Genomic DNA, 72,089 nt, shown 5'->3' with positions numbered 1-72,089 from the left:
TAGGATTTTGAAATTTCTAATTTTTAGATTCAAATCTACATCTAGATCTTTGTTTACTCTTACTTATTATTCAATGCATCTTAGATGTAGGATTTGATTTGTACCTTATAGTGATGTTATAGAATACTAGCATTATGTTTTCTTATTGAATTAGATCTTTGATGGACTACCTTTGTATTTTCATGTGTTAAAAAAACTTAAGGTACTTGAAAGACTTTTTATAGTGTCTAAAAATGATTTGTAAGCATAATAGTAGTAGAAGAGTGTAAAATCTTATTTGAGACATTTATAAAGTTTATTGCACTTATAAAAGGTCCTAGAAGTGAAGTTGAGAGTGTTTTGAGAAAAAAAAAAAATTATTTATTCTTAAAGATGGCATTTTGAGATTGTAAGGCATTGTCAAGAATAAGAACATGATAAAAAATAAATAAATAAGTGAGACTTCTCTCAAAGAAAGATAAAAAAATAGAAATAACTTGATATGTATATTAAGAAAGAAATTAGAATAGCTATTGTCAAAAGCCAAGAAAACTAGAGACCTTTGAAACTAGATTGGAAGTAAGAAAGGAGTTGAGAAGAGTGAAGAAGGCTTCACTCTTGTCTCTATATATATTATCTAACTAGGGGCTACGTGGCGATGTTCTATAAGACCTTCAACATGTGTTGACTTTGTAGGACATATGTCTTGACTTACAAGGTAAGTTTTTTTTATGTGTGGGCTACATCGTTAGCTTTGTCTTCAAGCTAACAACATGTGTGGCACATGGCCAACTTCTTGACTATGTTTCTAATCCAAAAAGTCAATTAAAGACACCTATAAAGTCAAAGCAATATCTATGAAGCTTCTAGCAAGCTTCAATAGCAAATATTATAGAATTAACCTATTTTTACCTATTTTTACTTACTTCTAATTATTTATACATATAATTATTGGCTTACATGCATATGTCTAGGACATTACCTCTCTTTCTAGGGACGAGTTCCACAAGGAGCGGTCATCATATATTGAGGAAATCTATGATGGGACGAATTATATTTGCCACATACTCTAATCTTTGTTCTCTTCGAAGATGATTGATAGGGCCTCTCAACCAACAATAGTTTCTCCATACTAAGGCAAGAAGACCACCCAGTTATTTGATCATTATTGAGGCCTTCATAACTTCTTTAAAATAAAATATTTGGAACATCGTCACGAGTTGTTCCTACCTCTAGTAAAATCACCAAACATCGAGAGTCCCTTCCAAGATTATGATACCAAATACATTATATCTTACCATCTATTTGAGGAAGAACATATTGTCCTTGAAGATCTTCATCTCGATTGCATCGTCTTGAAGGTTGTGACAATTGTAATGTCTCATCTGACAGGTTAGAAAATAAAGGCTCTTGAGTCGAATCTGTTGGTTGTTGGTTCTCCATCTCCTCAGTGTCACAACTATAAAGAAGCTACAAATAAGGATTAAAAATAGAATGTTATCTTATTTAGATCTTGTTTCTTTTATAAAAAAGGTTTTCATCTTGATTTTGATGGATGTCGGTAATGAAAAGCCTCTGCCGCCTTGATTGCATTTGCAAGTTTCTTTATTGGCTCTCATGTGCATTCACTAATATCATATCCGCACCAATGGATAAGATATTTCAATTTATTTTGGCGCCGCCTTGAATCTAAGACTTCTTCTACTTCAAACTCTTCATTATTGTCCACTTCTATAGGAGGAGGTGGAGCTTGTCTTCTTCTTAGTATGTCCATTGTCTTGTATGGTTCAAGAAGAGACATGTAGAATACTAGATGGATTTTCATTGACTTTGGTAGGAATAAATGATATGCAACTGGATTGATTTGTGCAGAAATAGAAAATGGTCCAAGCCTTCGATAGTCCAACTTATCACAAAGATAAGTGGTCTTGATATTGCGATGAAGTAACCATACATTATCACCCATGTTGAATGGTAGTTGTTCCTTTCGATAGACATTCACATTGATCTTTTGTTATTCTTGAGTTTCTTTTAATTACGCCTTCATCATTGCATGTAGCTCTAACAAATGAATTGCCAAATCTTTCACAGCAGGATTATCAACTTTTAAAAAGTCAAAAGTATCAAGTCGTGGATGATAACCATAATTGGTAAAGAAAGTTATTTTTTTTGTAGAAGAATATATTATATTTTCAATATATAGTCATATTACATTATAACAATGTGAAAAGCATGGCAAAGCTTAAGTCCAAGTTGAGTTGATTAGATCTTGGCAAAATATGCCAAAATATAATATAACTTATATGTGAAAGATGAATATAAGATAAATAACAAAGGCCCTCATTTTCAAGTGGTATAGAAATATGTCCTATAAAATTATTGGAGATTTTTTATTATGATATATAGACCTATGAAAAGTACAAGTATTGGAAGAGTAAGGTATTTCTTCAATTTTATTGATGATTTCTCAAGAAAGATTTGGATCTATAATGACTCAAAAAATTATTTTAATATTGATATATTTTAGAAAGAATCATATATTATAGATGAATTGTAGTAAATAATGATACATGGATTGTATAGCAAATAAAATACTCTTTTACAACTACCAAATGAGTCTAAATCAAAAAGAATCCATTAGGTAATTAAAGAGCTATGATCAATCTAATTTTGAACAGTATTAAAATATTTTTTTAAGTGTAGTATCCAATTACATATAAGGACTTTATATAACCTCCTTTCACCTTAATAACTTTTATTAACTTTAGATACAAAATTATTTCAATATTATTCTATTCTGCAAGTACTTTTTTTCATAATTTCTAAACTCCATTTGATTTTATCTTCTAGATATTGAGCTAGTGTTTGAGGTGCTTCCACAGATGTTCAATAGGATTAAGATCTAAAGATTGAGGAGGCCAATCTATTACTTTAATTCTATGATAATCAAACTACTTGTCATGGCCATAATCATGTAAGCTAATAATTACATATACAAATAGGTAGAAGTAAGTAAAAGTAGGTAAAAGTAAGTTAATTCTATAATATTTAATATGCAAGCTTCTTAGAAGCTTCTTAGATGCTGCTTTGACTTCATAGGTGTCTTTAATTGACTTTTTGGATTAGAAACGTTGTCAACAAGTTGGCCATGTGCCACACATATTGTTAGCTTGAAGATCAAGCTAACTATGTAGCCCACACGTAGAAAAACTTGCCTTGTAAGTCAAGGCGTGTGTCCTACAAAGTCAACACATATTGGAGGTCCTATAGAACGTCGCCATGTAGCCCCTAGTTAGATAGTATATATAGAGACAAGAGTGAAGGCTTCTTCACTCTTGTCAACTCCTTTCTTACTTCTAGTCTAGTTTTAAGGGTCTCTAGTTTTCTTGTCTTTTGGCAATAGCCATTCTAGTTTCTCTTTCAATATATATACTTGTTTATATATATTTTGTTACCTCTCTTTGAGTGAAGGCTCACTTGTCTGAATTGTTTTTTCATCGAGTTCTTGTCCATGATAGATTGACAAGAATACACCTACAATATCAGAGCTTTGTCTAATCTTGATTAAGAGTGGATTACTCCTTTTTTTTGATAAGATATAAGCGTATTAGAAGTTGTGGATTACCCTCTTCTAAACTGATATTGTCTTTAGTATTTTCTTTGTCCGCAAGTCCTCTCTTCTATTTATCTTGAGCGATATTAGACATCTTCCCTCTTCTAAGTGTTATCATGGCAAAACTACTTGAAATGAAGAGTGCAATGGCACAAATGCAAGAGCAATTGAGGGAATTAATGCTTGCGATGCATCAACTCAATTTACCACGACAAGGAGCAACAAGATTGGCAGGAAGTGAAGATATAGAAATGGTTGGAGTTGCTTCAACATCTGCACCAAACCATGTCCTTTCTCCTATGGTGGAACGCCCTTCAAATGTTAGAGAACCAAGAATTGCCCTACCCGAGAAGTTTGATGGCACCAGATCTAGGTTTCGAGGATTTATCAATCAAGTGCAACTTGTGATTGAACTTCAACCCCAAAGCTATCCAATTCCAGGATCACAAGTTAGATTCATTGGTACGCTTCTTTCAGGTTCGGCACTATCGTGGTTTTCATCTTTTTTTAAACGACGAGATCCAATATTAGATAATCTAGAGGCTTTTTTGGCAAAGTTTCGATCCATATTTGGAAAACATGATGCAATTCGTGTTGCAACCAATAAGATCCATATTTTACGACAAGACAATCGATCAGTAACGTTATATGCTTCACAATTTTGACAACTTGCAACTGATATCAAGTGGGATGATACTGCACTTATTAGCCAATTTCTCTACAGATTACAATATGAGGTAAAAAAATTAATGTTCAACTTACCTGATCCTCAAACATTGAGTCAAGCAATTGACTTTGCTATGAAGTGCGACAATCACCTTTTTGGATTCCGATCTGAGAACCGTACAAGTGGACCTCAACGTTACTATAATTCAATAGCAACACCAACATTTCTTCAACACATACATTCGGAAGTAGAGGATATGTAAATTGATGCAGTACGTTTCAAACCTCTTACTGAGCAAGAAAAGACTCGTCGTCGTCAAGAAGGATTATGTTTATATTGTGGAGAACCAAAGCACACTGCTCAGCATTCTCCAAAGAAACGACGCAATCACAAAATGAGGAGTATGGCTGTGAAAGAAGATAATATGTTGAAAAACGAGTTTGTCCAGCTACAATAGGGACCATGCGGCTGGAACCTTGCACAATTTCTAGTAAAGGTCCTATTCTCTCCTCAGAGCCCTCTCCTTGTTTTACATTAAATGTTATTTTAGGATCTAAACATTACAAAGTCTCTGCCATGTTAGATTCAAGAGCCTCAGCGTGTTTTTTAGATAAAGAATTTACTAAAAGACATAACATATCTTTAGTAAAGAAAACTAAACCTGTTCATATAGAAGTCATAGATCGTCGTCCATTGTCTTCTGGAGATATTACTCACGAAATCCTTCCTATAGAAGTAATAATCAATAGTCATAATAGTTTTGTAATATTTAATATCATTAGATCTCCCTCTAATCCAGTTATTTTAGGTTTATCGTGGTTAGAAAAATACAACCCTCAAATAGACTAGATTTCCCGAACTCTCACTTTCTCTGAAAGTTTAACTAATAGTGTAGTTAAGCAAGTAGAGAGTCATAAGTCCAGTTCAATTAAATCCATATTTATAGGTACAAAAGCTTTCTTGCATGCTGCTATGAAAGAATCACCATACATTATTTCTGCTACATCCATTTCTACTGGTGAAAAGACTTCAAGTGGCATTCCAAGCCAATATCAAGAATTTCAAGATGTATTCGAAAAAAAAAATGCGGATACACTCCCGGAACATCGTCCCTATGATTGTTCAATTGACCTTCAAAAAGGAGCACAGCCGCCATTCGGACCAATATATAGTTTATCACAAAATGAGTTGGCTGAACTCAAGGAGTATATTGAAGAAAATCTAGCCAAGAATTTCATACGCCATTCTAAATCTCCGGCAGGAGCTCCAATTCTATTTGTGAAAAAAAAAATGGATCATTGTGGATGTATGTTGATTATCGAGGACTCAACAAGATTACCATCAAGAATAAGTATCCACTACTTTTAATATCTGGACTTCTTGATCAGCTGAATCAAGCTAAGATCTATACAAAAATAGATCTTCGAGGAGCATACAATCTAGTACGCATCAAAGAAAGAGATGAATGGAAGACTGTGTTTCGAACTAGGTATGGACATTTTGAATACAACGTCATGCCTTTTGGACTTACAAATGTACCAACAGCTTTTCAACATCTAATGAATGATGTTTTTCGAGAGTTTTTGGACGATTTTGTGGTATGTTATCTAGACGACATCTTGATCTATTTTAAGAATCCAGAAGAACATGAACTTCATGTTTGTCATGTGTTACAAAAATTAAGAGATGCAAGACTCTATGCCAAGATAGAAAATTGTGTATTCCACGCTACTCAAGTTGATTTCTTAGGTTACATCATTTCAAATGATGGACTTATGATGGATCCTAAAAAAGTTCAAACTATTATAGATTGAAAGATCCCCAAACGGTAAGAGATGTTCAATGTTTTTTGGAATTTGCCAACTACTATCGGATCTTCATTAAAGACTTCTCTCGAGTTGCAGCTCCACTTACACGTTTGACTTGTAAAGACAAACTCCAATGGAATCTAGAAGCGGAAGTTGCTTTTGAATCTTTGAAGACAGCGTTTGTTTCTGCACCAATCTTGTATTGTGTTGATTTTTTCAAAGCATTCTTTATGGAAACAGATGCATTGGACTTTGCTCTGGGTGCGGTTTTATCATAAATGGGAACAGATGACAAACTTCATCCAGTAGCCTTTCATTCAAGAAAATTCTCAGCAGCAGAAATCAATTATGAGATCAACGACAAAGAACTTCTTGCAATTGTGGATTCTTTTCAAGAATGGCATCATTATCTAGAAGGCGCTTTTAGTCCAGTCATCGTGTATACGGATCACAAGAACCTCGAATATTTTATAACAATACGTGTATTAAATCGTCGCCAAGCTCGTTGGAGCATGTCTTTATCAAGATTCGAATTCATCATCACTTATCGGCCAGAAAAACAACAAGGTTTATCCGATGCCTTATCTAGACGTTCTTATCTTGCACTAAAAGAAGGAGATGCAACTTTTGAGCAACAAAGAACGATTCTCTTGAAGCCGGAACAATTTCATCTTCGAACAATAAAATCAACATTGACTGTTGATTTAACTTTCCTTAAGCAAGTCCAGTTAAGTATGTCTTCAGACCCTCTTGTTCATGATATCAAGAACAATTCTTCTAAATCTCATGATCCATCTAAATTTGAATTCAAGAACAACCTACTCTATTTCAAAGAACGCCTATATGTTCCAGAAGGAGAAGCTCGTTTACGTGTTCTTCAAGCTCGTCACGACTTCCGAGCAGCAGGACATTTCGGATATAATAAGACTTTAGAGCTGATATCTAGGGATTTCTGGTGGCTTCAAATGTAGAAGGCAGTTAAAGATTTTGTACAATCATGTGAAGTTTGCTCAAGATCGAAAACTCCTCGTCATCGACCTTTTGGACTTCTTCAGCCATTACCCATTCCAGAACAACCATGGTCTTTTGTTTCTATGGACTTCATCACAGATCTTCCAATCTCAGGTTCTTATGACTCTATATTCGTGATAGTAGATCGTTTTACCAAGATGGCACATTTTGTACTATGTACAAAATCTATCACAGGTGAAGAAACAGCTAAGCTCTTTCTTGACAATATCTATCGCTATCATGGATTATCCAAGGATATTATATCAGATAGGGGAACTCAATTTGTATCAAGATTTTAGCGAACTCTTTTTAAGATTCTTAAAATAGATATAAAACTATCTTCGGTATTCCATCCTCAAACTGATGGACAAACAAAGCAAGTTAATCAAGTTTTGGAGCAATATTTAAGATGTACCATTAATTACCAATAAGATGATTGGACAACTCTTTTGCCATTGGCAGAGTTTGCTTATAATAACACGGTACACTCTTCTACAAAACAAACACCTTTCTTTACTAATTATGGATATCATCTACGACTTGATACTTTTGATTTTTCAAAAGTTGATAATCCTGCTACGAAAGATTTGGCAATTCATTTATCAGAGCTACATGCAACGATGAAGGCGCAGTTAAAAGAGGCTCAAGAACAACAAAAGGCCAATGCGAATGTCTATCGAAAGGAATAACCATCATTCATCTTGGGTGATAAGGTATGGCTACTTCATCGCAATATCAAGACCACTTGTCCTTGTGACAAGTTGGACTATCGAAGGCTTGGACCATTTTCTATTTCTGCACAAATCAATCCAGTTGCATATCGTTTACATCTACCGGAGTCAATGAAAATCCATCCAGTATTCCACGTGTCTCTTCTTGAACCATACAAGACAGTGGACATACCAAGAAGACGACAAGCTCCACCTCCTCCTATAGAAGTGGACAATAATGAAGAGTTTGAAGTAGAAGAAGTCTTAGATTCAAGGCGACGCCAAAATAAATTAGAATATCTTGTCCATTGGTACGGATATGGTATTAGTGAATGTACATGGGAGCCAATAAAGAATCTTGCAAATGCAGCAAAGGCGGTGGAGGCTTTTCATCGACGACATCCATCAAAACCAAGATGAAAACCTTCTTTATAAAAGAAACAACATCTAGGCAAGATAACAATCTACTTTCAATTCTTGTTCGTAGCTTCATTGTAGTAGTGGCGCTCAAGAGATGGAGAACCAAAAACCAGTGGATTCAACTCAAGAGCCTTCATTTGCTGACCTGCCGGACGAGACATTACGATTGTCACAACCTTAAAGATGACGCAATCGAGATGAAGATCTTCAAGAGTGACATGTTCTTCCTCGAATAGATGGTGAGATACAACGCGTTTGGTATCACAATTTGGGAAGGGACTCCCGATGTTTGGTGATTTTGCTAGAGGTAGGAACAACTCCTTATGGTGTTTCAAATATTCTATTCGAAGGAAGTTATGAAGGCCTCAATAATGATCAAATAACTGGGTGGTCTTTCCGCCCTGGTATGGGACACTACCGATGGTTGAGAGGCCCTATCAATCATCTTCGAAGAGAACAGAGATCAGAATATGTGGCGAATAAAATTCGTCGCATCATAGATTTCCTCAACATATGATGACCGCTCCTCGTGGAACTCGTCTCTAGAAGGGGGGATAATGTCACGGCTATAATCATGTAAGCTAATAATTACATATACAAATAGGTAGAAGTAAGTAAAAGTAGATAAAAGTAAGTTAATTCTATAATATTTAATATGAAAGCTTCTTAGAAGCTTCTTAGACGCTGCTTTGACTTCATAGGTGTCTTTAATTGACTTTTTGGATTAGAAACGTGGTCAACAAGTTGGCCATGTGCCACACATGTTGTTAGCTTGAAGATCAAGCTAATTATGTGGTCCACACGTAAAAAAACTTGCCTTGTAAGTCAAGGCGTGTGTCCTACAAAGTCAACACATATTGGAGGTCCTATAGAACGTCGCCATGTAGCCCCTAGTTAGATAGTATATATAGAGACAAGAGTGAAGGCTTCTTCACTCTTGTCAACTCCTTTCTTACTTCTAGTCTAGTTTTAAGGGTCTCTAGTTTTCTTGTCTTTTGGCAATAGCCATTCTAGTTTTTCTTTCAATATATATACTTGTTTATATATATTTTGTTACCTCTCTTTGAGTGAAGGCTCACTTGTCTGAATTATTTTTTCATCGAGTTCTTGTCCATGACACTACTTCCATGCTAGTTTTGAGTCATGCTTGGAATTGTTATCTTGTTCAAAAATCACCTCCTTCTTGAAAATGCCAGATTCTTCAATAATAAAGAGTAAGTTTTTTTCAAGAATTTCTACAAATTTCTTAGTATCCATTCTCTTCTTCATCTTTGCTATCCTGCCAATCTTATTCTATTTCATATAATTTGATACTATTATATTTTTACTCCCATACTTAACTATTTTTTGGATCTTTTTATCAAACAAGGACTGATCTTTTTGTTTTCATTCATACTTTCTACTATTTGATCCATATCTATTGATTTTTGTCTCATTTGATAAAATAATCTTCTCCTAATCATCTATAGTCTATTTTCTATGCTTTAGAGCAAAATCCAAGCATTATTTTTAATAGCAGGTAGATAGTAGTGGCTTTTTTTTCTTCACCACTACTTTCATATTCTATTTCTTGAAAATATTTCAAATGATTTGGGTTAACACATGATTATTGATAATATTGTTAAGATTTTTAGTAACTTCAATAGTATTTTTTAGCCTTTTTAGTATTGATTTGGCAAATGGTTGCTTCTTCATTCGCTATAGTGAATTTTTTTGATATATCTAATTTAAGATTCTTCCTATTAAAAGTAATATTTTTTATTAGCCTAAAGATAGTAACTTTAGTACATCTAAGTTAAGAAGCAATTTGGCCATAAGATTTTTTAAAATGAAGAAGAATAGAAATGATGTTGTTTTGGAGAGAATGAGGAATGGATCTCATAGTTGTTTAAAGAATTTTCAAAGATACAAGAATCTGACAAAAAAAATATGTCAAGATCAAAAATGATGAATGAGATTGATAACAAAAGTAGTTCCAAAGACTCCTATTTATACTATAATGAAACATATTGAAGTCTATGGTACTTTCTATAGAATTTTTTAGAAGTCTAAACAGAATTCTAAAAGCCTATAGAACTTTCTAAAGATTGTGGAAGATTCTATAAATATCTAAAATATTTTAATAATTTGTGGAAGATTCTAAAAGGGCCTAGAATGTGGTAATTTAGAATATGTTTGTATCAAAATTTGTGATTAAGAATGGTAACATTATTTACTAAAATTCATCTATAATATACTATTATTTCCAAAATATGTCAATATGGAAATAATTTTTTGAGTCACTATACATTTTTAAAGCCAAAAGTGAGTATTTTTGGAAATTTAAGGAATTTAAAGCACTTGTTGAAAAACAAAGTGAGTGTAAGATCAAGATGCTGCATACGAACAATGGAAGTGAATATATATCTAAAAAATTTGATATTTATTTGAAGAATGAAAGAATTGTTAAATAAAAAATAATTTCATACATTCTACAATAAAATGGTGTTACTAAAAGGACTAATTAAACCTTTGTAGAGATGACAAAGAGCATACTTTATGCTTAAAATCTTGATTATAAATTTTAAGTCAAACCTGTGGTAAATGTAGTATATACAAGGTATGAATAAAGATGAAGAAACAAAGAAGATGAAAAAAGTGGACTTACAAATTTATAGGACCAGCAATGAAGATGTTGAAGATTATGATGATAATGATGAAGAGGAGTACCAATTCTTGACTGAAAAAAGACAAGCTTTAAGAGAGAAAAAGCTTTAAAGAGAATTTGAAGTGCAATAAGATTAATCTTCTTTAAATGTAACAAGAAATCCCTTGAGAGAAAAAAATCATGTGATAAATTGTGGAAGAATCATATTTTTCTTCAAGTAAGTAAAGAACATTCAAATGTTGCTCTCTTTGTTGATCCATTGTCTTTGTGTGATACTATAAAATCTCAAGATACAATGAAGTGGAAGAAGGCTATGAAAGAAGAATATCAATTTCTTATGAACAATGGTATATGGAAATTGGCAATTCTTCAAGCAAATCAATATTATGTTGGTTTTAAATGTGTATTTAAGACTAAAAGAGATGCAATGGATATGGTGATGAGGCATAAGGTAAGATTAATTTCTAAAGAATATTCACAAATTGTTGATGTTGATTTCAATGAGACTTATGCACCTATTGCCAAATTCACCACCATTATAACTATTGTGACAATTGGTACAACAATGGACTTAGAAATACACCAAATGGATGTAAAAACGTCTTTTTTGAATAAAAAATTACAAAGAAACATTAATAAAGTAAATATTATACAAATAAAAGATATTACCTAACATAAGTTACTAATTATTAAAGGGTAGCAAAAGATTATAGGAAAGTTATCAAAGTGGCGACTAAGGTTTACAGTAGCAGCTAAGTTAAGTGGTGGCTAGTATTTGTAGTGGTGTCTAGGTTAAGTAGAATCTAAGGTTCAATTGGATGAAATAAGAATGAATGAGAATGAAGTTGAGCCACAATGGATGTAAATTCTACCTATAAGTAAAGGATGTTGGAAGTGAGAGGTATCTCATTCCACACTTCTCTTGTATCTAATCTTGTTGATTTCTACTTACTTGTGTCTTCCTTATTGTGTTTATTCAATAGGTTATGGGCCCATATACACTTGATTGTACTTTTCAAGTTGAAGTTATTTATTAATTATTGCTCTTGTGTGAAATAGATCTTATGGTGTTTGCTGATGTTAGAATTTGTATGATCTAATCTTGTGTTTTGGCTTATGGAAGTTTTGATTTGGGCCTTATAAATCCCTAACATCTTTTTGAAGGTTCTTAATTTCTAAGATTGAGTGATTAAGATCTTATACAAAGACCTTGATAGTGTCTTTGGTGTTGTAGAAGTTTTAGTAAGAAAGTGAATTTTATGAGTTAGAAAACTTGATAGTGAGGGTGATTGAAGTCTACATACTTGTTAGAAGCTTTGAAAGTTGATTTGGGAGTGTTTAGAGTGAAGAAATATTCATTTGTTTACAAAAAGGCATTCTAAGATTTTGCTAGTACAAAATGGTTTTGGTGATTTTAAGCACATAGAGACTTTTTTTTTGATATTTTTTTATAGATCTAGTTTTAGACATATCTTTTAGTAAAGGTGAAGATTTGAGAGTGATTGAAAAATTTAAAGGTGACAATTTTTACCATTGGAAGGTAAAAATGGAACTTTTGTTGGCATCTTTGGACCTTTGAGATATTATAGATGATAGTGACGAGCTTCCAAGCATGCATGCTGATGCTAAGAAGAAGAAAGACTTTACAAGATGTGAAAAAAAGGCTTTTGGCATGATTGATACCAATTTGGATGAAGCCAATTTTTCTTACATTATTTCTTGCAAAGTACTACCAAAAGCATGGAAGACCCTTCGTAACATATATGAGAGCAAGAACTTATCCAATATTATTTTCACAAGAAAGAAATTCTTTACTTGTAAGATGGAAGAAGGTGATGACCTCATGGCTCATGTCAATAAGGTAAAGGCTCTTGCTAATCAACTTGTAATTATTGACAAGCCTTTAAAAGAGAGTGGTATTATCATGACCTTGCTTATGAGCCTTCCTGAGTCCTAGAACTACTTCATTGTGGCATTAGAATCCATTAAACTAAAAGAGCTCACAATGGATTATGTGATGATAAGACTTGCTCATGAAGTAATAAAGAAGAAAGAAAAAGAGCCTCAAAATGAGGATTTGGCTCTCTTTTCAAGACAAGACAAGGGAAGCTATTCTAACCAATATGGCAATCCAAGAACTTACTTCATTTGTGGAAACTCAGGTCATTTTGCTAGAAATTGCAACAAGGCTAAGAAAGAAGATAGAAAAAGTGCAAAAAATGATCATGATGAATATAGAGGTGATGATTATGCATTCATGGCAAGTGAAGATACTTCTATGGCTGCCATATCCAAATGGATTGTTGATTTGGGTGCCACCAAGTACATGACTCCATACAAGTGTTCTTTTGACACTTATGAAGAAATTTCAGCAGCAAATATATTCATGGGAGATAATGGCATAGTATAAGCTATTGGAACAAGCTCTATTATAGTAGAGATTGTTGTGAAAGGCCAAACTAAGAGAATCACATTGAAAGACGTCTTACATGTGCCAAAGATGAAGAAAAACCTCCTCTCAGTGAATAAACTTATTTCACATGGTTGTAAAGTGCAATTTCATAAGAATGGATGTTTTGTGAAGACATTGAAAGGAGATGATGTTGCAAAGGGCTTTAGAGATGGCAACCTCTACTTCATCAAGTGTAAGAAGGTGAATGGAGTTGAAGTAGCAGTATTTGCTGAATTTTCTCAAGATCAAGACAAGTTTGGCATTTGGCATCAACATCTTGGTCATTTTAATGCCAAAAGCATGAAGGAGCTTCAATCCATAGTAAGAGGCTTAGATCTTGGTCATTTAAGCTACAATGCTATGATACTTGCTTGTAAAGATTTTATTCAAGGCAAACAACAAAAGGCTACATTTCCAAGTGGAATTGCAACATATGCAACCAAGTTATTGGAGATAGTCCATTCTGATGTATGTGAACCTATGATGATGCTATCAATAGGAGGTACAAGGTATTTTGTCACATTCATTGATGATTTTTTAAGGAAGGTGTGGATTTTCATCCTCAAAGCAAAGAGTGAATGTTTCACAAGGTTTAAAGAATTTAAGGCACTTATTGAAAAGTAATGTGAGTGCAAAATCAAGATATTACGTATGGACAATAGAGGTGAGTATATGTCGAAGCAATTCAATGATTTCTTTAAGATGCATGGTATTGCAAGACAAACCTCTATTCCTTACATACCACAACAAAATAGAGTTGTTGAAAGAAAAAATTGAACCATTGTAGAGATGGTAAGAAATATGCTTCATGTTCAATACCTTAGACATGAATTTAAGCGGAAGCAGTGGTAAATGCAGTATACACAAGAAATAGATGTCTTATATGTGTACCATATTGTTAGTTTACACCATAAGCTACCAACATGTATATTACATGGCTAACTTGTTGGCTAAGTTTTTAATCTATGAATCAACTTTAAATATGTATAAAATCAAATATATATTTTTAAAGCTTCTAAGAAGCTTTATCATAAGATAATATCAAATTTACTTATATTTATCTTCTATCTAACACTTCTTATCTAGGTAAATATTTATATTTGTGATAATAGTCTACATTAAGTTTCTTAAATATCTAATGTCTACATATATCTTTGTTGTTGTAAGCAATCGCTAATAATATGATATTTCTTGGCTTCATATTTTTACTTTCTATACAACTTGAATATAAGAAAAATTATTATAAAAATTAAAGAGAAGCAAGGTCTTAGTAGTAAGATTAGATGAATAAGTTTTCTTGTCTACATATTACAACTATTAAATCTTTTACTTTTATAAAACATTCATGATTTATTTAGTTAAATGCAAGACAACCTAGAAAATATTAAAGCATGTTAAGTTGTAATATTGACTTATGTGCACTAAAAAAGCTCTTAATAAAAGAAGCATCTAAAATTATTGACTTAAAAAAAAATCCATAATAAAGTTTGAATATCTCAAATATAGTTTGTTTAAGTGACTTGAATATATAAAAGACTATTCTCTTTTAAATTGCAAGTGATATAAAATCTTATCTAATATGTAATCAATTATAATAGAAATATCTACACGAATATAAAAATTATGTATATAGATTAGTCCATTACATTACTCCATTATATTTGGATTAAATAACTGAATGTTGGAATATTGGATTTCATCACACTAATTTTGTTATCTAACTTTCAAAAATCTTGATTAAACTATAGAGAAGCTTGAAGGAATTGAGAGCCAAAATTTTGGATTGAAATCTTAAATAGTTAAGACATTGGAGACAATAGATAGAGTATCAAAAAAGAACTACTTTCATTACCACTGAGTCTTATATCACAATTGCCTCACTTAGCATCTAAGAATCTAAATGCTCATCTCTTTTTAATTAACATTCTTCCAAATAAACATTGAGGTTACTAACAAACTTTGTAAATTAGAATTTTTGTGTGTCTTGGCAAGCAATCAAATATCACTTATAGTAGCAATGCCAACACTCCTTCTCCTCGTTAAAGTACCATATCTCTCTCTTTGATACTACTTGTAAAATTTTGGTACAATACTAGGGACTCCTAATTTCTTCTATGGACTATGCCAAAAAGAGAAAAGGTAGCAGGGACATGTGCCACATACTAAGTGGCTAAAGATTGTGGGTTGTGTACAAATACATAGTAGGCAGATCCCTCAAGCTTGTGACCTTTTATTCAACAAAATATTTTTTAATGAATTATTTAAGTTGTCAAAAGTGATATAAGATGTCTAATCATGTCATTGACAAATTGATTATATATTTCATAATTTGGCTTGTGAAAATTAATTTATTTCTATATTTTTATCTTTATTATGTAAAATACTTTCTTATTTTTCATATGATATGCATATCATATATCATATCTTCAATTAATTTTATATTAAAACTTTATTATTAGAAACTTCTATTGATATGTATAATACATTGAGTGTTATGAACATGTTTATCAAATTGATTTGATGTGTTTTTATATAACCTTTATTTTGTAGACTTCGCCTTTTTATGTGAATTTTTTTCTATCAATAATGTTTTACTTTATCTTTTTCTAAATTGACTATTCAAAATTTTCATGCCTCAAAAAAAATTAAAAGTATGTTGTATTTATATTTGCAGAATTGTTATAAATCATTTCTTGTAAAGTAAAAAGGATAATTTTTTTGTTATGGTTATTTTTCCATTTTGGAATGAGGTCTACATCACAGGGAAATAGAGTAGCAAAGAATGGAGAAAAAAATACTGACATTATCTGATCTTAAATACTAAAATAAAAATGAAAATGATGAATTTACTTATTGTGTGCATGAAAAGGATTCAAAATATATCCAAGAATGCCAAAATAAAGACCAAAAATTTAAAATTTATATATATACATATACATATATATATATATATATGTGTGTGTGTGTGTGTGTGTGTGTACGAAATAGATTTCTCAAGCATTTCCTAAAAGCAAATAGATTAATGCTGACGATGTGCATGATATGTCTATTAAAATTCTAAAAACTTGTTCACAATAACAGTAAAAAAAAACATAATAAGGGTTTAGTTGTAATAAACTACACGTCAGACGTACCATACACAAGTAATGATAAAAGTAAATCAGCCACATCAGTGCCCAAACTATCCAAACTAATCTAAAATTTTAATATATTTAAGGAACACTGCATAGCTCTGAAAGGTCAGGATTTGATTTGTCCTAGAGCCTGCACATTAACTGCAGGATTTGGGATTCTTTGGATTCCACATTGCTATGTTATGACCCACTAGGACCATGTAGAAAGAACCTTAATTACGGTTTAAGGTGGGGCTTTTACCACCTTAAAAGCCTGTGTGTTAAAATACAGGAAAACTGTCATCACCCAGAGTAGTCATTCCTATACAGATGTATGTATGTAGGTAGGTATAGATGCAAAAAGTACAGCAACAATTAATAGTGAAAGAGAGAGAGGTAGAGTGCCAACATCTGGAGTAAATACAACACAGAAGTGAAATCATCAAAGCTATCAGTCGATCACAAGTCCTTCACGAAGAAAAAGAAAAAGAAAATAAAAACACATATTGCCTCAAATGTCCTTTACTGTTTACCTCAATCATCATCATCAATACCAAATCATGAGTCTGAAACATCTGTGGCCATTTCCTTGTTGTCTCTGTTCCGGCATTTCTGAAACCCCTGGTGCACGGTGGGTGTAAGCAAAGTGCTCTCATGGCAAATCAGTCAGTGCTTTGTCTCAGAAGGGCAATCAACACACAATATCAGACAGAATTGCAGCCCAGCCCAGCGATCATAACTTCTCCTTATACTTAGTCTAGGGGAGCTGAGTGTGCTCCCAGATCATGTTCATACTTGGTGTGTGTGTACTACACTGGTCGTGTGTGCTATGCACACATGGTCATCATCTACAGAACCTGGCCGATCGGAACCGGATTGGATACATAAAGGAATTAGCATACTGGAACTGGATGATGGCGCCGTGCCCCAGGGGACCGCCCTCATTTACAAGGCAGTCGTTGTAAGAAAGGCGTCGGAAGACATTTGGGTTGGGCGGAGGGGATGATGCAAACCAGCCACAGTACACGTGAATGTCTGCTGGAGCACAGTCAGACATACACGTATTGACTATCTGGACACTGAATCGAGGGATTCCAGGTGAGCCATCGCGTCTTTGAGATATGCTAATGTCTTTATTGGTGCATTCATCTGCAATATACAACATAGGCACCCGGTTATTCCTTTGAACATCAGCCAGCACAAGGTTCTTCCTCTACTTGAAAGCAGTCATGCATGTTGTTTTTTTCTCTGTTGAACTTCACTATCTGCGTGGTGAAACAGAGACGCGCCCAGGAGAAGGACTCGGCATTGTGAAACCCCTGGACCAAAAGCACGCATGCAACTATATCTCCCACTGGAAGCTCTTTTGTTGTCTACAACTCGTGCAGAGCTGTAGGTATGGACTCCCTCGTACACATTCGATACTGATCAAAATTAGAACTAATCTGGAAAAGTGAACTGGATATTTCTACCACGGTTGGCAGGACCCTTGCAAAACAACAAGACTCTTGCACTACATGGAAGACGGTGTTTCAGACTTGCACCAGTGTTGACGGTCAAAGTCGTGTATAATCCCTAGTATACACGAGTTCAGGGATTTTATTTGCAAAAACTAGCAGATTTAAATCTGATAGGATACATAAAAGAGTTCGCATACGTAAATCTTACTATCTCCCCGTACTTAAGAGGTTTCCCTCCATTCACGAGGCAATCATCATATGCTAATCGTCGGAAGGTATTAGGATTTACTAGCAAAGCTGACGCAAACCAACCACAGTATACATGGACTTGTGACGGAGCACAGTCAAATATGCAAGTATTCACTATCTGCACGAAATAGCGAGGTATGCCAGAAGAACCATCAGAGCCCTGGGAAATGCTAATGTCTTTGTTGGTGCACACATCTGCAATAACGCCACATGCACCAACATTATTCCTCTGCTCACATAGCCGACCCAAAGCGGTCAAACAGAGCTCTGAACTTCTCGTCTCAGAAAACGCCCATATTTATCACTGACCCAAACGCAGTATTGAGGATGATTTACTTACTAGCTGGGATCAACATTCGCCGGTTAGTATTTGAGTATATTCCAAAATCGTCATCGTGTGGATGAAGCAAAGTCCTCTCCTCCCCTGAGATGCCTGACACCTGAAGGAGCAACTCTTTGGTTGAATCGTACCCGCTCTTCTTACCTGTATGTGAACCGGTTGTTAAATCTTGGCTACACTGTCCGGAATAATTCATGAGGCTGATATATTAAGAATGAATGGAGGTGACACTCTAGAAACGTCCCATCCGTGGTGAATTCCCCAGCTGGCGCATGAAGGAGTGTGTAAATGCCGCTCTCCTGAAGAGCGCAGTGAGAACGGATGGAGGACCGCCAGCATCATGCAAACTTCTAATAGTGTGTATCAACCTTCCAGGGTTCTGCTAAGACCTATTGAGGATTGTCATTGAGTCTACAGCTATATGTACGCGAGCATCAACTCATGAAGTTCTTTGCGCTAACGTCCATTGAAGGTACACAATAGTAGATCAATAATCGTACTGCATGTAAGAGATATAGTGAAGAGATCCATCCCACAGAACCTCGAATCCATGGTGCCTATACGATCTGAGGCAACAAAGCAATCATTTTTTGTTACGAAATCTCCGTTGGTTCCAAGTGGTGTACGCACCGTGAAGAGATTATGTGCGGCCAACTTGAATGTTAGAGCAAATTCGCTTATCCTTACTTCCCAGGGAGAGAGTGTGTGTGTGTGTGTGAGAGAGAGAGAGAGAGAGAGTAGGATTCTGATGAGGGTGATTACTTGCAATCTAAGTCAAATTCAAGTTTCCTCACATGATCCATCCGTGTTTAACACATGCTTCTTCGCACTCGACACTGACCAAGTGGCAGTGCAACGTCTAGGTCTGACCAGATCATTTCTGGTATTGCAACAGTCGAAATGAGAATGGCGAGCGACACTCGATTAACGAGTTCAACCGTACTTCCAGGTTCCGACTTGAGAATTGTAATACAATGACAATGTGATTATTCCCATGGCGCAGCAGGCGATCCCAACATGTGCAAAATTTCATAAGGTAAAAAGAAAAGAGGAGGTGCAGTGCGCACACGCAGCGAACCGAAGACACGTTTCCATCCCAAGTTGAGGATTCTTGCAATACCTCGAAGGAACTTACGATTCCAAAACTTTGGTCTTTCGCCAGCGCCAGTCTCCTCCTGCGTGAGATCACGTGAGAATACCTCGGCGCTTAGCTCACTCATGACCTGCACGTCATGAGACTCACTATAGTTCTCCAAACCTGCAAGTATCAAGGAGTGGTCGCGATACAAACGTCAATCGGCCCAGCGCTCTCAGAATTGTCCAATCAAAGATGCACGCCAATCACAACACCGCTAACGTATAAGACACACAACTCCCACAGCTTCAAGACAAAAAATGTGGTCCTCACAGCTCGAATCACTGTCAAGCGAAAAGTAAGATGCGGATACGCGGGCCAACCTGCATGCGCTGCCTCCGCGCAAACCAGAAGAGGCCAGGAAATCAACATAATGAATAAAATTGCCAGGATGAGGGCGCGCTGAGCATGCAATCCGAGACGAGGGGGAGTGGCATTCTTGGCTGCTAAAGTACAGATCAACGTAGACGCTTCTGTTTGAAACGGCGCTGTTGTGGTAGCAGGCAGGCTGCATGCGCATGGCATACTGCAGCGGGTTAAGAAGCCTGTTCATTCTCACGTTGTTTTCCTATTTTGCCAATCGTTGAGCTCTCTCTAGCTCAACACTCGCTGCCTGCAGTCAACACACCCAGGACATCTAATAACTTCGCGACAACGCGTTAGTGCCAGAGACCTGGCTGCACTCTCTCACACTCACTCTCACACGACGATTGCAGTCTAGTACTATGAGCTGCTTGCCAACATGGCCCAACGAGCTACCCAAATTCTTCGTCTAATTCCTAGAGAAAAAATTCACGGAAAGATCTGTCTAATTGATTTCACAGCCTTTCCCCAGTTGTGGTTCTGACATGAAACAGCCTCAGACGACTCTTGTTTATTTCCACCAGCTGGTGCTCCAGCTCCTGCTACTCCTGCTCCTGTTGCTCCTGCTCCTGTTGCTGCTGTGCCTAGATCCCCGGCTTACAGCCACTGCACCTTCATAGCCCAATACCAGTCTACAAGTAGAAGACTTGATCGTGGTGTGTTTTATTTTGTCTCCAGAGAGTAACTGAATCTACTCGCTGAGTGAGTTGGTTAAGTTAGTCAACACCACTCCAACATGAGGCACAGTGTGTACATCGCCCTTTGTCTCCGTAATGATAAATCCACTGCCATAAGAAAAGCCTAAAACCAGCCACCTCTCGGCAAAAATCTCAAAGAAAATCTCAGCCATATCCCACACCGTCCGTGCTTTATGAGAAAAATCAACCCCCCAGTAAGTAAAGCTGGCTGCATCACCTCGACGTGAAAGGGCAAACAAACAAAGGGTAGAAACACACACAAAAACCACAACAACATCAAAAAGAAAAGGAGTCAGTTGTTAGTGGGTTCTGGGTTAATTCTTTTTTGGGGTACTTGGATGCTAATTAAGCAAAGCATAATAATACCAATGAGACAAAGGCCTTAATTGGGGGGGTACCCAGGATGAGCAAAATATAATAAAAGAGGAAGCCTAGCTCCAAACTGGCCCTAACTAAGTTGGGCTAGTACTCTCTCTGTGGATGATAACCCATTATAGTTTTCATCCATCCATTCCCTTCATCAATTCTTTTCCTTTTTGCCCCTGGGGGGGGGGTGTACAACACTTCAGTTCATTTATGAATCGAATTTCAGGTGGGCATCAAAACTTGGCCTTCTCAGGCAGCGCCAGTCAAAGCTCCCAGTCAAGACTTTTGCCAAATCCTTGTGCTGTTGTACAAACAGAAGAGATCTGAGGCTCTCTCTGTGCATCCCCCTTGCTTAGCATGGCCAAAGCTTGCAGACAGCGGTGATTGGATGGATGATGAATGAGTGGATGAATGAAGTTGGTGGATGTTGAAGTTGGTGAAAGCCTGCATTGGGAACTCACACCCACACGCACCTACATGGAATGAAATCTCGCTCCCCAAAAATCCAAAAAACAAAGATCACACACTTGAACTTTGAAGGCTATGCTCTCTTTTGCTGAACCTCCAAAATATGACGGCTGAAAGCCATGGCCATTAATGACCCCCCATATCCACCCTTCACATATATATATATATATATATATACATATATGTGTATGTATTATTTATTAATGAAGTCACTTCACCACACACGCCACCACACATGCCACCTTGGAATGTGCAAAAAGAAGAAGAAAAAAACCCAACACGACACGGAAATGTATTACCTTCGTAATATATATATATATATATATATATATTAAATAAAAAATTAAAGAAATCGACATTGATCTTGTCACTAAAAATAATTGTTTTTGATTGTAACTACCCACTTCAAAGGAAACCCTATTCAAACATACTTTTGGATGGTTGGGCCATGTGTGTACATAATTGAGGTGGAAGACACCATTAGCCTACACAAACCCAAGGTAAAATAAAATGAAATGAAAAGTGAAATATGGAAGAAGTCATTGAAGAAAAATTATGACAGTCACAGGATTAGGTGGAAGGCTAGCCTATCCCCTTTTACTTTATTTTTATGATTATTATTATTATTTATTTTGCCAAATGGAGGACTTGAGTGGGAATGGATTTGAGGTTCTGGGCTTGAATGTCAGCTCAATCATGTAATGTACTATCCTCAACAAGGAGTCTTTTTATTGATCAACACAGCTCTGTCCATTTTGATTTTTCTCTCGCAGACTCTGTAGGCCTTGTTTTGTGCTCCAGCTGCCATTACTCCACACTCCCCAGTCCTTTTTTTTCCAATTGGCTCTTTTACCCACGCAGTAGTAGTAATAATAATAATAATAATAATACTACTACTATTAATAACAATAATAATAGTAGTAACAATAAAAACTTGAACTCATTTCCCACCAATGGAAGAAGAGAAGTGTGCTTCCAAAGGGGGATGCTACTTTGAAGTCAATGCAATTAGCCACCAAAATAACACACAATGTTCATACAACACAAGGGAGGGGGGGTCATGAGTTCAGATTGGCACAACGTTGTCACTTAGTTCCAGATGTGACAAAGCTCTCCCAGAGCCAAAGCCTGAATTCTGTTTGGTTACAAGCTCCTGGAGCCAGAAAGGGAGAAAAAAATGTATATATATATATATATATATGTGTGTGTGTGTGTGTGTGAGGATCTTTGGAATAGGAGAGGACTGCGCTGTTGTACCCTAAGTTGGGGTTGAAAATGTTTATGTTTTTTGTGTGGTTATGGGCAGGGCTGAGGTACTGAGGTCAAAATGCCCAGTAGGATGAGTTTATTTGGTCAGTTAGTGCCGTGAGCTTTTTTCTTCTGACAACACAATGAGGAAAATCTAAACTATATCATCACATCAGTAGAATGCTCTTTATGGGCTTTGGTGTTATCCAAATCCCAGTGCATGGGTTGGTTCTATGCAGAACTTTCTTCTTTTTTTCATTTTCCTTTCAATTGCTTCTCTTTTACAGTGCCTTGTACTCACATGAATTACATGGTATATAAGAGTGAGAGAGGTTGAATTTGAGAGCAGACTTAAAGAGAAAAAAATGGAGGACTGAGCCAGTGAAGGAGGGTACACATGAAGACCCAAATGGAAGCTCCTCTCCTCACTATCATTTGGAGTGCCAAAGCCTTTTGCAGGACACTGATCACCTTATAATAATGCTCCACATGCAAATCTGATCATGGCTTCAACGCCACCGTTTGCTGGTGGTTGTGAGTCCAGGTTACCAGCCTTCCAAAAAACATGGCCATTTTCTACAATATACCCTTCATCATGCACAACCCACAGTAAACAAACACAATCCACATTCATCTCAAAGTGCATGAAGCTCCTCATGTGTTCTCTCTCCCTTTCACACACTCCCATGAGCCTCACCCAGCCTTCTCACAAATGTTTGAAACCCTAAAACCTGAGCCTGGATCACAGTAGTAGTTCCACATCATTCCCTCTGGTTTCTGGCACCTTTCAGATTTCAAACATAAAAGCAACATGGATGAGTCCAACACATTTACAACACATTTACAGCATGCAAAAGCATTGAACTCAAAGGTGCCAAAATCCTCTTGGACACACCCCCTCCCCCCCCCCCTTCATTGAACAAGCTCCCTTAGCCCACAAGAACAATCAATGACAGCACTTGAAGTGACAAACACAGGGCCCTATTTCATTTGAGTTTGATGCCCCCTCCCTCTCCTCCCTCCCACTGGAGCCTTTCATTGCAGTATGATATGTTTACCCGGAGCATGTGGATTCATTGCCATTGCCACAACTCCTCAATGAATGGAGTCAACATTAACAACCCTCAAAGCCTCACTGTAGTTTTTTTCTAGCTACAGTTTGGACAATCTCATATCCAAGAGTAAAAACAAAAAAACCGAAGAGACAATGACTCTCATCAAGGAAGAGTGGGTACAATATTTAGCCAACAAATAGCTACTTCTTCCTTCATTCTTGTTATTACTTTTTATTATAAAAAAAATTGGTTTCCCTTTTGGGCAGAATTGCCAACTGCAAACATGGGTTTTACTGTCAGGGGGGGGTGGTAAAGAATGCCATCATGAATGAGGCAGCAAGCAAGAGCAAGCACAGGGTGAGTGAGTACAGATTGAGTCCAACTACCAAATGGAGCAAAAGCAATGATCAACAGGACACTTCCCCCCATTAAACATACCATTAGAGAGAGAGCTTAGTCTTCTTGTAGATTAGTGTCTTTGACTACTCGTAGTACTACTGCCCCCGCCCCCCTTGCCCTTATTCTTGTATTTTGTACACCCCTCCCATGAAGAAGAAGTTGTTGTTGTGCAACTTTGCTTTCCTTGGATGTCCATTGCCCTACAGCCCCCTCCCTCTGCCCAATATATACCTACATTTTAGGAAAGTAAAAGAGAAGTAAAGCAAAGCAAAGAAATGGTTGTATGAGGAAAGAAAAAAAGATAAAGAAAAACAGTCAGTGAAAGTTTGAGGACATTAGGAAGGAGGGGCTCTGTTGAAAGGTCTGGTGAATGGTGGTGAAGGCTGTGATATGTCACTGGTGTTTGTATTGACCAGCATTGTTTTATGTAAAGATTTTGTGGTGTGGAGACTGTGGAACTAGTGTTGTTGCTCTAACATGCGTTAATATAGTGTTATATTGTTGTGGAGCATTACAAAAGGATTGGTATTTCTAAAGCATCATCAAGTAAGAAAGCTTGAAATGCATACCATATATATATATATATATATATATCTATATATTTGTGTGTGTGTACATATATATATATATAATAAGAAAATATTTATATTCCTAATTGGAACAAGCTAAAAAAAAATCAGAAAAATGTTGAAGATTATGATTTTTTGAAGTAATTTTATGTTTATCAATAATTTATAAATACTAAAATGAACATATCTAGGCTTTTTCTTAAGTTTTTTGTTGACAAAAGATTTATGCCATATTAGAATAGTAGCCAAAATTTAAATTAATGATTTTAATTTGGACCTTAAATTTAATATTAAAAAAAATGTAAGAAGAATATAAAATAATAAAAGATTGAAATTGGGTCTTATCTCAAAAGTATTTTGCATTAAATTATATTGCATTAAAATATGCAAAATTGCATTAAAGTATTTTGCATATTTATTTTGCTTATTTTATTTATGTATTTTAAGTTGGTACATTATGATTCAATATAGGCTTAAAAAATAAAGCACAAGAAATGATAAACATCAATTTGAGTGTAAATTTTTATTGTAATTATTATTAAGAATACATATACAAGAAAATCAACTATTTAGAAAGCTAGATAGTTTATTTTATTAATCAATAATTAAATTTTTTCTCAAAAATACATTCAATCAACAAACTTCAAGGACAATTTGAAAATTGAGTCAATTAGCAAATTTCAAGGACAGACACTACTTTTATATAAATAGACTTATAGTGGTTTTTAAATTTTTAATGTTTTTTTGATACAAAAATGGGATATACCTAGTCCACTGATTCAATGGAAGTTACAAAAGACACCTTACCTCCTAATACCCAAGAAGGTGGAGGTAAAATTATCATCTAAGTAATTGTTATAGCTTCTTAAACCATTGTCTTCAAATATATTATCTTACCACATTGTAGTATTCTAATGTTCATCTTAATAACAATTTTTTCTTTAAAATCTATCATTTCTTTTGACATTAAGGATTTATTACTCTTGCTAAAATAGAGTTCTAATATGGATGTCACTCCATATATATATATATATATATATATGTTTTTTTTGAATCCATATTATTCAAGCATTAAGATCTAGAAGCAAGCATAAGACAGAACTTTGTGACAATCATGACCAAAAACATGCACTGATCCATAAATAAATTAGGTTATTATCAAAATTTGCAATTACTTGGCCTTTGGTTTAATACTATTCTATCTTGAGGTTCTATTGCATGGTAATACTTTGCTCATTTTGCTAATTTTTGACCGTCCACTATAGTATTTCTTTGATTTTTAAATATTTTACCTCCATGGCTTGTACTCAAGACGTGTCTTCATGTTTTGTGGTGGCACTATTAATATTACTCTTATCTTCTAGCTTGTTGCTCTCACCTTGTGCCATTTAACCTCTCTAGCAGGTAATAATTCAAGTAGACTATAAATAAAGACTTTTTAGTAATGATCTAAATTATGGAGGAATAATTTCAACATATATTAATTGTTTCTATAAAAAATTAATTTAAGGTCTCTATTGGCATGTTGTAACATGAAAATTAATTAAAATAAATAAATAAGATTAAATTATAAAAGAACTTAATTGTAAGTATGGCCATAAATAAGAGAAACTTTTTTTTAATTAATAAATCTAATATTACATATATCTTTAGGTGAAAGTAAATAGTAGCTTTCATCAAAAATTACCTAAAAAATCTTAGATTGATATTTGGAAAAGATTGGTTGTGAACTAAGGTTGAAATTAGATCTTGATACACTAAACCTCATGCTTACAATAAATGTGGGCTTTTTTTTTTGTTAATTAAAGAGTATGCTTGGATTAAAAAAACTTAATAGTATTTCTTTAGGCATTAATTTTGAATGATTTTAGTGGATGATAGCTTTATAAGAGCTTTATAAGATTAGGATAGTTTATATTTTTTTTGTATAATAAAAAAATTATACATATTTTTTTAAAAATAGATTTAACAGCAAATAAATAAGTGCAATTATTTGGATTTGTGAATATAATTTTATTAAATATGTATTGTGAATTTGAACTTAATTGGATTGCCAAAACAAAGATTATTGAAATTCAAGTGAATTAGGGTCTTAAAAATTAAATCTTGAAGGTTAGAAAGAATTACAATTTGAAAATTTTACTTATTTAAATGAGATAATTTTTTTTGAGCTTCTAATTGACTTTCTTTTAAAATATATAAAGAAATTGAAATTTAAAAAATTATACAAAAAGAACTATTGAATTAGAAGATTGACATCCAAATTGGAGAAAAAAAATAATCAATACTTTAGTAGATTAGGTTTTTTATTCCTAATTGGTAATTTATATATAATTTCTTTTAGATTTTTTAAATATTTAATTAGGATTATTAAAGATTATTTAAAGTTTATTTAGAATTGATTAGAGTATCATAAGATATATCTAGGATTTTTTTAAAGTTAATAGAATATACTAAAAATAATTAGAAGTTTACTTAAGTTATTCAAAATTGCCAAAAATATGTTTTTAAATACCTCATGCATTTTTTTGGATTGTAAATCCAACTTTAAGGTAAGATCAAATATTTTTGTAGTGAGATGGCTAATAAATTTTCAAGCTCATTTTTACATAGCATGAAATTGTTTTCAAGAATTTGAAATTAAATTATATAAAAGAGAGGTACTAAACTTAGATTTTTTAGGATTAGTGACACTTTAAAAATCTATAGAAAATGGTCTTTGACTAAAAAAGAGAATACTCTATGCAATTAGTGTCAATGAAGGATGAACTTTATCTTATAGTGTATTAATTCTAACACCTATAAGTCAAATAAGCCATATAAAAATATTTTTTTTATAAAAAATTAAATAAAATAAGTTCAATTATCATTCTAATTAAATGAAAAATATTTATTTAGTATGGCATTTATTATAGACTTCATAGTAGCAACTTGTTTTGCAAAATTTGTCTTTTAAGTTTAATAAAATAAAGAAATTATTTCTTTATATAAAATCCAATTTTTTTTTAAGATAAATAGAAAAACATCATTCACCAAATTAAAAAAAAAATATATTAATTCTAATACACTCTTTACTTATAGGATTTGTTTTTAGAATCACTTTAACAACTTTAAGAAAACCATTTACTTGAGATATTATATCTTATATTTATTAATCTATTTTTAAAAAAGCACATAAAAGTAAAGAACATAAAATTTAGTATTTATACAAAAGAAATTTATTTCAATAAAATAAAAAAAAATTTAAGATAAATGAATTGTCGTCTTAATTCTTATAAATTGAATTGGAAGTTAAAATACTATTAAAGAAAATTAATTGTTAGTCAAGGTGTATAGACCAATCTGGTCTTTAGGACTGGATTTAGAGATACTTATTAAAATAATATGTTTCTAGGAATGAAAAAAGTTTTTATATTGAATTGACCAAGTTTAGCCCATACCATTTATAAGGTGATATTTTATTGAAGCCTTATCTATAAAGTTAAAATATAACAAGTCTTTTAAAAGATCTTTTATTCTTTAAAGACCTTTATTATGTAATTTAGCAGCTTGGTAAGGGTAAGGTAGAGATTAATTAGAGGAAAAATAGAATTCTATCTCATAAATGAATTCTAAGCCTTTTAAAAATGTAGTAGGTGAATTACGTCAAAAAAATGATATATTTGAGTCCAAACTTTATCTATAGTATTTTATATTTTCTAAATCTATATTTAAATTATATTTAGATATTAGAGACCATGAAAATTTTAGAAGATAGTACGGTCTTTTATAGTAAATTTTTAAAAAGTATTAAATAATAGTATTACCAAGTTTTAAGACACCTACAACCCATTCAATTAATAAAACTTTAGTAGCCTCTTCTAGGTCAATTATGTCAAGCCTCTTCTAGATCAATTGATTTTAAAAAAAATAATAAGGCTTAATTGATCTAGAAGAGGCTACCAATATTAGTTATTTAAAAAAATAAATAGAAGTCTCTTTAACAAAAAAAACAATCTAAACTAAAATTTCTACTACTTTTCTACCTTTCACTTATGATTTCTAAAGTAAATTTTCTATTATATTTTCAAAAAGCTTTGTTAGATTATTAGTCTTTATATACTCTTTTATCTAATAGTTTTATTATTATACAACAACACTAAAACTATCCTATATAAATCCCTCACTATGACTCTATATAGCATGTAATAATGATCTAAGGCTATTATTTATTAAAAAGAACAACAATAAGACTCTAATTAAGCTCTTGATTTGACTTGCAATCAAATATACTCTTCTCACCTTTCAAGGTTATGTCTTTTTCTTACTAATGCGGATAATATGTGATTGGAATCTTATACTTGTTGATTTGAAGCATCTTAATCTTCTAAGAGTATATCTAATGTTTTATTATTATTAAATGGTTAATCTTGTGTATTAAATATTTTCTTAAATTGTAGCAATTTTGTCCTTAAGAAGTTTTGAATATATACTATACTATAACATAGTTACTTCAATTTTATTTCTAATTTTCTTCTTTATATATTCTTGCTAGAATTGCAATTAATATCTCTAATTAAAATTTTATTTTATTATATATGTCCATCTTCTATATATGCTTTGTTGATATTGATTATTCTATTGAATATTGTAATTTTTGTAATTGGTAGTAGGTTTATAGCCAATGCATTGATAGATCCATTTAAATACATTTATAAAAAAGATACAAATACATCAACTTAGTTGTTCTTTGCTATTGAAATAATCAATATCTTTTTTGAATTAAATAGTTTATTTATACTCAAATCATTAAAATATTTAATAGATTAAATCAACAAAATGATTTGTTCTTACTTTCTAAGCTCAATAATAGTGTTAAAAATCATTAAAATAGAATTAGTTTGTTGTTAGAAATTAATCATTTAGACTTTATTGCATGTGCGTGTAAACCCACAACACTTTGATCCATCTCTTTTTTCATTTATTCATCCATCTCTTTTCTAGATCATTCATAAATTACTTATTGCTAGCAGATTTCCTTGAAAATTGATTCTTAGTGCTTAGTAGGTACTTTGCATCAAACTATGTTTCAAAAGATCTTCAATTGCTAAACACAAGAGAAACTTATTTTTATTTAAGTACTATTTTTTTCATAAATTATTTGATATCCTTACGCATGTATTCAACAAATGTAAATCCATTGAAGTTAATCAAGCAAGCATCCTTCAAGTTTTATTTTATAAAAGACACATATCTAAAGTTTCAAATGAATTATCTAGTAGGATTTTAGGACTAATATTTCTTATCATTGCCTTTATATATATATATATATATATATATATATATATTTCTATAGTTTTTATTAAGTAATAGACTTAGTTAGGACTATGTAATCTCTTATAAAATAGTTATTATCTATACAAAATTAATAACTTATAAATAAATTTAAGTAATATATATATATATATATATATATATATATATATATTATTGATATTTAGTTGTTTATTTTAATTTTGATTTTTTTCCTATTAAAAGAATTTATGGCTATATAAAACCAAGGACTTAAAAAATATAAATTAATTAAAATATGATTTAAAATAATTCTTAGCTTAACTACTATTTATAGAAAAATAAAATTAAACTCTTCTAAAAGTTTGTTAAACACAATCTAGGTTGGTATTTTAAAAGAACTAGTATAAAAAAGTCCTTATAGATTCTAAATTATGCAATGATCAAAATGTAGGGAACTTATTACAAATGTGCAAAGATTAGACTCATAGCAATGTAGTTTAGAAAACACACAAGAAATCCAATTCTACTATAAAGAACATCCAATGTATGGTAGAACAACGTCCATATTAGTTCTAGACAAAAATCCTATTACTAATCCTAGCACCTGCCTTAAATGGGCTCCAAAGTATATCTACTTCAACCCACAAGGGTGTTGCTTCCTCCCCCCTCTTTTCTTTGAATCTCCCATGGAGTTTGTTAAAAAGCCGGTGGGCAAAACCTGCTAAAGAAATTCCTAATATAAGACAAATATGAACACAAAATTCAGATTTTAAGATTGAAATGTGTAAAATCTAAGTTCAATATAATACAATGTGAGTAAACTATACCTCTCAATCTAAATTACATTAGAGTTTTACCAATGCATATATATATATATATATATATATATATAATTTTTTGATAAATTTAAGTACACAAAAATACAACAAGGCAATTATAGGTAGCTAATAAAAAATTAGTAAGATTTTTTAAAAAAATTAAATTAAAAATTATTTTAAATTAAATTTTATTTTTAAATAATGTAATGTTGAAAAATATATTAAATATTACATGCATAAATATTTAAGATTATTCACATATTTTAAAAAATGGAAAAAAAAACTATTCATATCTATTACTTGGTTTTTATATGATAGGATTATTTTCTTCTTACACGCATTATTTGATAAAATTGAAATTAGAACTGCCTTGTGATAATACCACCGTATACATAACATAATATATGTGACATAATATATTAATCAATGGATTCTCCAATAGTATTTTAATTTGATTTTCTGAAGTAATATAACTTCTTTTTTCTTTTTTTTCTTTTTCTTTTTAAACTACATCAAATAAGGATAAAAAAATTTAATTAGATTTTTTAAATTTCAATTTAAAAATACATATGGTTTGAAACACTGCATACATTTATTTACTTTTACATGTGCAATGTTGAATTTAAATTTTTAGTTTTTTTCTTTATCAAATTATTAAAATGCAATAGTTCACTCTTTGACAAAAAGAGTATGTACTTTACGTCTCTTCAACAGAAATGAAAAATAAAAATGATAATTATAATAATAATTTCAAAAATGTGGAGGCAGCAATTAGACGCACTGACAATAGTTACTACAATTTCACACTGATTCTGTTCATTGTTAGAAAAGGGGATGTGACCACCGAAGATCTGTTCTACGCACTATCAGAGCGAGGTTCCGATCGTCGGACCTGTGGGTTATGGGCCCACCACGCTTCCGCTGCGCCACTCTGATGTTGTGCAGAAACACTAGTTTTTAATATACATATACACATACATATACTATTTTGTGCTACCGGTTCATGTGACCTTCGGATGTACAAGTAGGACCTCGTTCAGTATTCGTTTACTTTTCAGTGGGCATTTGAAGTTTATTGAATGGCTTGTATAATTCTCTGTTAAATTTGAAGTCCCTGTTGTGATTTTTTTTAATTTTTTTAATTTTTTAATTTTTTTCTGCTGCCGTTATTGTTGTTGTTGTTGTTGTTGTTGTTGTATTCTCATTATTTATTCCAAAAACCCCAAATTATCATGTTCTTTGAAGAATGGAAAATAGTTATAATTTTTTTTCATGATAAAAAATCATTTCAATTGGAGAAAAATAGAATGATTTTTTCTATGTGTATTAATGAGTATTTTGGTTCTTACTGCCAAATTAAATTTGAATCATAGTTTTTGAAACCTTCTAGTATATTATTTATTCCATCATTTAAGTTGCTATATATATATTTATTAGGGTAGCTAAAACGACATTTTAAAATATAAAAATCATTGTAAAGACTACCACAATAAATGCATAGATCTTAATCGTTTTTGTGCACATAAATATCAATAAAATTTAAACAGTAAAAAAAAGTATATTTTTGAAAACTATAGTATTTTATTTCGGTTATAAAACCATAATAAACATATTATGAAAATTAATTATGAATTTATTGATACGAGAAACACTAAACTTGTGCTTAATATAAAAAGATGTTGGTGTAATTAATTTGTGCTTGTCTACTTATATAACATTTTTAAAAAGAAACTTTCATGGATATTTTTAAGGTTTTGAGTTTTTTTATTACAATCAAATCCAGATCATTGGGAACTTTCTATATGTTTTAAATATTTTTGGAGGATTTAATTATACATTAAGTATACTTATATATTTTAATTATATGTAAATTGGATATTTTCATGATAATAAGAATGAAAATTTGAACGAAGCTTGTAAATCTTAAAAAAACAAAGTCATTTCAGGTTATTTGCAACATGGATCCATATTTGGTCTCAAATCTTCTCTACCCTAATCTTCTTTCAACTTCTTTTGCAAGTCAAGTCTATTGTGTCCAAGGTGTTGATCTCTTGAACTCCACTTTTGCTACCTTGAATCCATCTAATTATAATTGATGATCTCCAATATGTTCATGTCTGATTCTTTATCAATTCTCATTTAACTTAGAGACATTGTTGCATTATTTTCTTGCATTATTCTGCCAAATTAGACTGCACAATGTTTTTGAATATGCTACCTCCTACTTCTCCTTGCAACTCACAAGAACTTATAAGTCCTGTACTTAACCCTAATTTAGTAGATGCAGCACAAAGACATAGCTGTCAACACTTGGCAACATCGAATCACCTCCAAATTTAACAAAAAATGCTTCCCCACTATTAAAACAATCCATACTCTGCAAGCTATAGTTTTGTCCGTTTAAATAAATAAAAAAACAAGGACTCGATGCACCTCCTTACTTCACTAACTGTAACCAAGTCCAGCCTCCTTTAGCCCCCCGTGATTCTCTTGTCTATAAGCAAAACCATATTTGGTGAATATCTTCTACTTAGAGTGAGTTGTACTGAGTTAAGCAAAATAGATATGGCTAATCTTTGCAACTCTACCCACATGAACTCATTTCATTCACAAGAATATGACGATTTTGTAGACTCTAATGTGGTTTGAGGAAAAAGGAATCGCAAGCATTTGTGCACTATTCCGAGGTCGAGAGCATCGATGCCATCACATGGGTTCACTAGCCCTGAGCAACATCACACAACAAACATGTTGCATCGTCTAAATCAATCAATCCCCGTCTCAGCAAACCATCCACTTCGGAGTGATGCCGAGAGCGTGGTGGTGCATGAATGCAGAAGTCCTTCAAGCGCAAGTTCACTAAACAATTCCACAGCCCGGCACTTGTAAATCATGCTGTGTAAGTGTGTATGTGTTGTCTAGCATGTTATTGCCCTGACCCATGCAGTTGCAGCTTCCTGATCCACATGTGGGTTCGTCGATTACCACATCGACTGTGGATCTGTCGGTAGCTGTAATGTCGGTAACGTGGTTCAGTTTTTCCAAGCTCACAGTTTTGGTCTCATTTTTCGGTGTGCAAGTGTACTACGTGTAACACAAGTTTGCGAAATGCTCGACATGAAGTGGAGCTCAAAGCGATGGCGTTTAGGTTCAGAGTCGCTCATGCGTTTCGGTGATACGCTTCCCGGCGACAGTGAAAAGTTCGGAAAGGATTCGATGAGAAAATTGTTGCTACTTTTCCTGCCGACAGTGAGATTGTTTTGTAAAAGAATGTGCTGATCCAGGTGGACAATTTTTGTATGGCAACAATCTTGTTTTCTGTAGAGGACCAAATGCTTCATTATTGCAAGCTTTTGTTTTTTGTTGTGAAACTAAGTGGACAAGATAGATTATAAAGTGATCCACGTTATATTTGAAACATGTTGAGAATTTGGTAACACTATATGAAAAATAAAATAGTTTGCTCAAAGAAAGTCCAACTGCAGCAAGTCTACCATGGCCTTTTATTTTATTCTTTGGGAGACAACATCAATGACATAATTTTGTTACATCATTAGTTGTGGGGTACAAATTAGCTGAGTGAGTAGATAAAGCTATTAATTATTTTATTCATATATATATATATATATATATATATATATATAACTCTATTAAACTTGTTAAACACGTTTTTCCATATGTATGAGAATAAATACTTATGCATTAGTTTAAAATTCACATAATTATGTTCTGTTTCATTTAAAATATAAAAATTCAAAACACATTTATTTTAAAGGTATCAACAATATTCTGATTTTTCAATATTGTGCTAATTAAAGACTTTTTTTGATATCTGATTATCTTATTATCATTATTATATCTATTATAAAAAAAATATTTTACCAATTTCAAAAAATAAAATTAGAATGCTTAAAAAAGGCTGTGTTTATATATATATATATATATATATATATCAGAATCTCTAAAACTATTTCTTAAAGGTTTTTTTCAATATAATAGAAGCAATGGTACTTCTTTTACTTAGATTTTATTATATTTTTTGACAAAGAATTCTATTAAGGCAAATAAAGCAACATCCTTATTCTAATATAATTATAATATCAATGAAATTACATAAACATTAGCTATTCTTAACATTGGTGTAAGGTTGAAGGTTATATTGGCTTTAATATTTTAAAATTAGCTATAAACAAACTACAATGTCCAAAAAATAATTTGTATTAAAACATATGTTAAGAGTAGTAAAAGAATTATGTTTGTTTATATAATATAAAAAAATACTTCATAGTTGATATTTTTAAATATCTTTAAAATCAATTATAATATGTAAATATATATTTAATATAATAAAATATAAAACAAGAAAACTAGCATATATGTAAAATAATCGTCAATAGTTGCACTTCTAATGCACCATAATTTTTATTTCTAAAAAAAATCTTTGTTAGCCATAATTTTATTTATTGTAAAATTAAATTAAATAAATAATTTTAATACTTTATGGCTCTTTAGAGTAGCCATAAAGTATATATTTGTAAGATAATTACATATGTGTAACTATAAAATTGCATGATTATTATTGTTATTGCTATGCAATTGTATATACAATACAACAATATTCTTCTTTAGTTTGAATAGAAGATAAATGTATTTTAAATCTAGAAATTTCTATTTAAAAATCTATAAAAGCTTTTAATATCTACAAAAAAAAAAAAAAAAAAAAAAAAAATCCACAAAAAATGATGTTACTTTGAAAAGCAATAACTTCAAATATATATACTTATTATTTGTAAAGTGCTTAAATTAATTGGTCTATTTTTAATTATATAAAATCATATAACTGTTAGATAATTTAAAAAAATAATTACAAGTAATATATTAATGTAGAATAATTGTGAACTATTAATAATTTAAATCAACAAATTATTTTTGGAAGTAGTCATTTTGTAGATTGATATTCTAAAAAAATACAAATCTCTTCTATTATACCAACTATCTAAACTAATTCGCATAAGTTCTTAGTTTCTAATGTGTGGAAATATTGTTTATATATATATATATATATATATATATATATAACATTACTCAATGTTATAAAACCAACATGGATAATAAAACTAACATTACTAAAATTGTAACAAAAAGATTTTTTTGTTTAAAATCTAAAAATCTTTATTTTCTCATTATAAGATATTCTATTACAAAGGAATACTAAAGGAAGTAGTATAAGGAATTTTAATTTTTTCAACTAAATAATTTTTGGTTATAGGAATACAAAGCCAAGAAACCACAATCTAGAGTTGGTATTTCTACTAAGTAGTTCTGTGTCATAAGAATATTCACAAATATTCACAATTTGAATTTGATTTTCTAATATATTTAAAAAAGATATATTGTTGAAAATAGTTTTACTTTGAATATCCTTTTCAATGTTTTCTTTGTCTATCAAAAAATCATTATAATCAAACTAAGATGAATCAGACAATGTATTTGACAATGTATTATCTTTTGATAAGTTTTTTAAAATATATTCTTTTATCATAGATATTAAAACTCTTAATAATAATAAAATAAAATAAACAAATAAAAAAATTAAAAAAAAAAAAAAAAAAAACATATACAAGTAGATAGAATATCCTAACAACTTTGAAAAAAATTATATCTTTTTAAAACATATGACTTAAGGTGTTTTTGAAGTATACAACAAATATTATATATGTTGGAAGTAAATTGATTTTATATAAAATTAAAATAATTATTGTATACTTTGGTGTTTACAAAAGATTATACAAAAAATCCATATGTATATTTAAGTTTAAGTGCAATTTTTCATAATAACACACATAGATAATATATCCATACACTTATATATATATATATATATATATATATATATATAACTAAAACATAATTTTAAATAATATTCAATATAATAGAATTGATATACACAATATATATTGTGTAAAAAATATAAAAGAGAATATTAAATTGATCCACCTAAATTTTAGATTGATCTACTTTCAATAAAATATCTCTCATGCCAATCCTTCTTCACAATTCACCAACTACTTTCCATTGTAAAATAGTCCTTCTACTGCTTGTTTCTATTCTTGCAGCTAACCACTCACATTCAAATTCCTTACCTCTCTCACCTCCTTGCGAAATCAACACATCACTTAGTGCAAAATTGAGAAATTGGTGAAAGAAAGTAAAGCCATAGGTATTACAAGATTAAAGCATAGTGGGGAGTAGGAACATGTGGGTCTATTTAATATTCTTATATATATATATATATATATATATATGTATGTATGTATATATATATGTATGTATGTATGTATGTATGTATATATATACGTTTTATAATCTTATTCACTAATATTTGAATTATTTTTGCAAACATTGTGAAATCATGACACAATAAAGTTATTTCTCCTCACCAACTTTACGCCAACCAGTTTTCAAAATCAAAAGCTTCATCACCCATGCAAAAAAAAATCATAACTTGAATTATGTGTGGGCACTAAAATTCGTGATTATTTTACCAATTATAAACCCATAGATCTCATCAACTTTATCCATTCATAATCACTCAACTACCACTTCACTATGGAGTCACCCAAGTAGAAACACCCTCATCCACATTCATCTAAAATCTACAACTGCAGCATGGCAACGAGCTACTTCGATAAGTCTAACACCCAATTACATTTCACATTGCACAAACAATCCACCCATATATACAAATTCACAAACCCTCTCCAAGCTCACTTATTCTCACCGTCCAACACTAATCACCTCATCTTCTCCCAAATGATAACATTCTTCCTCTAATCCAGTTTATCAGGTGATTGAGACTCAGTCACCTTAACGAACACCCATCTTGTGAATGGTCTTGACGAATTAAGCCAGATTTTTCTTCTTTAAAGAAACTGATCTAAATATCTACATATTAATTACGACTTTTAATCTTAAGTATACACAAGTTAGACTCAGAAGTTGAAAGTTGGTTTCAAGATGGGAAGGTTTATCAGAAACGGAAACGCCATTCACAATCGCCATCGGTTTTCGCACTTGAACATGCAGGATGGTCTCGACCGACAGACGGTGATCGATGCAAAACCTAGACAAGGCTGTAAGAGGCGAGATCGGTGACAGAACAAGCAGAGGACACGATTGAGATCGAGTGAGTCGAAATACAAGAACGAAATCCATGGAGATGGAGAGGTTTTTATTCAATTCCGACGATGCCAAAACAGGATGGATCTGCACAGACATGACATCGACTGCTCTATCCCTGCTCGGATCTAGTTCATTCCACTCATCGCGGCGACGACAGAAACGAACAATACCATCGGAGTGTGCACGGATGGCGATCGACACTCAGAAATGCCACCGACTCTGCACGCATTACGAAACCAGTGGATTATCACCACCAGTTCTTTCTAGGAGCTTCTTCTTCTTCTGCAGGCGCATCTTCCGTGTATCGGTTCCTGCCTTCATAACGAGAAGACTCCTCGTCACCACCATACTTGCGACGACCGCCGTAGCCACTCTCCTCGGACTCCTCCTCGTTGTGCTGCTTGCGACGGCCATAGCCACCGTAGCCTCCCTCCTCGGCGGGAGCCTCTTCTTCCCCGTATCGAGAGCGACGGTGCCCAGACTCCTCGCTCTCTTCCTCATTGTAAGTTGGCTTCGGTTCGCGATAACCAGACTCTTCTTCTTCACCGTATCCTGACCTACGGTAATCGGACACCTCCTCGTCGTCGCCGTATTTAGGTTTCGGCTTGCGGTATCCTCCCTCCTCGGACTCTTCCTCGCCATATGAGGGTCTGGATTTGCGGTATCCTCCCTCCTCGGACTCTTCCTCGCCATATGAGGGTCTGGATTTGCGGTATCCTCCCTCCTCGGACTCTTCCTCGCCATATGAGGGTCTCGATTTGCGGTATCCTCCCTCCTCGGACTCTTCCTCGCCGTAGGAAGGTCTGGACTTGCGGTATCCCCCTTCCTCGGATTCTTCTTCGCCGTATGAGGGTCTTGGCTTGCGGTAGCCCGACTCTTCTTCTTCTTCACCGTATGCAGGTCTTGGCTTGCGGTAGCCCGACTCTTCTTCTTCTCCACCGTAAGAAGGCCTATGGCGTCCATAATCGGGTTGTGCTTCATCCTCGCTCGGCCTAGTGCGATCACGTCCACCACCGTAGACAGCGCCAGGTCTGGGATGACCTCCGTAAATCGATGGCCCGGGCACTCTCCCATAAGGACACTCCTCGTTACCATACTCTACCCCCTGCTCCTCCTCATCTTCCCCAAAATCAGCCCTCCGATACCCAGACTCCTCATCAGCAAGCTTCACGGACCCATACGCTTCCTCCAGGTCGTAACCCCCCTGGTAAGGCACAGGGTCGTAGTCATCGTAGTTATCTTCCTCCTGAAACCGGTGAACCATGTCTACAAACTCTTCAACAACACAACCTCAAGCAATAAAAACACACCACCAAACCACCACAACGTAGACACAAAACTTTGCCCAAAAACTTCACACTGCAACCCACTCACTCTCACAAAAATGCAAGGTTTTGCACAGCAAAGCTACTACAAGAGCTGATTGTAGCACAACGTGGCTATCGACAGACGCGGACACGGAATCGGCGTGCTTGATCAGATGTGCGTCGGTGATTGCTCGGATTCTCGCCATTCATGGCTTTACGACTACTTCTTACCCGGGCTGATGCCCGCTTCCCATGGACGGCGACCATGTGCTGGGTCCATAACAATGAGATTTGTTTTTTTCTCTCATTCAACTTCAGATTCATCGCTATAATATCTCTCCCTCTCACCCACCTGGCAGATCCAATTTTCCAAGCCTCCGCTGCAGCTCACATGACGCCACCACCCCCCCCCCCCCCCCGAGACGAAGAAAAAAGGGGCCAAATTTTCAAATCCCTCGCATCTTGAAAAAAAGCATTGCTTTCTTCAGCTCCCTGGAACCTTGCATTTTCCTTCATTTGCTTTAGATTTCTGCTTTGGTCGGTGGCAGTGAATCTTGGCTCATTCGGAGATGAAGTGGAGGATGGTGTGGCAGGTTTTTTAAGCTTTTTATAGCTTTGTGGTCTTTGTGGGGATTCGGAGTATTGGTGGGATTGTTCTTAGTACGGTGATCCATTTGCATGCCATTTGTGGTGTATCCCTTTGAGGATTGCAATGTTGGTTTTTGTGTTCTTGACTTTGCTATAAAAATAAAAACAAAATAAAAATAAAATAAAATAAAAAACAAAACACACGGTGGCCAAAAAAACAAACCCCCCCCCTGATTTGATTCACACTTGTACACGTGGGTATGTTCAAATGTATGTATGTATGTGTGTCTGTGTGTCTGTGTGCATATGTTTCTTTTTTCTTTTTTCTTTTTTTTCTTTGTTTTCTACCCATGGATGGTGTGAATTGATGTGTAGTACATAAGGCATTTGTGTTTATATAAACATGTTTTCATCAATTTTGTCTTGAGTTGCAGATTTAGAGGTTGAAATTAGAAAAATGGTGTTATAGGTTTTTATTACTGTGAAGTTGCTTTGAATTTCGAAAAATATTTTTTGGGAGTTTGATATTAAAAAAATCAGAAAAATAAATAAATATAATAAACTGGAATATACAAGGATGATTGATTGTTAATGCCTTTAGTCACTAAAATATGAAAAGTATACATATTATTGATTGTATTTTTTGAAAATCTTCAAATAAAAAGAGAATCATGTATACATATGATAATCTTACTGATCATCACATCAAGATGAATGTTATTTTTTCTTAAGAAAGATACCATTTGGAAACGTTTAGATTCTTTTCATGAACTTTTGATCACAATAATATTGAATTAGCAAACAATCAATTCTAAGCTATAATTTTTACTTTGAAAAAATGTAGTGTTTCAGTCATTATTATGCATCAATAATGAAAACATACATAAAATCAAGTTGAGAGAAAGACCGTATTATATTATATCAGACATTAAAAATATATTGATTTACACTTTCATTATGAATCACAATCACATAACACAATTGTATGATCTGGGTGGTTTTATTCAGGTTCAACATACACTCATTTTAGTAAATTAGAACAACCAATGTTTTCCTCCAATATGTTCACAAATTTCAATTTAGAACACAATTTAGTTTTAGTTAGTTAATTGGATTTGTTTGTTAGTTTGTATTTGTATTTGTATTTGTTTGTTTTTATTTTTATAATTATCAGAACAAAACTGTTATCATTATGATGATTTCATGCATCACAAGAGGAGTTATTGTTTTCTTTTTTCTTTTCTTATGCAATTCTTAATGTGGGTGTGTAATATCTCATTCTATTTCTAATCATATCTAATTCTTATGCTTCTTTTTTAACAATGATAGTTAATTTGGTTATAGATAGAAGAATGTTAAATAAACCCATGCTTTTACTAAATAGATCTACTCTTGATGAAGAATATGGTAATCATAATGAATGTGGTTGGTTTTTATTGGTTGTAGATCTAATAATGGATAAACGAACATAAAAATATATTTTTTTTTTCTTTTTTTTTTTTTTTTCCATGATGGTTAGAATAGATATGTCAATTTAGTAAAAAATTGGGTCTATTTTACATTCCCCTATAGATATTGTTACTATTATTTTTCCATATAAGTTTTGTTGTCTACTATAATTTTTAAATTGATACACAAAACTATTTTGGAAAGCTTCTTTGTTTCTTTGGTATAACCAAAACCTCTATATTCCAATGAGAGTTTGTTTGATATGAACAAAGTCATTCTTCTTACAAGTGGATAGATTACTTTCTAAATTTATTCTTTTTTTGCAAGCATTGTTGAAAAGCCATAACAATCTCAAATGTCATGTCAAAATTAATCTAAACACCACATTATAGGCATGGTCCAATTTCTAGTTGCATCCAAAGGATCCAATTCAAATCTTTTGTTTAAATGTCTTAAATGATGCATGTTCAAATGTCCTCTATATAATGACAAGGATTGTTCTCTTCTTTGACTCAACTATATAATGGAGTTTATACATGGTGTATTTGTGACTTTGTGAACTAGTGTTGTAACATATCATGGACCAAACTCAAATGGACATTTTGAGCTAATACAAAATTTATGAACTATGTTTATGTCTATTTCAAAAAATCAACAATTTAAAATTATGTTATTTAATTGTTTCAAACTAAAATTAAGAATGAATGCATTTACAAGGTGAGACCAAAGTTCAAAAAAGAAACTAAAGCTCGACATTATAAATCATAATATATGTAAGAGGTTCATATAGAAGCCAATTACTTAAGTAAGTTACTTCATTTTACAAAAGATGTATCCAACTTGCACTCTAACCTAAGTAATTTTAATGCTTTATAATAACAATAAATTATTCTAAACTATTGAATTACTAGAATTACATTATGTTGTCATAGTTTATTAAAAATGGGCAAATGAACACACTATTTCATCCAAGGCAAGAAATGAATAAATAAAAAGCAACTTGCTTATTTTTTAGTATACCTTTTTATCCTTTACAAAAGACTCTTATTAATTGTTATCAAGAATTGTGTAGTGTTGTGATTTTGACATTTAACAATTCTTACCATTTAACATAATTTATTTTGATCATAAATGTGAGTTGAGATATATTTGTCACGGACACAAAATACAGACTTGAAATCTAACAAGAAGTTCAAGAAGAAGTGGCAGAACTAGATTAAACAGATGAGTACAAGAACAACACCAAAAAGGTGAGCTAGAACTCCAAGAGATGTGTTGTCGAGACTGAAGAACTCTTCAGCCTCGATCCTTATATATACTCCTACTTAGGAAGCTTCTCGAGCTACTTCTATTAACTAGGAAGCTTCTAGAAGGTTCCCGAGGCTTCTTTTCTAGAAGGTTCTAGAAACTTCTCGAGCTACTTCTATTAACTAGGAAGCTTCTAGAAAGTTCCAGGGGATTCCTTTCTAGAAGCTTCTAGAAACTTCTCTTCTAGAAGGTTCCAGAGACTTCCTTTCTAAAAGCTTCTAGAAACTTCTCTCTAAAAGGTTCCAGAGGCTTCTCTTCTAGAAGGTTCCAAAGGCTTGTTTTCTAGAAGGTTCTAGAAACTTCTCTCTAAAAAGTTCTAAGGAATATGTCCCTAACAATATTTCAATTGCATTGCTTTAATTTGTTTTATAATGTAAATTAGATTTGGCATACCCATGACAAATTCTTCTAAGCAATGTCTCTCCCTTGCCAATGGCAAGTCATGTGTAGATAGATAATATAGATAATTCAAAAATTTATAATGACTTAGGTGACAATTGTCTCTTTCTAATCTAAAGTGTTAGTTGAGTACTATGCACAAGTGTGGTACATATAGATTAAACAAATATCACTTCATTTTTGTTAATAAATAATGTATGTTGATATAACAATGCAATATCATGTTTATTGGGTTCATGATCAAAGTTCGACATGTATTCTATCACTCATAAATATTAATAAAAAGAAATAGTTAATCATCAAATTAGCAAAATTGGATATTAACATCAATATGATTTTTTGTAAGTTTACTCGTGTTAAACAAACAGAAACTCTAAAACTTAAGACATATTTTGGGCAAAGGCCAAACTTTTTTGATGTACAACAAGCCTTAAACGCCATCTGATGAATTGGGCGTCAGCACGTGAAGTTCATTTTAACTAAAAATGATTACGCTATATATGTTAAAGTTGGCACCATTGAAAACGGACTTTGTATAATGTATGTTTTTTGAACAAATACTTTTAGAAGTAAAATGGTGACTTTTTGATGATTCGTATTTCACTTAATAAATGATCAAGAACTGAGAACACCGAGCACTCAACTGGTTCTCTTTGTTTCACCTGCTCGCTGTTCAGCATTAAAACACTGTTTGATTTGTCGTTGACTAGGATAACAAACTCCAATCCTCTTTTTGTTTAACCACAAACAGGTTTTAGGGTTTTCATGTTTCTCCATGAAACTGCCGTTCTAGTTACGTTAGTGTGAAAAAAAGAAGTAAACAGAATCTCTAAGATTTCACTCCTTGGACTCGGCTCAATATTACGGTCGTTAGAATCCCGCCAGTTCATAGTAAAATGTAGCAAAAGAAATCGTAAGTACTTAAGTTCTCCTGATTCCAACTTCAGAAAAATGTATCCTAATTCAGAAATACTATTCATTTACTCAATGAAGAAATTGGAGATAGTTGGCTGAGCAGGAGGACTACCCCGTCGTTCCAAGGCATGAGCAATCTTGACATCCATCAGTCTATGGTTCTGTTTAGAACGTGTAATTTCCAGTTCACCCACCAATATATCACCATTTCTTGTACTGATGGGAGGATGTAATAGAAATACCTGTTCAACAAAATCACAGAAATAAAAAATTTAACTCTATGAATCCTCTGGTTAAGGTCCATAAATCATATATTGTACTGAAAAACAAAGAACTTAAGCTGAAAAAGTACTTACCTGCTGGCCCCAGTGAGTGGTATCATCAACGCTAGGAGCAGTCGTCAGCTCGACTTCATTGTCAGCAGGATCACTTGGACAACCCTGTTTGATGCATTGGATCAGTTTACTGAAGCTTGGAAGATGATACCACACGACAATAAGCATGTGTAAATGTACAAATTAGACTGACACTTAAGCCAGAAAAAGCTCAAAATTAAGCTCATGATCATGCCTTGTTCCATACATACAGATAACAGATAAAGTATGAACTGAAACAACGGACAGTTGAAAACATACGACAAAACCAATCGCTATGCATTGCAAGTTTTAAGATATGATGAACAGAAAAGAAAAAAGTCAAAAGTATACAGAATCTCACCCTGAAGTGAACATCAAACCACCCAGCAAATCCAGCAATCTTTGCATTACCAGAATCGATTGGAATTCTAAATTGAGATCGCACACTCGCTGTTTCATCAAGTGTTGCTGTTAGGCAGTCAAACTCCTTAACTAGTGCAGGTGCGCCGATAACTTGATTCGGGTGCAGGCTATTCCACACTGAAGTCTGTAAAAATGACAGACTTAATTAGCGTTGTCTGTAACAATTTACATTAATCCTCCTGACCCTAACGACACCGATGGAACAGATTGAAGTATTATTACCACCAAACATGGTTTCAACTACAACGATAGAACCTGGAACACCTGCTGTACAAACCTGAAGAAAGTATTTCCGTTGCTCTTCCCGATAAGGGTCATTCAGGACGCGCATGTCAACTCCATACTGATCAGACGTTTCTTGAGTAAAACGAGACCAATCATTCATAGCATGCTGGTATTCCTGAATCTTGCGCTCTCCCAAGGACGTTTGCATGGGTGCAAGCCACATACGAGCATGGCTGGGGTACCTGGATTGTTTACCAACAGGATATCAGGAAAAAAGGACAACACCAGAGAATACAGAGGTGGAGTCTAGTAGGCAGTGTCCGATAACCTAAGACGCTTCATGAAAATCAAACAACAATGCTTACACACTCGGATTGCACCAGCGCAAAGGTTACACATACATCATGCCCGTGGGCTTCAGCCACTTGTCCCTGGCGTAGATAACAGAGTCAAACATAGACTCCCGCACAAGAAAATAGCCCATCCACTCCGAAATTATGATGTCGACTGCCAAGGTACACGATAGAGGCCGCCACAGTTACTACTCACCCAACCCTGGTTAAACCCCCAACACTTCACAAACCCAGCCACCCAATACCCATGAGGTTCCCTAGCGCCTTGGTTTTTAATTTTAACAGAAAGGGCCAGTCACAAGAGCTATGCATATACAGAGGTGTTAGAGAAGTATCGTGATATCCGTTTAACCATTTGGCTTCAAGTTCAGGCGTCAATACATCAGGACATGGTCAGTATCAACAACTTGACAATTTTTATAAAAGCAGACTAAGACTGTTGAGTTCAAAGATAATAAAACAACTTCACACACAATCCTATTACTCAAAACTTACATTAGAGGATGGAAGCTACCACGGATTGAACAATGAACCACATGACAAAGCAACACTACAACCGCCTAAACTCCCACCATTCACACCAGCCAAGCCCATTTTTTCTTTTTTTTTATCGAGTAGAATAATGAACAGGCAACTCTAACAACCCGTAGCACTCAGTTTGAGAGAGTGGCATGCCTTGTTCAGGTAGAGTGATATCCTCGACAGATCCTTCAATTACTTCTACGATATTCTCCATTCCATTTCCAGCCACCAGAGCTCTGGCATGCGTAGCCATGTCCGTGGCTTCAACAGCATACACTTTCCGAGCACCAGCTTGAGCTGACCAGATTGCTAAGATGCCGCTACCAGTACCAACGTCCAAGACAGTCTGCATGAAAATAGCGGCTTTCGTAAACCAAATTGTTCACAACCATGGATGAAATTAAAATGCAGCATGAGCTGGAAAGCTACACCTCAATGAAAAAGCTAACCTACGCGGAAGTCAGTTTGAAAATCACCAACAATATTCACTCCTTTAACACAGAGCAGATGTTAACAGCCCTCACTTTCTAAGTCAACTCCATAAAATGACGGAAATGTTAGCACAGCATTACCAGACACACCACTGGAACCGTGCGCAGTTATGCGGCACAACGACCACTCAAGAACAAAACATAAGATGCCACTCAGTAACAGGACCCGAAGACACAATGAAATTAGATTTCATCCCATGAGATTACCAACACAAAAATTATTGTTGTTGTTACTATTAATAACATACATCCGAGAAATATCTTATTTAGAAATAAAAATAAAAAATGATTGCGTACAAATGAACTTAGCTTCAAACCACGACGAAACTTCCTCCAAGCTCGAGACAGCAAAGAACGTGCAAACCACCGAACCAAATGTCTTCGTCTCACCAGAAGAAGGAGAAAAAATAAAAACAGAAGCAAATAAAGAAACACAGACACACCTTCCCCTTGAAATGCCGCGCATTCTTGAAAATGGAGTCGTAGTAAGCGTCCATGCGCACTCGATCGGACAGCATCTCCTTCTGGTGGTACAAGAACGCGTAGGTACAGAAGTAATTGGCGAAGTCGGCGCCCTTGTCCACCTTCCCGGCTGGCGCTCGCGGCACCACCGCCGCTCCACCCCCGCTAATCACATGCCCATTCATGGCTCCTCCTCCTCCTCCTCCTCCTGTTCCTGTTCCTACTACCACTCCGTCGCTCGTCCAAGCGTTGCCACGCCCCACTGAACAACACCGCACGCCTCGCAAATTGACGAGAGGGAACGAAAAAGGAAAGCCAGAGAGGAGAGGCGGGAGAGGAAGGAGAAGCTTGGCCCGCGGCATACAAGCAGCAGCAGCAGCAGCTACAGCAGAGCAGCAGTGAAGGAGGCGAAGCTGATTCCGCTGCTGCTGATCAGAAGAGGAGAAGGACCAGCACTGACCCGAAGCTGTCTGAGCAACAACGAGGGCAGCAGCACCACGAGGAGGAGGGACCACGCCGCTTAGGGCTGACCTGGCCACGGGGGTCGGTGATGGGGGGGCCATGGTGCTGTGGTGTGGTGTGGTGAGTGTGGACCCCTGTAGCCGAGTCTCGGTCTAGTCCCCCTCCTGCTCAAAAGCTTCGTGGTTCTTTTTGGAGTTTAGACTCCTTTTGCGTTTTCCCGTGGCTTTGGACTTTTGTTGGATTGGATGCGGATGTGAGGTATTATTTAGGATGAGGGAGGTAAATCCCCTTTAAATTTATTTATTTTATTTTAGTACTATAAAAAATTAACAAGAATATAAAAGTTCAACTTCAAATAGATTGATTCTAATATCAAATAAAATAAAAACACGCATGTTTTATCATAGATCTAATATTGAATCTTATCTCTACATGCATAATTTAATCTACAATAAATATATATATATATATATATATTTAATGAATTTAATATCTTTCTATTATAAAATTTAATTAGAAAAATATTATGTCTCATTTGGTTTTATTATTGATACAAAATTTGTACACTCATAAATTATTTTAAGTTCTTGTAGTTCTAATTTATTTTTTAGAAAGTTAAAAAAAATAAAATTAAATGGTAAGATTATTTAAATTAATAAATATCCATAATTTTATTGTTTTCTATTTTAGATACTTTAAATTTTATTTTAAAAATAATACATAATAGAAATCATCTTGTTTTTGTAGTTAATAGTGTTGTTATATTGAAAAAAAGTGTTGAGTCAAGTACCAAATTAAATGCATTAGATTCTAAGAATGTAAATTTTTATTTTTATTTGATAATTTAAATTTTTATCTTACATTGGTATAAGATAAAGCAACCAAACAAGTATCATGGATATACATATTTATCTATATTTAGCTGAGTTATGTAGAAGAAAGTAGAAGTAAAAAAAGAGACAAAAGTGGAGCCTTCTTCACTCTTGTCAACAACTTTTTTATTCTTAGTCTTGTTTCATCTCTAGTCTTCTTATCTCTACCAACAACTGTTCTAATTTTAATACTATGTTACCTTGGAGTGAATATATATATTCTTTTTGAGTGACATGAGAATGTATTGACATTTTGATTGCTTATAATTCATGTCCTTGACAACAAGTCATTCAACAAACTTTGTTGTTTACTTGATGTTATAATTTTGAATACAAACTTTGTTTAAAATAATTTTTTAATTTGGTTCTTTTTATTTCTTTTTTAAAGAGCTTTAGATTTTTTTTTTCCACAAATCGATTGGTATAATTTTTAATTTATTTATGATTAAAAAATCCAAACATAAAAAATAAAATATTATATTTTTTATGATTAATATTTTGATAATTTAAGCATCTAAATTTATTTATAATGATTAATGTTTTATTTACTTGTAATAGATTTTTAAAATATAATGTAAAGTTTTTTACAAGATTTATATTTTTTCATGCTTTGGTAGTCATCAATTTGTTTTTATTATATGTTTTAGATTATTCTAAATAGGGATTAAATAATTGTTTTAATAGCAACTATGCAAGCATAAAAACAAAACTTAATATATATATATATATATATATATATATATATATATTTAATCATTTAAACAAATATTTATATATATATATATATTTAAAACTTCTATTATGAAATGCATTTAAATGACAACCAAATTATAAATAAATAATCAGTATATATTTTTATATTTTTATTGTGATTTATTAGAAAAAATAACCATATCTATAAAAGGCACGATTTTCTATGTACAACTTCTAAAATTATTAACATTTTATTTAAACCTAAAAGTATTTCATAATTTATAGAAATTTATTTCCAAAAAAAGGCTTTAATATTTAACAAAATAGAAGTAGACTTTGATTGATGTACAAATATTAAAAAATAAACTTAAACCATTAATTAGAGAAATAATTTAAGGATAATAAATAAATCTTTGCAATGTAATATTTTACAAGAATCTAGTTGTAAAATTTCTATTATAATTTATCAAAATTATCTTGTGGATGAAGTTGCATTTGTATAACCTAACTCTTTCTCTGTGTTATTTGTCTACAAATATCAAACTTTGATGTATTAAGAATTTTTATATAAGAAATAACATTATGTGATAAATGAAGAAATCAATATAAAAAGACAATATTGATTTGAACACTAATGATTTGCAATTGTTATGATGCAAATATGATATTTTTGTTTTTTGTTAAAATAAATAAATTCAATTACTGATGTTTTGTTTGTTGATCTTGTGAAGAACATAAATTTACACATATTCTTTGAAAATATATCTAGCATACATGTGTCAAAAATTATATATATGTATATATATAAATTATTGCTAAATGTGAACAGACTAAACAACCTTGAATCATTGAAAATAAAATAGTTAAAATAAAAAAAAAGCCATAAAGTTTACCAAATTTGCACTCAAAATCCTAACATAATGCCATACTGAATGAAATTATGGACATTGAAAGGGTCTCAAACTCTCCACAAAGAACTTTTAAACCTCATATTGCTTTCAAATAAACAAGATAAAAATAATTGAAAAAGCAAACAAGGTATTGAGAGAAAAGTGGTACCTTAGCCCAGATTACAGCATATCGTTATCCAGATTAAAAAACTAAAACTAGCACATCCCTGTTCATATTTATGTATACCCTAGCAATAATTTTTATATATACATATAAATAAATTTTGATATATATATATATATATATATATATATATATATCTTCAACTAGAGAATATTTACATCAAAAGAAAGAAGAAAGAAAGTTCTGATCTAAACTATTCGTTGAATCCGAATTTGGAAGGAAAGGACCAAAAAAAAAAAAAAAAAAAAAAAAAAAACTGTACTGTTTCAAAGTGGTAGTAAAACCAGTTGACATAAGAGCTTTTTTTTTAACACTCAAAAAAGGCAAAGAAGTGCTTAGAGACAAGATAGACAGGAAAGGTGGAGTCTTCACTAATGCTTCGGTGTCGGTGGAGGGGAAGTCACCACCGTGTGGTGGCCTGCTAGACTCTGCAAAGGTTCACAGATAGATATCACAATCTTCCCAACGGCAACTCCCTCCATGCATCTGCTCCAAGCTTCCTGTGCTTTGGCCAGAGGATATGTTGAATCGATCACAACTCTGATCTTCTTCTGGTGCAGAAGGTTGAAGAGGAGATACATGTCGGCACAGTTGGGGATGTGCATGAAAGGGAAGTACTTCTGCTTGGACAGCGAGAAGGCGTGTATCGCAGTTGTCATGAAGCCTTTCGGTGACGGGTTTAAGTCGATCACGAAGCCAGCGGGTGCGAGCAGGAACTTGTATTGAGGGAAGGGTCGATTCGGACCACAGTTGATCACAACGTCGTACTTCTTTCCGGTAGGACTCTCTGGGGCAGCTCCCTTTAAGGCTTCGTAGGTCAGTGTTTCGTCTGCTCCCAAGCTTTTGAGCAATTCGAAGTTGTTGGGGTTGCAAGTCACTGTCACGTGAGCGCCTCCCAGTTTTGCAATCTGCAGCATAGGCATATTATAAGCTTCAGAAGATACTTTGTAATATGTATAGATAAACTCAACCAAAGGATTTGACTGAGGAAATTCAAGCTTTACGAACTGGGGAGAAGATAGTGTACCTGCACAGCCAAAGTCCCTACCCCTCCAGATGCGGCTCTAATGAGGATGTTTTTAGATTCAGTGGATCTCCTTTCAATGTCAATCCCTGCCGAGTTACGAACACTTTGAAGAGCAGTAAATCCACTGATCAGCAACGCAGCGCCCTGAATTGGTGTAACTTCATGCCGTCTTTTTATTGTGACCCTGATTGGGGCGATTGCATATTCGGCAAGGCCTCCACCAGCCTGACATAAACCACCAAACACTATTGATTGAGGATAGAAGGATGTCATGAACGACTTGTCTACCAAATTCACAAAAGTGACAAAAACCTGGTGCTACTTCAATAAAAATGTCTAATGCACATACGATTGTCAGCTCAAGCCGCGCGCGCAATCGAGCGAGAGCGCGATAAAGAGTGAAGGAGATCATACCCTGCCCAGACAGCTCACAACTTTGTCACCAGGTACGAAAGTTGTCACTGCAGGACCCACACTGACGACCATCCCAGCAATGTCTGCACCTGCTCACAGGGCAACGCTGCACTTAAGTCCGCATCCTCAAATATCTCCTATACAATACGTCTCTCTTAGAGATCCCTGGAATGGTTTTGCTAGAGCCGACTAAGGATATTCTGAAGCAACCCAAGCCCTTTACGATGTGGCACCACGAATATTACCGTAACATGACACTGACTTTTCAGAACTTGAATGAAGTTTCGTCTATCACCAGAAGGGACCATGCAACTTAAATCCCTATTCAGTAGAATTTCAGCATGAAACCAAATGGCTTCTTTATTGATTCGTTAAAAAAAAAAAAAAAAAAAAAAAAAAAAAAATCCTTTTGGATGAACGCTTTGCACTTTAGTGTAAGTTTGAAGCAGTCACCTGGTACATGTGGGAACTTGTAGGGCAGAACAGGTTTCATAGCGCCCTTCTGAACTTTCCAATCAATAGGATTGATACTGCAAGCTTCCACCTTAACAAGCACCTCATCTCTGCCCGGTTTGGGAACTGGCAACTCCACATGCTGCACCGTCGCAACATCACACCGGCAGCGTCACAAAATGAAACGTACTTGAAAGTGTACAATGTTCAACAAGAAGAAGGGAAGCTGGAGACTGGAACCACACATTCAAAACAATACCGGTTGAGAGAATTACCTCTAAACCTTCCGCACCGCCACCATAGCAGGAGTATTGGACAGCTTTCATCGTCTTGGGAATATCCAACACAGAATGAGACGCCATGGCTGATATTCACGCTTCTTCCGCTTCTTCCAACCACAATAGACCACCAATACCCTCAAATATACCTTCTGAGGAGAAAAAAATCGACATGTACCACATCACTGAAGGTGTCTACTAATGCGAAGTGGACCATTCCTAATACCAAAGAACAGCATTTCCTACGAGTGTCAAGCTACTTGAAGCTGTTCCCCAACTTCTCTTTGATTTATGTCAGGACTCCTTCCTCTCGTCCTTCCTCAAGTGAACCGACTGAGTTGTCCAGAAACGTTGCCTCTCCAGCAGAGGCATATTGTTCCGCTATTTTCGAGTAATGACCCACTCGTCTCAATAATCGCAAAAGCGACCTAAGTCAATCTACAGGCGAAAACTCTTACTACTGGGCTTCAGCCGTGGGATATACAGGTTATATGTTTTCTTTCTGTTTCCAAGAAACGAAAATGCTCTTAATGAATTAAACCCTTCGCAGCATAACTACGGAAAGTCTGAGGTTTCTCGATCCCTAATTGCCCAAACCACAACTTCACCAAAGGAAAAAATCTTCCCCAAAGAGTCTTAACTATCACTCGGTGATAGCGCGCTGCGCAGTACAGAATACGTCCTCAAAACACAAACAGCTCATATTCGCAGGGCAATGCAAAGGAAGCTACACAGTCACAACAACAACAAACTGAAGAGTTACATTCATCCGGCGGTAATCGTGGAGCAAGAGAATTTCCACGGAGTGACAAGCAGCTCACCTTCACACCGCCACCAGATCGAAGCTCAACTCAACTCGAGCTCTGGATGTCTGACAACAACAGATGCCCACGCTCAAATGGCACCAGCGGTTCGCCTTCCACCTCGAATGACCTCTTCACGGGCGCCACTCGATGCGACCCTCGTTCTTCCTCCTTGCAGGCAACGAACGCTCTTGGCAAAGATTCATAAAGTTGCTGCACTGGACAAGTCGAACTCGAAAACAGGATCAGACAGACTAGGTCAAGCGGACAAAAAAAACAAACAAAAACAAAAGAAAAAGAAAATTGTGCACGCCACCTATCATACGGGGGCTCATATCTCTCTACCGCATAACAGCATCATCACCGACTTTGACAAACTGATAATAAAAACAACTTAGTTGCTGGAGCGAATAAAATTAACATGGATCGGTGCGGCGATTCGCATTGCGTGTGGAACTCCTCAGAACGCGCCAGGTTTTCGATCCGCAAGGTGCTCCAAGTGGCAAGAGTAAAAAAGTGCGGCCACTCTGGTGGAAGTGTGTCGGAGGCAATGAATCCCTGGCACGTGAGACTTGTCTACCTGGAGAAGCGGCCACAAAAGACTCTTTGTGGGTTTTAACTTTCGTCAGGTTTCCGTGCCACAATACACACAATCCCGTTGAAACTATCCCCGCGTCGTCGAATCTCGCATCCTTTTGCAGTCTTCCCTCTCATCGGGGGGGGGAGCTGTCCACGGCGTAGGACGCACCGCGAGTGCACAGCAGTGGTTCTTGTGGGGGGCACAAGAGACAATTTCCTGCTCACGAGACTCACTTCAATCCATCTTTCGAGACGCAGTTTGTTTGATGTCAGATCTGGGGACTTCTCACTTTCTCACTCTCACTCCAAATCCGTATATCCACAGCAGAATTTATCCTATTTCCCCCCACCACTCATTCCCCACCCACTCTCCTTGGGAGTCCAGTTTTGGTTTTATCTGTTTTTGTTTTGTCACTCTCGCTGATTCTGCTGCTATTCTTTTTATATTATTATTTTACCGTTGAAACAGTGCAGGATATGAATCCTGCAGGTTTAGAAACTTCCACATGGGGTTTTACAGAGTCTGCCAAACAAAGTCAGAAAGAAGGGCTGTGGCAGGGGTGGTTCTTCACGACCTGGCTTGTCCACAACATTTGTATATATATATATATATATATATATGTATATTATTATTATTGTTGTTGTTGTTGGGTGTCCAAGTATTACTTGATTTTTATTTTTATTTTTTTGTTCATGTGTTTATTGTTGAAATATAAGAGGGTTCACTTGGTATTTGATTACAAAGGTTAGGGAGGTGGGGTTTTATCAAGTATTATCAGGTTTACGTACAATGTTATCATGTTTGTATGGAGATTTGATAGTTGTTTTTTTGGGTTCCAAATTAATACATTTTGTTGTATTTAATGAGGATCTAGAAAATTGACTTTTAAAAGAAATAGTGTGATTTGTTTTTATATTCGAAGAGATTAGATGCAAGGCCATACTTGATTGACCAAGTTGAATACCTAATGGAGGGAGGGAAGGTCTACAAAAATGGTTTATTTGAGGTCACGAGACTTGTTGTGGGTTTTTCATGGTTGGTTGTGATGTTGCATGTTATGAACAAAAGCGCACAAATTTTGAGTTCTTTGATGACAAAAACTTTGCTAAAATCAATGCAAAATAGATTCTTGTTTCTTGAAATATTAAAAGCTTGTAATTGATTTTTATTGTAGAGAATATTTATTGCATTTGTGCATAGTTTGTTGCATAGTGATACCAAAAAAATCCAAACTCATGCAAATAACACAATAATTACATTTTGTTCCATGATTTGTTTTGGTTACAATTGAAGGAAGAAGATTGAGGGTTTCAAGTTGAAAAATAAGATTCATTTAAAAATAAATAAAAAACCAACATTTAAATAGGATTGACAAGTTAATGTCAAATTAATGATTTCTTGCTATAAATGAAAGTCTAGAAAATTTTATTGGAGATAAAAATTTCATTTTAGTATAACATTAAAAATTAAAGTTTTTAAGATTACTTTAAAGAAGGTTGACGACTCTGATTTTAATAACCTTTCATATTTATAGTGGAAGAATCAATACTAGTTTTACAATATAGATTTTTTTAGTAATGAACAAAAAAAAAAAAAGAAAAAAAGAAGATGATTAATTTACTAATCTTATTATTTTATTGTTATTTTATTAATGAATTTTGAGAATCTAGACCAAGAATTAAATTAGATAGATTTGGTCTTAGAGTTATGAAACTAAAAGAATTTCAATAAAAAAATATCAGAGAATATTATAAAGATCAGTCTAGTGTAAAAAAATACAATAGATTACCTTTTGCATCAACAAGGAAACTATAGTAAAAAAATATAAAAGTAAATTAGAACCTATAATTTTTTTATTTTTATTTTTATTTTTTAAATTTACAAATATATTTATCCAAAAAGTTCTTAAAACATGTTAATTAACACAAATTTTTAAAGTGTGTTATCGTTAAAAAGTTGTGTTTGTAAATTAAACTCTTATTTAATTTACATGTCATTAGGCCTTGATATTTTTATATTAAATAATATTATTCTGTTGAAAAGAGAAGATAAAGAAAAAAACACTAATAAAGATACATATTTTTCATAAATATTAATATTTTTTGTAGTCTTAACTAGCAAAGAAGGTTCTAGATATATTGAGGGTCTATAAAAGGTCTGTTATTTAAGTTTTGGTGTAACGAACATGATGATTAAAGTTTAATAATTATACCACCTACAAAATTCATTTTATGGTATATGTTTGTTAAGGTTGGAGAAGAATGGATATATATAAATATAGGTATATTTCTAAATTTATAAATGATGTTTTATATTGAATTATATTTTAAAGAATAACAATAATAGTTATAAGGATCCAAGTAATATTAAAGCTTATAAAAAAAGACAATAAGAATACATTTGAAAATATTAATCTTCTTTGAATTGCTAGTGCATAAATCACAATAAAACTTAAATTAATAAAATAATAAAATATCACAAAAATTAAAGGATATAGAAAGAAAATAAAAATTTATCTAATAAAATATTTTTCATCTAAGATACTTTAAATTCTTTTAATTTTTTTTCAAACTAAAAAACCTAATTATTTTAATATATCCAAGTTTTGAAAATTAAATCTATTTTAATACTTAACCAAATTGTTGGATTGTTTTTTAAATCAATTATCATTTTTCTACTTAATTGAACAAAATAAGAATAAAAATATAGAATAATAAAGAAAAGAAAAGACCTAGGATTACTTTTTCTCTATTATAAATATAAATATTATATATATATATATATATATATATATATAATTCAATTGAAAAAGCATGAAATAAAAGAAGCAAATTGCATTGAATATTTTTCATGTTGAAAAATTGAATAGTAAAGGTTTTATTGTTATTAAAATATTTTAAAACCAGAATTTCGTTAAGGAATTTATGAAAGAATCTAAAGCATAAGATTTCAAATGTATTAAACAAGAAGTTTTGTAAGTCTCAATTAAGGGTCATAGAAAAGGATAATTATAATAATAGTTTATTTCAATGTTACAACTTTTGAAATTTACATTTTTTCTTGTAGACAATTAGAAAATTTAAGGTTGTTTTTAAATCATATAAAATTCTATTGGAATTTTGTAAAATACATCTATTAATAATATAATTTTTTAACATTTAATTTTTTTTGCAAATATTTTAAAGAAAATATCAATGAAAAACCATAGTATTTGCACATTTGGTCACATTTTTACAAATACAAATATTCAAATCTTAAAAGATTGATTTGAGAAGGTTTAAAATGCAACCTTTTACTGAAATTTAAATATTGCAGATTTGAGATCTTTATTAATTTTTTTTTTTTAAATAAAACAAAGTGATGGGGCTTGCATGGAATTTCCACCAAGAGTTGTACAGAAAGGTGATAATAAACAAACTTATTTTTCTACAAAATAATAGTAGATGATTGGAACTTATAGGTGGTAGAAAAATGAATTAAAGAAATGAAAATATTCCATAATTCTAAATTTATTACATAATGTATTAGACTTTTTGTTTTAGAAATATGTAAAGAAAGGATTCGAAAAAGAAAAAAAATTTGTGGCTAAAGATTGACCAAGCATCTAATGTAATATTTGTAAATGATTTTTACATTAAGAATCTTTCTTATAAAATTATTTGGCCATGATACAATTTCTCTTAAATTCTAACAGTGATTGCTTGAGAAGGAAGTTATTCTTAAACAGACTATGATTTTTTTAAGTTGTTTGTTGTGTATGTGTTTGCAATGTTCAAATTTTTAATTTGAGCTCATTTAAAAAAATAAAAATAAAAATTGATGAAATTTTGTTGTCATAGAAAGTGCACATATTGGCAGCAATGAGCTAGAGATTAAAGTTTACTATGTTTTCTTTAGTGCTGCCTTTATTGGCATGATTTGAAATAAAAACATATTTAAGGTAGCATTTAGAATAAGGTACAAAAATGCTAGCTAGGGGATGTTCTTTTGTATTTTGAGTTTTCAAATAAAAAGAACATTGCAAGGATGAAACAAAAACTAAATTAAATAAAGGAATTAAAAAAGAAGAGGAAAAATCTTGTATAGTTTGAAAATTTTAGATCTTCATTGAATTTCTCAACCTAAATGCATCATGTGGTTAGAATTTTGTTTTCATTTTGATAAATGTATGTAAAAAAAATAAATGAATATATTATTTATTTATTTATTTAAAAAATAATTTTATACTTTATAATGATCAAACAACTCATGTTTTTAGATATCTATAAAAATCAAATTTCTAAAAAAAGCATAGATTTGATTTTAATTTTAATTGATGGCTATAGCAATAATATACATACATACATACATACATACATATATATATATAATCATTCGTTGGATAATTCTATTAGTACTCATTAATTACTTTAATTCGAATTGATACTGAATGACCATTTGTTAATTTATTTTAAAAGTCTTTGTAGCTACTTCAGCTACATATCTTTATTTATTTGTAATATATATATATATATATATATATATATATATTTATTGGATGTTTAATTTACTAAAGAATATAGACACGTGAGAAAGTAAAATTTTCTATGATGCATGGGCTCACAAAAGCTTACCTTCATTATATCAAACTTACAGGACATGCTAAGATACATAACTTTCATATTATATTTTATTGGCCACTTTTCGAAGTTTTGAAAAAAAATAAAAAATAAATAAACACTTTTCAGTTCTGCAATCTTTTATCACAAAACTTGAATATTTCATCTGAGAATTCAAAAAATTAACATACAAAAAATCTTACTGTTAATCCTAATCACATTCTTAGTTTTTTGAATGTCATTAAAAATGCTTACTCTCTTCAAGCAGCACCCAAGTCTACAAAAATTGCAACACTCTTTCTCATTTTCTCATTTTCTTACTTACGATGTTCGTGACATAATTTGGTACACAACATGAACCAAAGTATGGAATCTGAACGAACCCCGTTGATATGAATCAATGAAAAGTTTTACACATCGACCATGGCTGAATAAGGACTTGGATTGTGTCGGTGGAAGAAAGCGAGCCTGCTGAAGAATGCCGTAAAATGGCCTCAACAACTGCCGAAGAATCGGTGCAAACCGAAAGGTTCCTATCGATAAAACCAACGCTTTTCTAAAGCGAGATTTACAGTAGACATGACCACCGATCAGCGACACCCATTTAGCAAAGATTTTCGAAGATTCATGCTCTTCGATGGCCAGTTTTTCGGATGATTCTCTGGAGAAATGTCCGTCACGATAGCGCAATCAGCTACGGAACGACAGAAAGGGGATCCAATCTCGCACTCAAGTCCATGCAACAGAATTTTATGAGTATCTCAAAAGCAGGACCGAAGTCAGAAACACCCACGCTTCGTAGCAGGAAGCTTGATTGAGCCTTGTGCCTTAGATCCTGTTGTAAACGCGATCCTTCTTGCACAGAAGATCTGTTTGACGACGTACCACTGAGCCTCTGTTTTCTCTCTTTTTTCAGAGAGAAGGCGGTGTTTTCTTCGTCCTGATTTGATCTCATTGGCAACCCTAATTGTTGAACCGGGGAGCGCAATTGATGAAACTCATGAGGTAATTGATCGCCATCGGTCTCGGGAGGCTTCAAATCACTGAGATCTATGTGTGTGGAGTGTCTGATTTGCTAATTACATTGTTGCGCGTCGGAACGTGGACCAAACGTGAGTAACCACAAATTGTGCCACCAAGTGTGCTTCCAGATGGAAACCTAAGTTGAGGAATGGGTGCATAATTTGGGTTCATCTCAACATTCCCCATTGATATATTTGCTCGCAGCCTAGAATGCGCCGGCACTGACATATAAATGCTTGTTTCGTCAATTCGGAGGCTTTTCCTGATAACCTTCTTCTTAATTGCTGGAGAAGGACTGCCAATTTCGGTACACTGACTGCACTGCCACTATCAACCATCAAACGGTGCACAGCTCTGAAGCACAACCTCTACACCACGCAAAGCTTGAGCGGTCAGTCAGTCACCTTCTGACACGAATTTAGGGTTAGAATTGCAAACTCCAATCACGGAAATGCAAACTCCTAAACTCACTCCCAACTTTAAAAAAAAATGCATCTTTTTCAGACATCGGTATCTCCACCACTCACCCTTGCAAAAGCACCGCAACATTCTCCAGTGTTTCATTTTTTGGGTGGAGGAGAACCCATCTTGCAGTTTGTTGATGTTGATATTTGTCAAATGCAGGGTAGATTTGACGTGATGAATTACGTTTTAAAAGATATCTTAATCTCTAATGTTCTTATTATAGAGTAAGCTTAAGCACATCTAATTAGTAGTTATTGTATGACTCGACTGCTTGATTTTTATCTGGTCTACACATAATTAAGTTGCTTTGTGGGATTCTATTTTGACATTCAGTTTTATTTTCCACTGATTTTCTTGTGATTTAATTTATTTATTATTCATTAACTATTCCACTTGTTTGTGAACATAGCTTTTAGCTCTCGCTTCTGTTTGTTTGTTTGTTTTTTTTTGTTTTGTTTTTTTTGAATATATCATTTTGTAGTAATATTCTAAATTTAGAAATTATTGTAAAGATCATTGTCTTGTATTATAATTATTCTAAGTGCCATTTTAATTTTTTTCGGCATTTTTCTTGGATCTAGATTGTGTATATACTGACTATATTCTTAGTAGTAACTCTATAATTCTATTTTTTAAAATCTTAAAAAAAGAATATATATATATATATATATATAGATATAGCTTATTTAAAAAATAATTTATTCTATGGTTTATATTTGATTGAATTAGCAAGTGATTTATTTAGAAGTCTTGTTGTCTAATTCTATCTTTTCATAGGTAGAAGGCTATTCTAAAACTATACTCAACTAACTCAATTACTTGAGAGGAGCATAATGAGCAATTGATCTTATAATAAATTGTTTTTAATTTTTCCAAATTAAATTTATTGTGGTAAATTCTACATTCTATTATATTGACATGTTGTAAATATTGTAATATATACTTGGAGTTTTAAGTTTTAAATATAAAATAATTTTTGTCCCTACTTTGTCCATTTTATTCCATTTTTGGTAGAAAATACTAACTATAGTTTACAATATATGACCAAAGTAAATTAACTAGCCAATTTTTATTGATTTTTTTTTTATTAATCTAATAATATATCTAATAAAAATTTGGATGTTAGTATGTCTTAAATGTAGAGTTCTAATAATCTATTTTTCTAATAAATCTACCATTATTTTACTTCAATATGTCATTCATAAACATTCTTTATTTTTATTATTACAACATAAATTTACATAACTATTCTATGACTAGGGATTAAATTCTATCCCATTCGAAATTGTACATGCATCATTAATTTGAATAATAACTTATTATTTAATGGACTTCACTCCTAAAAGATTTAATTTCCATTAATACCAATCAATTTTTTCTTCTAATAAATATCAATTCTAATATGTGTACATTTCTTGTGTGTAATTATATTTTTTCTATAATTTTAAAAAGTTCTAAGAAACTTTATCATATAATATTAAATATGTTATTTTTAATAAAAAAATATTTTTATTTATTGAATTTTAAACTTAACTATTATTAATAATATTTTTTCAACCAATATGTTTTTTTAATCATAAGTTAGAATAAAAGAACTAAAATATAACCTTAGTTAACTTCTCTAAGAATAGACATTGTTTTTATAAAAATCATAAAAATACCTTTGATAAAGTATTACAAAAAGTAATTGATTCTAGTTGTTTGACAATAATCTCTTTCTACCTTTGGTTATTAAATGTTTTTGTACATTTGTCCAACTCACTTCTTTTTAGATCTTTATTTTACATTTTTTCTCATAACTTGCTTAATATTTGAAATTTTAATTTTTATATCTATTCAATGTTTTTATTTTTATAAATGATTTTATCTACACACTTCTAAGTTTCTATAGTGTTTTTATAATTTAAAAATAAAATTTATGTATTTAAAATTTGAATTAAGTAAAAGATGTGTTATAAGAATATTAATTTTATTGATAGGTTATTAATAGTAAATATATTGCTTCTTATTTTTTCTTTTAGATATTATAGTGAATAAATAAAAATGTAAAATTTGGTCAATCTTCTCATTCTTTTTGGTGTAGTATTCTAAAAATACTTAAAATGGATATTTTATGAAAAAAATTCAATTAATATCTTACTTTAAAAAAAGTCCACTTATTTTCTTTATTTCTTATAAAAATATTTTTTAGACGAAAGAATTTTTTAACTTAATTTTTTTTTAATTCCAATTTATTTTTTAAAAATATTTATAGAGTCTTGTTTAGAGGATACTATTTAAAGATGGCCTATAATTAAATAAATTTATGATAATTTTTAGATGCATACATTGAGATTTTACTATGAATTTAATTAAATAAAATATAAATTATGATATTTTATTATTTTTCAATGAGCCAATTTTTTCTATTATTTGGAACCATAAATAAATACATCCATATAGTTTCAATTTCATAAAGATCATTAACATATCATAATTCAATCATTAAAGTATAAAAATTTGTATTAGCTAATACATTCCTATTTAGAATTTGAGATCCATTTTTATATAGTGTATGTTCTTATATTATTAAAATGTAACAACTATATTACAAAATATTTTTATAAAAATATAATTATAAGATTTTTTTAAGGATTATATAACTTTGTGATGGTATATAATATCATTTGTAAATTTATTCAAGTAAAGTCTTATAGAAGAAATAACTTATGATCAATTTGATTTTGGCAAATAGAAAAGTTAGTATATTTTTTTATGTGTAGCATTATCCAAGTTTTTAATATTATTTTATAATATGGGCAAATATGTGGAATTTATTTTTTATTTTAATTTATTTTAATAGAATAATTTATTTATTCTTTTTTATTATGCATAAGTTCTACTAAATACTTATGAACTTTAGATCTTTGTTCATATTTTGATATACTTCAAGAATCTTATAAAAATAGTATAGATTAGATTCTTACGACTTTTATAGCTTAGATTTGGACTATTTACCATTCAACATGTTTTACATCTTCATGTTATACAATACAATTGATTTTAGTTATTTTTGTATATTTTTTATTGGAGAAATTAGAAGCATCTAATTTTATCATCTTAATGCAATAAATTTGGAATTGTATAGTATTTGAGCTCCATTATATTGTTGGATTTTTAGTCAGCTAATTTTATTATATGTATGAAACATATACCACTTTGCACATCTTAACATTCTATTCATTGATACATCTATTGAAACATGACTAGATTCTTTAAGGCCTAAAACCTTACCAATTTCATTACAACAAAGATCTCGACACAATGTAAGACCAAGTACACCAAAACAAAATTGTAACTAAATGTAATAGAATATGAAAAACAAGTTCAAAGTAACTAAATGTAATAGAACATGAAAAATAAGTCTGAGTAAAAGAAAATAGAACCAAATAAAACCAAACAGAACAAAATAAGAAAAAACAACCAAATTTTATTAAAAGAAAGCGTCTAAAGCCATACTTCACCAAATGCCAAAATAACCTCATGTAGTCCTATTTATATTTTGTTCAACTATCTTTAGAACTTTCTAGAATATCTTTAATGGTGGGCTCTACTAAAATAATTGCATTTCTAGAAGACTCTAAAAGTGGGCCCTACTATGATAACTATCTTAAAGCCTTTTTAGAAGGTTCTATGGTGGATCCCATATGAACCACCATTCTAAATTCAATTCTAGAAACTTTTCAAAAATGACTCCAACTACATATCTTTATGTGCGAATAATACAAATATCATATCCATACCCTATTACAACTAATTTTCCTCTGTTAATGCGGAACGTCTTTGTTTTGCTTTCGATGGTATTTTGAAATGATATCTAGACAATGAATGAGATTTTAAATAGGTTCTCACATTGCATTGTTGATGGAATAATCTTTTTAGAGAACTTTGTATTAGAATTGCGGACATCTATTGCCACGGCAAAGATAGCCATGCTTCAAAATACTATCTACTTCATACTCTTATTGGTCATCAATTACAACCAATGGTGGTGGTGGTGGTTATTGGTGTTGATCCAAAAAGTGCCTTAATTCAATATGAAATTCCTTGAGCCGCAAAACATAGAAGACTGGATGGATCCAAATATGTGGCGGAAACTCAAGGCAATATGTAACATCCAAAATTATTATAAAAATGCAAAAAGGTCCAAGCCATTGAGGTCCTAGCTTATGGACTTAGATTGATGTAGTAAGTAGAAGGTTGGCATTGGAAAGTAATATGTGATCACCTTCTCGAAAGATCTTGTGTTGTTGGTGATTATCCACATATTGCTTTTGTCAATTTTATACAATAAAGAGATGATGTCATGCATCTTGCAAGGTTGTTGTAAGCCATTGTGCAAACTCTTCTATTACCAGATTGTTGGTGTTGATGGAACAATAGAGAGTTGATGGCATAATTGGATATTAACCGGTGTTAAGAAAGAATAGTGAATGACTAGTACTTGCTAAAATAATATCATTATAGGTAAATTCTTGTCAAGGACAAAGACTCGATGAGGGAAAATATACACAAAAAGGCTATCTCAATATAATAAGTCAAAATATAAACAAGTAGGTATATTAAAAGGAAACTGGAATGGCTATTGCCACAAGACAAGAAACTAAAGACTCTTGAACCTGGACTAGAAGCAAGAAAGGAGTTGACAAGAGTGAAGAAGCCTTCACTCTTGTCTCTATATATACTATCTAACTAGGGGCTACGTGGCGACGTTTTATAGGACCTCCAATATGTGTTGACTTTGTAGGACACATGCCTTCACTTACAAGGCAAGTTTTTCTACGTGTGGGCCACATAGTTAGCTTGATCTTCAAGCTAACAACATGTGTGGCACATGGCCAACTTGTTGACCACGTTTCTAATCCAAAAAGTCAATTAAAGACACCTATGAAGTCAAAGCAGTGTCTAGGAAGTTTCTAGGAAGCTTCTATATTAAATATTATAGAATTAACTTACTTTTATCTACTTTTACTTACTTCTACCTATTTCTATATGTAATTATTAGCTTACATGATTATGGCCGTGACATTACCCCCCTTTCTAGAGACGAGTTCCACGAGGAGCGGTCATCATATGTTGAGGAAATCTATGATGCGACGAATTGTATTCGCCACATACTCTGATCTCTGTTCTCTTCGAAGATGATTGATAGGGCCTCTCAACCATCGGTAGTGTCCCATACCAGGGCGGGAAGACCACCCAGTTATTTGATCATTGTTGAGGCCTTCGTAACTTCCTTCGAATAGAATATTTGGAAGACCATCTGGAGTTGTTCCTACCTCTAGCAAAATCACCAAACATCGGGAGTCCCTTCCCAAATCGTGATACCAAACACATTGTATCTCACCATCTATTCGAGGAAGAACATGTCGTTCTTGAAGATGTTCATCTCGATTGCGTCGTCTTGAAGGTTGTGACAATCGTAATGTCTCGTCCGACAGGTCAGCAAACGAAGGTTCTTGAGTTGAATCCACTGGTTGTTGGCTCTCCATCTAATTAGCGTCACAAATGCAAAGAAGTTACAAACAAAGATAGGAAATTGAATGTTATCTTGCCTCAATCTTGTCTCTTTTATAAGAAAGATTTTCATCTTGGTTTTGATGGATGTCGTTGATGAAAAACTTTGACTTTAGCTGATGCATTTGCTAGATTCCTGGATGGCTCCCATGTGCGTTCACTAATATCATATCCGCGCCAATGAACAAGATATTCCAGCTTATTTCGGCGCCGCCTTGAGTCTAATATCTCTTCCACCTCAAATTCTTCATTATTATCTACTTCTATAGGAGGCGGTGGCATTTGTCTTCTTCCTTGTATATCCACTGTCTTATATAGTTCAAGAAGAGACACGTGGAATACAGGATAGATCTTCATTGACTCCGGTAGATGTAACCGATATGCAACTGGGTTGATCTGTTCAGAAACAGAAAAGAGGCCAAGCCTACGATAGTCCAACTTGTCACAAGGTCGAGTAGTCTTGAAATTGCGACAAAGTAGCCATACCTTATCACCCACATTGAGTTGTGGTTGCTCCTTATGATATAGATCTGCGTTTATCTTTTGTCGTTCTTGAGCTTCCTTCGATTGCGTCTTCATTATTGCATGTAACTCTGACAACCGATTTGCCATATCTTCTGCTGTCACGGCCATAATCATGTAAGCTAATAATTACATATAGAAATAGGTAGAAGTAAGTAAAAGTAGATAAAAGTAAGTTAATTCTATAATATTTAATATGAAAGCTTCTTAGAATTTTTCTAGATGCTGCTTTGACTTCATAGGTGTCTTTAATTGATTTTGTAGATAAGAAACGTGGTCAACAAGTTGGCCATGTGCCACACATGTTGTTAGCTTGATGATCAAGTTAACTATGTGGCCCACACGTAGAAAAACTTGCCTTGTAAGTCAAGGCATGTGTCCTACAAAGTCAACACATATTGGAGGTTCTATAGAACATCGCCATGTAGCCCCTAGTTAGATAGTATATATAGAGACAAGAGTGAAGGCTTCTTCACTCTTGTCAACTCTTTTTTTGCTTCTAGTCTAGTTTCAAGGATCTCTAGTTTTCTTGTCTTGTGGCAATAGCCATTCCAGTTTCCTTTTAATATACCTACTTGTTTATATTTTGACTTATTATATCGAGATAGCCTTTTGGTGTATATTTTTCCTCATCGAGTCTTTGTCCTTGACAGATTGACAAGAGTACACTTACAATATCTGAGCTTTGTTTTTTCTTGAGTAAGAGTGGATTACTCCTTTCTCTTAACAAGACATAAGCGTATTAGAAGTTTGCGGATTACCCACTTTCAAACTGATATTGTTCTTAGTATCTTCTTTGTTATCAAGTCTTTCTTTTCTTTTGTCTTGAGCAATATCAAACAAATTTTTCTTCTTAGTGTCATTATGGCAGAGCTTGTTGAAATGAAGAGTGCAATGGCACAAATGCAAGAGCAAATGAGGGAGTTAATGCTTGCGATGCATCAACTCAATTCACCAACACAAGAATGAACAAGAATAGCAGAAAGTGGAGATATAGAGATGATCGAAGCTGCTTCAACATCTACAACAAATCATGTTCCTTCTCCAATTGTACAACACCCTATAAGCACTAGAGAACCAAGAATTGCCTTACCTGAGAAATTTGATGGTACGAGATCAAAGTTTCGAGGGTTCATCAATCAAGTACAATTGACAATTGAACTTCAACCGCAAAGCTATCCAACTCCAGGATCACAAGTCAGGTTTATTGGCACTCTACTTTCTGGTTCTGCATTATCGTGGTTTTCGTCTTTTCTTGAACAATGAAATCCAATATTGGATAATTTGGAAGCTTTTTTGGTGGAATTTCGATTTATGTATGGTGAACACGATGCAACTCGTGTTGCAACAAATAAGATCCGAATTCTGCGACAAGAAAATCGCTCAGTAACAATATATGCTTCACAATTTCGACAACTTGCAATTGACATCAAGTGGGATGATGCTGCACTCATCAGTCAATTTCTTTATGGATTGCAATACGAAGTAAAGAAATTGATGCTCAACTTACATGATCCTCAAACTTTGAGTCAAGCAATCGATTTTGCGGTAAAATGTGATAATCGACTTTTCGAATTTCGATCCGAGAATCATTCACGGGAACCTCAACGTTATTACTCAATGGCAACATCAACATCTTTGCCAAACGTACATTCGGAAGTAGAAGACATGCAAATTGACGCTGTCGTATTACGTGCTTTCCTGCTCGAGAACGCGCCGAGCGTCTGGCTGTAGAAGGTAGTATGGAGATTCGCCAATAGTAAAGTAGTCTATCAGTTTTTGACTGCTGGAATATAAACGACTGCAACAATATACCGTAAATCTATACGGGTGCTCTTCGACTGCTTGTCGAAGTCCTTTTTGCCTTAGCCGGTAGGTCTCTAGACGTTACAGAGAACCCCGTACAACCCAAACTGTTAACCTTCAATACTGCTTTGTACTTACGATCTTGTATCCACTAACTGTCTTGTTAGATTAACCCAATAAATTTCATTCACTCCGCATACTCAATCCTATAGACACCCTTTTAATCCTTCAATCACAGACGTAACTCGATTTCATAAAACAGTGAAGAGTATTCAAACCCACTTCATTTAAAAATCCTGATTCACCATTACAACACTGACTTCAGCAGCGATTGCCTCAGTCTTCTCCAAAACTCTACGAAGAAGAAAAATCCAAATTCTATGTCTTTCCTTCCCCGACCCGAAGCATGAAGCTCCTCTCTCTAATTTCCTTGATCTTCAAAAACCTCCAATAAAAAAAACCCGAACTGGTAACCTTGCAGAAGCTTGAAAAATCCTTCCCCTCCCGATTTCCCTCAAAAAAAAAAAAAAACCCCCCCAAAACTATATCCCACCTAACCTTATCCTCTGAATTTCTTCAATCTTCCGTCTTAGATCCGGAATTGGCACCCACCTCAAGCTTGGATCTGAAATTGGCTCTCACCGTCAAGCTTTCTCCTCCGTTTTTGCCTTTAAGAAATCCATTTACCGAAAACAACGTTCCCTGAGACGGCACAAAGAACAAGACAGCCTGAAATAGAATCGAACCCCGTAATCGGGACCACATTGAGTCACCCGACCAATTCAGGTCCTATATTGGGAAAGATGCCCGTAGTAACCTGGATGTTCCCATAATTGGGTCAAATTGGTCCTCGCGTCAGATTGGCTAAGACCCGTAGTAAGACCTGGATTTTCCGTAACTGGGTCAAATTGGTCCTCGCGTCAGATTGGCTAAGACCCGTAGTAAGATCTGGATTTCCCGTAACTAGACTGCATTGGGTTGCCCCACCAATACAGGTCTCATATTGGGTAAGAGGACCCGGATTTGATTATCGAAATTGGATCCAATTGGCTCCTCGAACCAGTCGTGTGAATTGGTCCTTCTCTTCCTTCTGACTCCCGTTATTGGAATCGAACGGGGCATTCCAGTATGCCCCGGCTGACTGTAACGGAGTCACTGAACCTGACCACTCAGTATTTGTACTAGAGTTGGTCGATGCTCCTAATATTCGAGGTAACTGAATATTAATAAAATTCCCCTTTCTTTTTATTTTCACTGTATACTCGTGTTACAACACGACAACGTGGTACGTTTTAAACCCCTAACTGAGTCAGAGAAGATTTGTCGTCGTCAAGAAGGATTATGTTTATATTGCGGAGAACCTAAGCACACTGCTCAACATTGTCCAAAGAAACGACGCAACTATAAAATGAGGGGTACGACGGTCAAAGAAGACAACATGTCGGAAAACGGATTCGTCCAGCTACAATAGGGACCGTGCAGCTGGAACCTTGTACAATTCCTAATGAAGGTCCTATCCTCTCCTCAGAACCCTCTCCTTGTTTTATAATAGACTTATATTTAGGACCTAAGAATTACAAAGCCTCTGCTTTATTAGATTCGGGAGCCTCAGCATGTTTTTTAGATGAACAATTTGTTAAAAGTCGTAAAATACCCTTTGTACAGAAACCTAAACCAGTACATGTAGAAGTCATAGATGGTCGTCCCTTGTCTTCTGGAGATGTCACTCATGAAACTCATCCTATAAAAGTAACAATAGACGGTCATGATAGCTACATAGCTTTTAACATAATTAAATACCCGTCCAATCCAGTTATTTTAGGTTTATCCTGGCTAGAAAAATATAACCCTCAAATAGATTGGAATTTGCGTAAATATGACTTTTCCCAGAGCGTTATTAATAGTTCTACTAACCAAGTAAAAAATTATAAGTCTAGTATAGTAAAACCCGTACTGATAGGTGCAAAAGCATTTATACACGCAGCAAAAGAAGGATCAACTTTTGCTATTTATGCTGCACCTATTTCTGAAAACGTAAAGACTTCAAGTGGCATTCCAAGTCAATATCATGAGTATCAAGACGTTTTTGAGAAAAAGAATGCAGATATTCTTCCTGAGCACTGCCCCTATGATTGTTCAATCGACCTCAAGGAAGGAACTCAGCCACCATTTGGACCAATTTACAGTTTATCGCAAGATGAGATGGCTGAACTCAAGACATATATTGACGAGAATTTAGCGAAGAATTTCATACGCCATTCAAAATCTCCAGCAGGAGCTCCAATTCTATTCGTAAAGAAAAAAGATGGATCTTCACGAATTTGTGTTGATTATCGAAGACTCAACAAGATCACAATCAAGAACAGGTATCCATTACCTTTGATATCAAGACTCCTTGACCAGTTGAATCAAGCTAAGATCTATACAAAAATAGATCTAAGAGGAGTATATAATCTAGTACGGATCAAAGAAGGAGATGAATGGAAGACTTCGTTTCGAACCAGGTATGGACATTTCGAATATAATGTCATGCCCTTTGGACTCACGAATGCACCAGCTGCTTTTCAACATCTCATGAATGATGTATTTCGTGAATTCTTAGACAATTTTATCGTCTGCTATCTAGACGATATCCTGATCTATTCTAAGAACGTCAAAGAACATGAAATACATGTTCGTCAAGTATTACAAAAACTTAGAGATGCAGGATTGTACGCCAAGATGGAAAAGTGTGTATTTCACACTACTCAAGTTGACTTTTTAGGATACATCATTTCAAATGATGGTCTCATGATGGATTCTAAGAAAGTCCAAACAATCATGGATTGGAAGATTCCAAGAACGGTAAGAGATGTCCAATGTTTCTTGGGATTTGCCAATTACTATCGGATCTTCATCAAAGATTTCTCACGAGTTGCAGCTCTACTTACACGCTTGACTAGTAAAGATAAATTCCAATGGAATCAAGAAGCGGAAGCAGCATTTGAAGCCTTGAAGACATCGTTTGTCTCTGCACCAGTCTTATATCGTGTTGATTTTTCCAAGGCATTTTTTATGGAAACAGATGCATCAGATTTTGCCTTGGGTGTAGTTTTATCACAAATGGGAATAGATGACAAACTTCATCCGATAGCTTTTCATTCAAGAAAATTCTCAGCAGCCAAGATCAATTATGAGATCCATGATAAAGAACTTCTTGCGATCGTGGATTCCTTTCAAGAATGGCATCATTATCTAGAAGGCGCTTCTAGTCCAGTCACTGTGTATACAGATCACAAGAACCTCGAGTATTTCATGTCAGCACGCGTGTTGAATCGTCGTCAAGCTCGTTGGAGTATATCTTTGTCAAGATTCGAGTTCATTATCACTTATCGGCCAGGAAAACAACAAGGTTTGTCTGATGCCCTATTTAGACGTTCTTATTTTGCACCAAAAGAAGGAGATGCAGCTTTTGAGCAACAAAGAACGGTCCTCTTGAAACCGGAGCAATTTCATCTCCGAGCAATGAAATCAACATTGACTGTTGATTCAACTTTTCTCAAGCAAATCCAGTCCAGTATGTCCTCAGACCCTCTTGTTTATGATATCGAGAATAATTCTTTCAAGTCTCATGATCCTTCTAAGTTCGAGTTCAAGAGTAATCTATTATATTTTGAAGGACACCTATATGTTCCAGAAGAAGAAGCACGTTTACGTGTTCTTCAAGCACGTCATGACTTTCCAGTAGCAGGGCACTTTGGATATAATAAGACTTTGGAACTCATATCAAGAGATTTTTGGTGGCCACAAATGTGGAAGTCAGTCAAAGACTTTGTACAATCATGTGATATTTGTTCAAGATAAAAAATTCCTCGTCATCGACCTTACGGACTTCTTCAGCCATTACATATACCAGAACAACCATGGTCTTCTGTTTCTATGGATTTCATCACAGATCTTCTAAGCTCAAGATCTTATGATTCTATATTTGTGATAGTAGATCGTTTCACCAAGATGGCACATTTTGTGCCATGTACAAAATCTATCACAGGTGAAGAAACAGCTAAGCTTTTCATTGATAATATCTATCGCTATCATGGATTACCTAAAGATATCATATCGGATAGGGGAACTCAATTTGTGTCAAGATTTTGGAGGACCCTTTTCAAGATTTTAAAAGTGGACATAAAGCTATCTTCGGCTTTCCATCCTCAAACTGATGGACAAACAGAGCGCGTAAACCAAGTCTTGGAGCAATATTTAAGGTGTACTATCAACTACCAACAAGATGATTGGACAACCCTTCTGCCATTGGCAGAGTTTGCTTATAATAATACGGTACATTCTTCCACGCAACAAACACCTTTCTTTGCCAATTATGGCTATCATCCACGACTTGATACTTTTGATTTTTCAAAAGTTGATAATCCTGCAGCAAAAGATATGGCAAATCGGTTGTCAGAGTTACATGCAATAATGAAGACGCAATTGAAGGAAGCTCAAGAACGACAAAAGATAAACGCAGATCTATATCGTAAGGAGCAACCACAACTCAATGTGGGTGATAAGGTATGGCTACTTCGTCGCAATTTCAAGACTACTCGACCTTGTGACAAGTTGGACTATCGTAGGCTTGGCCCCT

General features: G+C 33.4%; 4 protein-coding genes across 11 annotated transcripts; all 4 read right to left on the bottom strand.

Annotated features, from left to right (window-relative positions):
- Positions 1-16,926: 16,926 nt before the first annotated feature.
- On the bottom strand, positions 16,927-20,792 carry LOC112292234 (protein TAPETUM DETERMINANT 1). Of its 5 annotated transcripts, XM_073539008.1 has the most exons (5): positions 20,453-20,594; positions 19,928-20,217; positions 19,590-19,727; positions 18,470-18,613; positions 17,970-18,324 (listed from the first exon to the last, which is right to left on the bottom strand). In XM_073539008.1, exons 2-5 carry the CDS (start codon positions 20,127-20,129, stop codon positions 18,020-18,022), a joined length of 789 nt encoding a protein of 262 aa, XP_073395109.1. In that variant the 5' UTR covers positions 20,130-20,217; positions 20,453-20,594; the 3' UTR covers positions 17,970-18,019. The 5 variants fall into 5 exon arrangements, with proteins under 5 accessions (XP_024396291.1, XP_090112297.1, XP_073395109.1 ...); XM_024540523.3 differs by lacking the exons at positions 17,970-18,324; positions 20,453-20,594 and adding an exon at positions 16,927-17,569 and having other exon boundaries at positions 19,928-20,329; XM_090256171.1 differs by lacking the exons at positions 17,970-18,324; positions 20,453-20,594 and adding an exon at positions 16,927-17,569 and having other exon boundaries at positions 19,605-19,727; positions 19,928-20,305.
- A 17,267-nt stretch (positions 20,793-38,059) lies between these two features.
- On the bottom strand, positions 38,060-39,420 carry LOC112292478 (uncharacterized). Its single transcript, XM_024541007.2, has one exon. It carries the CDS (start codon positions 39,306-39,308, stop codon positions 38,292-38,294), a length of 1,017 nt encoding a protein of 338 aa, XP_024396775.1. The 5' UTR covers positions 39,309-39,420; the 3' UTR covers positions 38,060-38,291.
- A 4,287-nt stretch (positions 39,421-43,707) lies between these two features.
- LOC112292838 (protein arginine N-methyltransferase PRMT10) lies at positions 43,708-47,302 on the bottom strand. The gene is made up of 7 exons (XM_024541709.3): positions 46,824-47,302; positions 46,043-46,235; positions 45,416-45,521; positions 45,067-45,256; positions 44,728-44,913; positions 44,367-44,450; positions 43,708-44,252 (listed from the first exon to the last, which is right to left on the bottom strand). Exons 1-7 carry the CDS (start codon positions 47,202-47,204, stop codon positions 44,076-44,078), a joined length of 1,317 nt encoding a protein of 438 aa, XP_024397477.1. The 5' UTR covers positions 47,205-47,302; the 3' UTR covers positions 43,708-44,075.
- A 2,584-nt stretch (positions 47,303-49,886) lies between these two features.
- Positions 49,887-53,744, bottom strand: LOC112292843 (chloroplast envelope quinone oxidoreductase homolog). Of its 4 annotated transcripts, none has more exons than XM_024541719.3 (6): positions 52,937-53,744; positions 52,113-52,267; positions 51,838-51,979; positions 51,385-51,473; positions 50,971-51,195; positions 49,887-50,851 (listed from the first exon to the last, which is right to left on the bottom strand). In XM_024541719.3, exons 2-6 carry the CDS (start codon positions 52,197-52,199, stop codon positions 50,315-50,317), a joined length of 1,080 nt encoding a protein of 359 aa, XP_024397487.1. In that variant the 5' UTR covers positions 52,200-52,267; positions 52,937-53,744; the 3' UTR covers positions 49,887-50,314. The 4 variants fall into 4 exon arrangements, with proteins under 4 accessions (XP_024397487.1, XP_024397489.1, XP_024397492.1 ...); XM_024541721.3 differs by having other exon boundaries at positions 52,113-52,776; positions 52,937-53,689; XM_024541724.3 differs by having other exon boundaries at positions 52,113-52,225; positions 52,937-53,292.
- Positions 53,745-72,089: the final 18,345 nt, after the last annotated feature.

The sequence above is a fragment of the Physcomitrium patens genome, chromosome 15 (genome assembly GCF_059467195.1).
Source record: "Physcomitrium patens ecotype Gransden chromosome 15, ASM5946719v1, whole genome shotgun sequence".
Taxonomy (NCBI): domain Eukaryota; kingdom Viridiplantae; phylum Streptophyta; class Bryopsida; order Funariales; family Funariaceae; genus Physcomitrium; species Physcomitrium patens.
Note: the sequence above shows the minus strand (reverse complement) of the source record. Positions and strands in the feature narration are given on the sequence as shown.

Bases quoted from the DNA above. Each gene is read 5' to 3' on its own strand.
- LOC112292234 (XM_024540522.3), bottom strand. From the start codon at position 20,129: ATGCCATGCGCATGCAGCCTGCCTGCTACCACAACAGCGCCGTTTCAA. The intron at 19,728-19,927 runs GTTGGCCCGCGT...TGATACTTGCAG, and splicing joins CGCGGAGGCAGCGCATGCAG to GTTTGGAGAACTATAGTGAG. The intron at 18,614-19,589 runs GTATTGCAAGAA...GTTCACATACAG, and splicing joins GAATCGTAAGTTCCTTCGAG to GTAAGAAGAGCGGGTACGAT.
- LOC112292838 (XM_024541709.3), bottom strand. From the start codon at position 47,204: ATGCCGCGGGCCAAGCTTCTCCTTCCTCTCCCGCCTCTCCTCTCTGGC. The intron at 45,257-45,415 runs GTATGTGTAACC...TAAACAATCCAG, and splicing joins CTGAAGCCCACGGGCATGAT to GTACCCCAGCCATGCTCGTA. The intron at 44,253-44,366 runs GTAAGTACTTTT...TTTGTTGAACAG, and splicing joins CCACTCACTGGGGCCAGCAG to GTATTTCTATTACATCCTCC.
- LOC112292478 (XM_024541007.2), bottom strand. From the start codon at position 39,308: ATGGTTCACCGGTTTCAGGAGGAAGATAACTACGATGACTACGACCCT.
- LOC112292843 (XM_024541719.3), bottom strand. From the start codon at position 52,199: ATGGCGTCTCATTCTGTGTTGGATATTCCCAAGACGATGAAAGCTGTC. The intron at 51,474-51,837 runs GTGACTGCTTCA...CCCTGTGAGCAG, and splicing joins CAAGTTCCCACATGTACCAG to GTGCAGACATTGCTGGGATG. The intron at 50,852-50,970 runs GTACACTATCTT...CCTATGCTGCAG, and splicing joins TAGGGACTTTGGCTGTGCAG to ATTGCAAAACTGGGAGGCGC.